Consider the following 63,626-nt stretch of genomic DNA (forward strand, 5'->3'; position numbering starts at 1 on the left):
GTTCCCGAAAAAATGGATGACAAAATAATCGATACCGCAAACATAATTCACAAATATTCCTAAATATGGCATTAAAAGTATAAAAACGTCACTCATTCTTATAAAGAAACAGTCAAACAGCAACAAATTTAAACTGTTTATATCTTTTATATTTTACAAGTTATTTTTAAATGACTAAAATATTTGTTGTTGTTCATGCATTTTTTTTATGTATCACAAGTTGGAGTGGAAATTTTAAGAACATTATTAGGCTAATTTCTACCTTTTTTTCTACATTTGAGCTCACTCTGTGTAACACACGCAGTAGCTGTACTTTTGTGCTCTGGGCGAAGGAGGACTGATTAACTAATATTGTTTTGGGAAGCTGTGCATAGCAGTTAGATATTAGCTCATGCGATTACACGCACAATGTATGAGCACTGTCAGAAGATAAAGACAAAAGGAAATGATTCTGGAGGGTGGAGGGCTGCTGAGCTCCAGATACTCCACAAATGCGTCAGCACTAATAAGCTGAAAACATCGGCCAATAGGATATCCGGAGAGCGTCTGCGTCACAATCACAACCTAATGACACTATGTAGATGACTAAACCTTGAATCGAGTGTGAATAAAGTAGTTTATAGAGCAACACAGCTGTCAGCAACACACGTTGTTGGTTAGGGTAACAGATGAAGCGGCTTTTAAAATAAGAAATAGTTTCAAATTGCATATTCCTGATCTTGTTGTGCACTATTTTGCAATGTTTTTAACAGCACTGCATTGATTTAGCTCCATTTTGAAAGACAAAACACCATCCAATCAAAGATTCTCAAGTAAATAACTTGTTTTAGGGCTAATAAGAAGTTTTCAAGGGAAAACAGAAAGGAGGATTTGTGCATATTGCATCGGCATACCAAATGTGACTCTCTTACTATGCACACAAGAACACAGCGCTCTTCTTAATTAGCTGTGAAGTGTGAATTTAACTAAAGTGACTCTGGAAGAAGGTAATTGACAAAATGGCTCTTGTTTGGCAGGAACGGGTGGTTGGGTGTTTGGAAAGCACAGAGGTACTAATGCATCAAACAGTGCATCAAAAATCAGAGTGGGCTACAGAGGCGGCAAAAAATGCTCTTCACAATTTAAAACATCTAATGTAGAATCACACGTTCATTATGATAGCCCTACACAGCTACACAGCAAATAAAGAGCCACTCAACTTTACAATCAAGAGGGCCACATTCAATCCATAATGGATGGCAATTATATACATGCATACATATACATGCACACACACACACACACACATTTATATATATATGGAACATTACTCCACACATAGTTTGACATTATTTCCCAAGAATTTATTTGAAATAGACACTTCACTTGCATTTAATACTTTTTGTGTATATAAATTCACTTTTGTTAATTTAATTTAATGTGGAGACCAAAATAGGATATCTCGTCTTTGACTCAAACATATATTTGTATAGTACAGCATTGTAATATAATACAAAATATATGCTTATTCTGTAAAATATAACCAAAATAAATAAATATACATAAAACAAACATTAACTAAAGTGAAATAAAATATTTTTAAAAAGTTATTTGTTTTTACTTAATAAAAAAGAACCTTACTGACAATTCTTGTTAGTTGCCAATTCTATTAATTCTAATTTAGTTTAACTTGATGTTCTAAAATAACTAAAACCAAAATAATAATAAAAAACTATACAGACAAAAAAAGTTAAAATAAAAACAAAAATTATAAAACTTTAAATATTACTTAAAATGCTATCTAAATTATACTAAAATAAGACTGATAATACTTTGCACTTTCATACTTTTACCATATTTATTTTCTTTTTCATAATCATCAAAATTGCTTGTTTGACTCATGAGTTCTTTTGATAAAGAGTCAGCTTTATACTTGTCGGTTAGAATGACACTAAATTAAGACACCAAATTGAAAGCAGACTGACGTTTTTCATATTATAATTTGTCACTGAAGTCTAATGCAGCTTTTAGGAACTAGTTAATTATAATAAGCACATTCATAACTAGGCATGACACGAGTCACAATATATAGCCTGATGGGCCGGATGCGACAGTTGGAGCACTATGGCATAATTAAACCTTTATTTAACTTTAAATCAGCTGCAGTCCAGCTGCAAAACTCTGTGATTAACTGATTGGTGCTATTAAATGCATCATTTCTGTGCTGAATCATTTCATGCTTTAAGAAAAAAAAAAAATAAATGTGAAAAGAAACAAACTAATTGCTTGTGTAAAATTAATTTCCAAAATGGAGCATTTTTGACCTCAGGGATATGGCACATTTACAGGCCCATCTCTGCTGATGACTGCCCTCTGTCTTTACGCCCTCTAGTCAATTATTTTGTGTGTGTGTGTGTGTGTGCGTGCGTGCGTGCGTGTGTGTGTGTGTGTGTGTGTGTGTGTGTGTGTGTGTGTGTGCGTGTGTTTGGTGATTGCGGAGGAAGGTTGAGGTCTGGGATTCAGACAGTGAGAACCCCAGGGTCGCCATATGAATTAGAGTCTTGCGTTGACTGATATGGGAAACAGAAAGAGGAAGTGTATGTCAACTGATGTGATTGAATGGTGTAATAGTACTGGACACCTTGTACTTTGCTAATGATATGCACATTGTACCTATTGTTTGGAGATTTGGAGAAGTGTATCAATACATCACTTGCTCACCAATGGATCCTCTGCAGTGAATGGATGCCGTCAGAATGAGAGTCCACACAATTGATAAATACATCACAATAATCCACAAGTAGTCCATACTCCATAATAACGCTTCCTCCAGTGGAAAAAGTCCATCTCTTGATGTTCTCTCAGATCAAATATTTCACCCCATATTTGTTTAGAACTGTTTTGGACTGTTTTTGCTAATAAACGGTGGTTGATCTATGTATACTTCTCTCCTGATTCAGACGAGACGACTTATCCCCTGGAGGAAGCAATATTATAGATTATGGACCCGTATTTTAGATGGAAGCAATGGTTTACAGACAGTTAAAAGTGTAATTGATTTAATACCTAGAAAGAAATTGCAATGAAGCTTGGTGTCGACGACCTGGAGTTAATGCAAAAAGAAATGCAGAGAAACATCTGAGACAAGTTTTCCAAAGCCATGAAATGAAAGAGTAAAGATATAAGGTAGCAAGTACCAAATAAATGTGTTTCAAATAAATGTTACACCAAACTGCTGCTGCTTTAGTTCTTTCAATAAGCAAATTTAAAGGGTATACAGTAAATGAAATGCCAAACGAATATACAATGATAAACCTTTGTTTTTATCAAAAGTAAATCATGACACCACATAACATTTTTAGGGGAACTAAGACCAACACTATTTTTCCTTTCTAATATTAGTCAAGCTTTCATGTACCGATACCAATGGGAATGCATTTAATATAATCTTCTTCTACTGGTGTACAATATATCTTATTATTTGTATCAATTTTATATTACATTAATTATATCTGTCTCCTAAGGACCCTGTGAACTACCTGCACATCAATTATGGCTAAGTGCCCGAGAGTGGGCATGAAAGAATGAAGGGAAATTGATGCCACCACTGCCCCCACCCATTATTTTTCTATTTTTATTTTGAAATGAAAATCCTTCTGAATGAATCATGTTATGAATGTACAAAATCCTATATATTGTTACTTAAGGCCTTGTTCAACTGGATTAATTCAGTGCATACTTCAGTAATGTCCAGCTTGTAAACTAGCTTTTTATCCCTATTCTTCATCAAGAGGAAACAAAATAGACTAAACAATAAATGGATCTTGAATATGAATTTACATTGGACAACAAACTGATTTTGCTACCTGAACTCAGAAGTTCACCAGATCTTCTCTCTAGAACCATTTTTTCATTCGGTTTTGTTGAACGTTAAGACAAAGACAGAAGAGACGAATGCCTTGGCCCTCGGGTAGAATGGTTAAATTTGTTCATCTTAGCTGTGGCATTATTAAACCGAATGAGAAATACGCAGGTCTGGCTACTGTCTGGTGTGGATTTACGCTCGGCCTACTCACAGAAGCTTTTCTTACTGATTAGATTACCATTATTTTGTGCTAGCCAGAGTATATGTGTGCAATGTGCCATGTCTTTTCTCACTCTTATGACAAAATGAAGCAAATAAAATATTTTAATAAAACCAGGGGTGAACTACAGCCAAAACGTTTTTACCTACAGACAGGTAAAACATAAAACTAGTGTTCTGGGTTCAATAAAAGGTTAGCTGTATAGTTAAATACCGTCAGTTACCACAGGAAACAATTTAAACTCATCCCTCATTTTATAAAAATTAACAAACAAACAAACAAACAGCACAAACTACCCACAGACTTCCATTGTAAGAGTGAAGCTGTGTCAAATGTTTTTTCCAAACTAAATCTAAATTATTTCCTATGACAGTCAACACTGTTATATATATTAACATACATTATTATATGCTATTGACAGAGCTTACCTTGTCAAACATCCAGCAAATGTGATTTGTCTGTCTGCAGTTTGAATACGACTGCTCCTTGAGGTAAAACAGTAAAAACCAATCAGATTTGATTATTAATATACACAGTCACATGAAGCGGGACTTTGGACCAATGAGATTTCGCTATGGGCGGGGCTTCTTAGCGAGACGCCGTGAAAACAGAGTCGATCCGACTCATCTCGGAAAATATTTTTTTTATGATTCGTTTTTAAATTAGTTTCAAACTCATAATGAAATAACGTTATCCTACTAATCCCAGATGGCTATCAGATTATTCCGTAAGAGACGGTTTGAGCATTTAGTCTGATTCGCGACTGAATCATTTAGTTCGGTTCGTAAATGAATCGTTTAGAGACAAGTTTGTGAACCTGATTCAGGTAAAAAATCCAATTCAAACGAATCTGTCGTTTGTTGCAGTTGTGTCAGTTTTGAACGACAACAACAACAACAAAAAGGAAAATATTATGAATTATGCATCTGCCATTAAAATAAATGTGAATGCTAATGGATAGTTTTCTCCAAAGACCTTCTTGGATGGAGTGCAACTCCACTCGTTCTTCGTTTTTCATTTTGGAAAGCACATTGGGCTCTTTCCAAATCACTGGAAGAAACTTCAGAATAATTTTATTCAGTAGCTTCAAACTGCCTCATTAAAACGACAACACTTATTTTCCACTGCTTGTGTTCCCTCAGTGAGCCAATGTTTACCTCAATTTCTAATTTGTTGTGTTTTAATATTGACAAGTGCACACACGCACACAGATGCATGTACGTTCTAACAGAAACATGAATTCTCAGTCTGGCAGGTCTTCAAATTTCCACTTACCAAAACAGCCACAAGGGAAAAGGGCAACAGATGCAAGGAGGAGACCGTCTGAAACACTACACTGTAAAATCCAATAGTTTACCTTACTTAGATTTAATTAGTTATCTTTACTTAGTCGTTATACTTACTAGGTTTTATTAAGTTTCAGGTACTTTCAAGGCAAATAAAACAATTTACTTACTGTTTTGAGTGACACTTACTTAAAATATTCAAGTAGCCACAAAGGAACCAATGACATTAATAAACCAGTGAGAGGCAGCAGTGCACTAATATGTTGCTAATTGCCTTTTTTTTTTTTTAGCTCACCATTATAGTGATTAGCATTTCCTTTGGGGCACTTGAAACTTCATTTATGTTACTATAATTGTCTCTCTATTAATGGAGAAATGCATCATGAAATCAGAGTTATTTGATTTCAAAGAAAAGTAATAAATAGGTTGCTTTTATAAAATGACCTATTTTTTAATTAAAGCATTATTATGTGTGTGTTTAATAATGACCTTTTTGAGATTTTATTTTTCATAAATACCTTGATATGCTTTTTATATAATACTTAAATAGTGAGTGGTAATATGCTGAAGTCACACACAGACTTAAACATTCATCACGTGAATCACAACAATGGTAACAATTAAATTTAATTTATTTTCATTAATTGTAACAATAGCCATTTTATTTGCTCTTTTTGTTGTGCTACTGCTGACACAAGACAGCAAATAAAATTGGCAAATAAAAACAACAACTTTAAAACAAAGCAACTGCATAATTTATTCTGCGCAATGCATTCTGGGAGTCAGTGAGTAGCTATACTAAGTCATGAGTAAACCTAAATGAAAGGATCAAGTACCCCCTACAGTTCTTTTTTAGTTACTAGAACTCTTGTGTAAGTTAACTATACTAACTAAGCATTTGTCAGTACAACATACTATTCCTATTTCACTTTACTTAGTTTTTTCAAGGCAATCAGTTTGCATGCTTTTTTTAAGTAAGCCCAACTTATTAGATTTTACAGTGTAGCTACCGATTCCCAGCGGACCCTGTGTAAACGGACTACCGGAGGAGCCTGATTTTACTCCATGATGATTTGCTCACCACAGGAACTAATAACTGTTTAAGTGTCTCATGACATTTGATGCTGTCCTCATCCTCACCTACCCAAACATCTTCATAATGATATAATGCTATCTGACCTTTAGGCCATTTTCGGTTCATGTGTCAAAATTAATGGACATTCTCCAGGGACTAAATAATCATGCTGATTAAGTGGAACATCATGGTAAAATTTTATTTTTACATCTCAACTCGCAAGATTTCGACAGTTCAAAGTGACATCTAGCATCTTTACAATCACCTGGTTGTTGAATACAGTAAAACATCCCCAGAGGAAACTTTTACTGCTAAGATGTTGCTCTTTTATAGCTCAGGTGGCCTAATGGAGCTCTATGTTTTTATAAACAATTGTAAAAAATTAAAAAAAAAAAAAAAAAGGCAGAAAGAATAACACATACATAGAATATTACACATGGGTATCAAATATAGAACATGGTTGCCCAAAAATGAAAGACCAAAATCAAAACCTAAACATCAAGCTCAACCCGTAAAAGCTACCCATGATTGTTATATATAAAAAAAAAAGTGTACAAAAGTCATAGGAATTATATGATTTTGCGAACTTGCAGAAATTATGTGATATTACGATTTGTGATGTAATTGTGTTGAATGTGTCAAGCGATCACGAATCTCGAACTTTGCACTGTTAACTGATTTGCATGGTTGCTTTAGAGAATTGTGCGCTAAAACAACACATACAGATATAGAAACACAAACAGACACAGACAACAAGGCTATAAAGTCGTTGTTAGAAAATTCCGTCATTTCATTTCTGATTGTCCAATGTCATGAGACGGCACAATTGGAAAAAACTCTACGACTTGTGTTGCGAAAAATAACCCAAACTTAAACGTAATGCCCAACCCTTAACTCAAATCCCGATTCTGCAAAGTTGTAGAAATTGTAGAATTGCATTGAATGTGTCCTGTATCTTAAATTAGCACTTTTAACTGATTAGCATAATTCTATGGATCGCGCAGTAAAACAACGCAGAACGCAAGTAAATGGCGTGCAAGCAAATTCCCTCCTTTGACTTCAAATTTCTGATGTGTTATTTATGGGCATCTCACAAGAAAAATCTGAGAAGCCACAGACTTTCTATAACCTCATTTAAGTCTAAAAGAAACATCTGAAATGTTCTAGAGATTTGTTTGTGATTTTCTTTGGCGTCACTCTCAGACTTTGTTCACTAAATTGAAATAACGGAGCCCATCAGCATTCATCTCAAGTCATTTGTGTCCCCGTAGACTAATTTTGTAAACTTCATTCTGCAATTAAACTCTCGTAGCGCTGTATTTCTGCTGTTTGTGTTTCTCACATGTGCTTTGAGACTGCATTAGCTACTGTGCTTAACACATGTGCCGACTCTCACACAGCTGCATTTCAGTGGCTTTAAGTGTATTGCTCATTTGACAAACAGATTGATTTCCCACAGGGTGGATTGCGGGGAAAAAGTAGGGTCGAGGAAACACGCTGTATGGGGCAAACATATTCCTCTATTCTGCTCCCTCCCACTTCCCACCGCTCTCTTTAATAAGATGTCTGCCTCTTTGTTTGTCTGCTGTAAAAAAATAGAGAGAGAATCTGTTATTGATTAACAGCGCTGCATGAAAAAACGCACAGTGGGGTCTCTTCTGAAAGTGCTCAGCCTCTCTTTAAGTTTGACCTTTGAGGTTTCTCAACTTTTTGAATTCACTGGCAATGTTTAAAAACACCACAAACACAGATCTGTTGTATCTGTGCACACTGATAGCCGCAAGCCAAATCTAAAAGTTTTAAAAGAGACAGCATCTGGAGACCAAGCACTTTGGCTGTTGGTTCTGTCATTCAGTGCATTCATCTGCTGCGATGAGGTAGCGTACATTACAAATAAAGTTTATCATGCAGTGCAACATATGCCAGCTCTCAAAACCCTCATTTTCTCACTAACTTTGTCTAGCCTGCATCCTGTTTAAGATTGGATTATGGTTCTGGGAGCCCCGGGGCTCCAGCGTCTTTGAAGGCCCCCAGTTGCTCTTATAATTCCACACAGACTTCCATTTCGAAGTTCATTACTCTAGATGAGATTTGTGTTTGTTGTCACACAATGGTAATCAAATGCTGTCGATGGAGATTATTCAGAACATTCCTTTAATTATGTAAGCTCATTCCAAACCCATAATAGAGAATTCCACCTGAATAAATAAATATATTACATATCATAATACCACAAGTATACTTGTTAGATTATTAACAATACAACTTATACCATTTTTATTATCTTAAGTTTAATAATTATTGTAATTGTGATTATTATTTTAATAATATTTTTTTATTATATATGAAAATGTATGTTTAATAATTATTATTGTGATTTGTGATGTGTTTTATAGCAAACCAAAGAAATTTGCATAGAAACTGTGGACTTTTATTATTATTACTATTATTATCATCATCATCTTCATGTTAATTATTTTTAATGTAATGTAATTATTATTTTTCATCATGATGACTATTATTTTAATTATTATACATTATAATTTATAATAAAAATGTATATAACAAAATGTTTACTTAAGGATGATAATGTATTATTATTATTTTTATCATAATCATCATCATTACTGTTGTTGTATCAAAACTGTACAATATATTATTATTAATTATTATTATTATTGTATATAAGGTATTTTATTTAATAATAATAATCGTCGTCATCATCATCATTATTTAATGTTGATATAATTGTAATGTTTATGATTTATGTTTTTTTGTAATTGTCTAATGATTATTGTGATTATAATTTTTTTTTCTTTAAAGAAACACCAAGGAAATTATCATAAAACATGTAGACTTTTATCAGACATTTTGTTACAAAAGTAATAGACATAAACACTGGTTTGTCCAGATTTATTTACTAGGACGGCCTGTTCATTAAAGAGTGGCATGAAGCATAAACTTCCCCTGACAACAACAACAATAACAATAATGTATTCCTATTTATTTTCATTGATTTATGAACTAATTCGCAAACTATTGAAAAACCTGCTCACAGCCCTCACCTGCACTGATGTAATTACCTATCAAGAATTTTCTTTAAATATTTTTTTCACCAAAACACCCTCTCATTCACACTTCTGAAGTGAAGCTCATCAGTGCACACCCCCCCCCCCCCCAGCTCAAAGCATGTCATATATCTCGAGCACAGCTCTGCCGCTATGGGAGGTAATGCGCTGCTGTATCTTAAAGTTGCCATTTAATGCTTTTATGCCAGTTCATAAAAGGTTCGGAAACCGGCGCTTCAGGTCCGTGTAATAAAACCTTATTTTAAACTTCGTAATTATCACCCCGCTGTCTTGACGATTTAATGATGATTATAGATGAGATGAAATTATCACGATCCATCACAATTATGAAGGTCTCGGTGCATTCTCTCCAGCATTTAAACCTATTGCTGTCACCGGGGAACTTCACCACGGGCAGTGTTTTACACTATTTGTAAAATGCTATTCCTGAATTTGAACTCGGTTGGTGAGGGGAAATGAAATGCGTAAATCACATGCAGAGCAAACAGGCACATAATCGACCGGTAAACTGAGACATTAAAGTCAAACGAGCAAAAAAATTAAATTGACGAGATAATCGCTGACAGATAACAGCAACGTTTGCCGTTTATTCATTAGCTTAGCTATGCAAACATTGAGGGATTTGAGCGATTCCATGTGATTATCAGAAAAAAAGCCTAGTTGCGATTGGTCAGTTTGCATGTCAATCGCTGTTTTTGTGTAATAAGTGGTCGGCCTTTTTGTGTTAGTTGATGTTGGGGGATAGGGATCTGTCTACAATAAAACTACTTCGTTTCGTGGTAATATTTTTTAAAAATGTGTGCATTTGGATGTTTATCACAGTCAGTATTTTCTTTCCGTTTTTAAAAAGCATTGGTGTAAACACAGTTGTTGCTTTCAACTCTTTCACAGTCAGTGGTTCTCAAACCTTTCCATGAAGTACCCCCAGCACTGCCCTGTATCTGACACACACACTTTAGGGCTTACAGTAGTGAGCCGGACGAGTTGAATCAGGTGAGATAGATGAGGGACACGTTCAAAATATGCAGGGCTGGGGGTAGGCTACTCCAGGACAGGTCTGAGAATCACTGCCACAAGTGAAGCTTTGCTTTTCATAAGAAAGATTCTCCAGTTGCCACAGAATGATAACAGACAAAAAAGGCTCTGCACTTTTTTTATTTTTGAGTTTTTTCTCTCTTTGTGTGTGCAAACACAATTTTTTTCAGACCTCAGTGGTTAAACACGTTGAGAGCACAACCAGAAAACAGCCAATATATCGAAACGCGTCATACATCATGATAAGGGTTTTCAGATATGGCAATAACGCACAGTGACAGGTAGTTTGTAGATGTCATTCATGACCTTTCTTTTCAACCATTTTAGCATTGGACCGGACATACGCTTCATCTCTCTACAACTTGATATCTAAGGTCATCCTCACATCCCGAGAGGAAAACAAAAAACAGCACTGTGAGAGGCCTGACCTCACCTTGACCCTAAAAAATGCTGGGTTAAATATGGACAAACCCAGCGATTGGGTTGTTTTCAACCAACAGCTGGATTAAATGTTCAACCTAACCTTCTGGGCAGTAACCCAACCACTGGGTCAAAAACAACCCGAGTGCTGGGTTGGTCCATATTTTACCCAGTGCTGGGTTGTATTTAACCCAGCATTTTTTAGAGTGTGAAGAAACTCTGTTGTCTTGCTGAATATTCAGCTTTAATTTCTACTAATTCTCCAGCTATACCAGCAGCCTGTTTTTACACACAGTTTATTAATCACGGACTGTAAACATCCCTTGTGTTGTGGTACTAAAGATCCATCCATTATATCCATGGTGACAGATATAAACTACATTAGAAGCCGGAGAAATCTGTTGTGACACTGGCCTGTCAGGTTCCAGTCAGACAGGCTCATCATCTTTTTGCCTAATGGTCCACAGCGAGATTTTAAGCGAACCGTTACAGGCAGGGATAAAAAAAGACAATTAGATCACCAAACAATATCAACTCTTTCACAATTAATTATACAATATAATATATACAAGCCCTGCAAGAACACATCAACATGCATTTTTTGCGCGTAGTTTGACAGTTCTGCAGCACATTAAGAAGTTTGAAGGCCAAGTTTGTAGTCCTTTTTGAATTGTTTTTCACATTTTGAACAACATCCAGCGTGGTTTGAGAATGATGCATTGTCTTCGAATACGTCCCTCCAGATGATAAAATACCAGTTATGAAACTACATCACTCACTGTATATCAAGAACGATACAACAATACACTTCAGAAATGGATGAATATGCATTGTGCTGTAATTGCATAACCATGAATTGTTGCATTTGAACAAAGCATGCAAGAGTCTTTTTTTCCCTCTTGGACTTGTTGTATAATGACACATAACATGTTGGCTTACTGTACACAGGGACTTCCCATAAACGCCAACTCAATTCACACCCCTCTCCTGTTATCTCTCCGGCAGAGGATCTTCTTGAAGGATCTCCGGAAGTCATTATTGAAGATGGTGTATATAATGGGATTGAGGGAACTGTTGCAGTAGCCGAACCAGAAGAAAAACTTGAAAAGTGGTTCCGGCACGCATTCTTCGCAAAACGCTGTCAACGTGTAGGTGAAGAAAAACGGGAACCAGCAGATGACGAACACGCCTATGACCACCGCCAAGACGAACGTGAAGCGCTTTTCCCGGTTTTGGCGGCCTTTCCACCTGCTGGTCTTGGTGGTCTGAAGGACCTCGTGCTTGTCGCCATCCCCCGGTTTGATTTGGCTCCGCTTAGTCTTTCCTTTGGAGCTCTTCTTCTTGAGGGAGCAGGGGTTGGAGACCTTGTGGTCCGAGGAGGACGATTCCTCCATGTCCTCGTCTGGTTTAGGGTTGGGATTCCCGTTGAGCTTCTCATTGGGATCCCTCTCCAGATCGTTATCCTTCTTGCCCGCTTCCTTTATCATCCGGTCCCCAGGTGGCGCTCTGGTCCTCTTCTTGGCGATCTGGTAAATTCGGATGTACACGAGGACCATGATGATGCAAGGCACGAAAAACGAACCAATGGAAGAGGAAACGATGTACCATTTTTCTTCATTGATTTTGCAGGTGGCCCCCTCTTCCTTCTTCATGGTAATCAGAGGCGGGAAGGAGATCACTGCGGCGATGATCCAAACTATAAAAATAATGCACTTGATTCGTTGTGGTGTGCGCTTGAGGTTGTACTCGATGGCTTGCGTGATCGACCAGTATCTGTCCAGACTGATGGCGCACAGGTGAGTGATCGAGGCCGTGCAGAAGAGAACGTCCAAGGCCAGGTAGATTTCACACCAAACCGGCCCAAAGGCCCAGCAGCCCATCAACTCATTCGCCAACGAGAACGGCATCACCAGTGTAGCCACCAATATATCAGCGGAGGCCATAGACACCAGGAACAGGTTCTGAGGAGCCCGGAGAGCTCGGCTCGTGAACACTGCGATGATCACCAGCACATTGCCAAAGACAATGACGAGGATGAAAAACCCCACCAGGATGCTCATAGGAAGGGCCACCAGCAGGGTGTATGGCGTATCTGTCCCATTGGTTGAATTGTTGAGACACCCCATTGTTGAGAATCACAATCTCTTCCTCTCACAAACTGAAATTATGTTTTTGGTTGATGGCAGTTCATTTTTTCCATATAACTAAAGACAAAAGTGACATTTTTTGTCATTTTTGCATCTAAAAAAAAATGAGGAAAATTATTATTTAAAGAAATAAGTCAAAATGTATTTAAAATAAATAAATCATTTTTAGATGCAAAAGTCATAATAGCAAAAAAAAGAAAAAAAAAAAAAAAAGGGACCCTGGACCACAAAACCAGTCATACACTACATTGTATGGTTCAAAATGATTGTTGTTTTATGCAAAAATCATTAGGATATTAAGTAAAGATCATGTTCCATGAAGATATTTTGTACATTTCCAAACGTAATTTTGGATTAGTAATATTTGCTAAGAATTTAATTTGTACATCTTCAAAGGCGATTTTCTCTCTCTCGCTCTCTACATATATATATATATATATATATATATTCATTTTTGCACCCTTAGATTCCAGATGTTCAAATAGTTATTATTGGCCAAATATTATCCTAACAAACCTCAATTAAAAAAAATTACCCTTATGACTGGTTTTGTGGTCCAGGATAACATGCAGTCAATTTCTTTATCATACTTTGTTCAAAAATACCATACTATGCTAACAGCAAAAAGTGAGACAGAAATGGAGCTTACCTTAGTGGAAAAAAACCCTAACACGACCCACAAACTTATTAAACCATCCGAGAAATGTTCCTCAGTGTGAGTTCTGCTTAAAGTGGCTCGGTGTAAGAAAAACTGCTCCAGAAATTATTCGCATCTCTTCGGCGGCGCGTGTGAAGACCGCGCTTCGTCGCCGGCGCTCCACTCAGCTGTGCGCGCGCTGAGCTAATAGAGGCTCTAATCATATTACGCTTGTGCGCGCTGCGCGTGCGTGTGAGTTTCTCGAAACGCCAGCCCACGGATCATAGACTGTGTAAAAACAGCCCGGATTGACGTTGCTCAGCAGCCGCCAAGAAATGTCCGGAAACCACTTAAAACACTTTTCATACGTGCCTGACTGGTTTAAACCAATTAAACTACTTGTTTTAGCGTTTTCCCGAACAGGAGAGAATAAACTAAGTGATTATTTATCACTGACATTTATCAGCACAGAAACACTAGCCTAAATTTACATTATTTTAATACACCAGTTGTTCATTATAACTTTATAAATGAAAGCCATTTTATGTATATATATGTATTTTATATGTAAATATAAAAATAATATGTAAAAATTATAAATAATATGTATTTTAGGCGCAAGTATTTTTTTCCAGACTAATGGTAAAACATCCAAAATACACTTTTAAGCGATTCTTTTGTAGCACTTTATCTCTATCTGTCAGTAGATTTCTATTACAAAACAAATACGGTTTTCTCAAATACTTTTTTTACGATCTGAAGGTTTTTACAGATGGGTTTGGTCATATATAATTTTCCTGGTCTTAAAGGCCTACAATATTTAAAAAAATAAAATAAAAATAAATAATAATTATATATATATATATATATATATATATATATATATATATATATAATAAAGCTGTTTTCTGGCATTATTTTTAATATACAAAACAAGAGATCTCCAAAATCCCTCAAAAACCCTTAATCCCTCAATCCTCAAAAACCTTTCTCGCTTTCCAAAAGTTGATCTCGCTTTGTCCAACGTTGAGATTTTTGTTCTAGAAAATTTAAATTAGTGCAATTTCTAATTTGCATGTCAACATTTATATATATATATATATATATATATATATATATATATATATATGTGTGTGTGTGTGTGTGTATATATGTATATATATGTATATATATATATATATATATATATATATATATATATGTATAAGGCCATTTTGTGTACTCTGGGGTGAATTTCAAACATATTTTAGGAATATGTAGTCAACTGAATGTTTTAGAGCTGACTAAACCGACTAAAAAGATGTGCACTCGCGAGATCTTATTTCCATGACGTCTTCAGGGCTAAAATCTTACAACTCCCTCACATTTCCCGGCTTTCCTTGACTATATGTGAACCCCACTAATATCTGAAAACATTACTGCAAAATAGTTTTCGAGTGGCAGGCTAAGCGTTGAATGAGGTAAACAATGCAGGTGACTCATGTCAGTGAGAGCAGCGAGGAGCGATGAAACGGCGACATCTACCGGAAATGTAAGCTAGCGTTAACTTTACTACTTGCACGGTATTTGTATGTTACATGAGCGTACATTTATACTCTCGAAATACTTTCCTGCAGATATAGCTCCAACCTTCATCAAACTCACCTTCCTGTAGATTTATAGTCATCTAAAAGTAGCTTGTTCAGGTGTCCCTTCCGAAAAAAAATTTGTTCAGGTGTACCTTACGAACCCTTTTTTCTAGTCCATTTACTACACTTTTACTACAATACAATCATTAATTTTCATAAGAGGTGTTTGATCAGGAATAGAGTGGAACTGCATGAAAGTTGATCTTGAGGGCCAGAGCTGCAAAAATGACAGATGGGAATTATGTAGAAAACAACAGTGTGAAACTCTTATATTCATGCTTCATCAAAGTAGCCACGGGTTTCTATTCACAAATTCAACCTCATGATGTGCATAATGGGATTTTAAGAAGTACTAAAGTTGAATTGTATTGGGCTTCTTGTCCTTCAGTTAAATCTCATCAATGTCTACGTTTTAAATTCCTACAAAACAAATTTTGAGCATTTAGATCAAATAATTTATTTTATGATCATGAGCTATTTCAGATGTCAACACATTCTTTACTGACAGACAGACACAGATAGATGGACAGAGACAGACAGATAGATGGACAGACAGACAGACAGACAGATAGACCGAGACAAAGAGACAGACAAACAGATGGACCGAGACAGACAGACGGACGGATAGACCGATCGAGACAGACAGACAGATGGACAGAGACATACACAGATATATAGACCGAGACAGATGGACAGACAGACAGATAGACAGATCGAGACAGATGGACAGAGACAGACAGATAGACAGCTAGAGACAGACAGATAAAGACGGACAGATAGAGACACACAGACAGACAGAGACAGATATACATACAGACAGACCCAGACAGTCAGATAGACAGAGACAGACAGAGATAGATGGACAGAGACAGTAAGACAGAGATAGATGGACAGAGAAAGATAGATAAAGATAGATAGAAACAGACAGAGATAGATGAACACAGACCAATAGATGGACAGAGAAAGACAGAGACAGACAGAGCTAGATGGACAGAGACAGTCAGATCGATCGAGACAGACAGAGATAGATGGACAGTCAGACAGAAAGAGACAGAGATAGATGGACAGAGACAGACAGACAGAGATAGATGGACAGACAGACAGACGGACGGATAGACAGAGAAAGACAGACAGAGACAGATAGATGGACAGAGACAGACAGACGGACAGAGACACAGGTAGAGCGATAGATGGACAGAGACAGACAGACAGATAGATGGAAAGAGACAGACAGAGACAGTCAGAGACAGATAAGATAGACAGATCGATCGAGACAGATAGACAGAGATAGATGGACAGAGACAGATATACAGACATAAATGGACAGAGACCGATAGACAGACAGATTGATCGAGACAGATAGATGGACAGACAGATAGAGACAAACAGACAGAGATAGATGGACAGAGACAGAAAGATCGATCGATCGAGACAGAGATAGATGGACGGAAACAGATAGACAGAGACAGACAGAGATAGATGGACAGAGACAGTTAGACAAAGACAGAAAGATAGATAGATGGACAGACAGATAGAGACAGACAGAGACAGATTGATCGAGACAGACAGAGATGGAGAGACAGATAGATCGATCGAGACAGATAGAGATAGATGGACAGAGACACAGACAGATAGATCGAGACAGATAGACAGAGATAGATGGACAGAGACAGATAGATAGACAGAGATAGATGGATAGAGACAGACAGCCAGATATATATGGACAGAGACAGACAGAGATAGATGGACAGAGACAGACAGAGATATATGGACAGAGACAGATAGGGACAGATAGATAGATAGACAGAGACAGACACATAAATAGACCGAGACAAAGAGACAGATAGATAGATCGAGACGGACAGACAGATGGACAGACACACAGGCATAGATTGATAGTTAGATAGGACAGAGATAGACAGACAGATAAGACTGAGACAGATAAGATAGTCAGACAGACAGAGACAGATAGATAGAGACTGATAGACAGACAGATAGACAAACAAATAAATAAGAGTTATATATATTCTCTGACCAAAACAGTAATATGAGTGCATTACTGATTTGATTGATTATTACTCTGGACTGATCATCTGAAAATGTATGAGGGGTAAGAGAGTAGCACATTTGACATCGTAAGGCAGTCATAAGAACATTTATTTGAAGAATGTTTATCAAAGCAAAGACTTGATCTGATGGAAGAGGGTCCTGTTACTTGCTCGGGCAGAGTCAGAAAGAAAGATAAATCAAGGGTCACCTTTAAGGCTGTTTTTCTTGAGAAAAGTGTGTTTGACATGTCTGCACAACACTTGATACCCTATGAAGTGTCAAAACAAACAAACAAACAAAAACATTTTGCAGTTACGAAAGAGCAACATTTTTATCTTGTGTACTTTTTTTTGTTTTTTTTTACATCCCTGTCCACCCAACCAGACAATTATGAATCTTAAAAAAATGAAAAAGAAATGAAGAAAGAAAGAAAAAGAAAATGAACATGCTTGTTTCCTATACATAGCAAGGCAAGAAAAAAAGCAGGAAACATATAACATTCCTATGTTAAAAAAAAAACATAAAAAAGAACTTCATTTAAACAATTTCTATGACCTAATGCACAGACAGTATAAAAAAATAAACCATACCCTTAAGCTCAAATCATAAGGATTCATCAGAACAATACAAGATCAAAATTAAAATTGCCACCCCGGCTGATTATAACCGTGCAGTCAGTATTCACCATTTAAAGTACAATTGTTATGTATTTATTGTCTTTTTTGACTACATTCCTGATCTGTAATGCATTTTCATCTGAAACCAATCATACTGTTAACCTATGTAAAAACCAGCCCCACTCCCCTGCATTAATGGCACATAAATGCAGAAAATAATAAAGAATTTAACTTAGATGGGACGCATGACAAAGCCGCATCCCTAATGCACATCTCACTTTGAAGTACTCAAAGGCATTTACTGTCACATAATAATTCCATTTTGTTAACATCTAACTATTCCCTCACACACACACACACACAAACTCAAATGTACAGTTCTAAGCTTTTATACAAAACCAGGAATGCAATGCCTCTGGTGTATAGTTAAGCATGAACAGAGAAAGCCCTTTTTACAAAGTTTGTATTTTTGTAATTTTTAGTTTTATTCATTGTCTGCGTTAGGCGCAGCATATGCACCGAGCAGGTCCAGAGGGATTTCATCTGTAGCAGAACGTCTGTGCTGGTAGAACCGGCCCGAGAAGCCAGTCCGTAACGACTCACGCGGGCCGGCTCTTTTACAGCATTACGTTTCTAGGAGGTCCATAAGCAGCAACAGGTTCTGCTGGTTGATAAAAAAAGCAGCGATTTGTGTCCTTTTCATGGCCCCATGAATGCGAAGTGCCTCTCCGAAGCCTTTACACTGCTGCCGATGTTCACAATGTCCTTACGGATCAAAGCGAGAGGAAACGTAAAAAAAAACAAAAAAAAAACCTTTTGGACACAACAGGAACAAAACACATTTGGCTTGATAAACTAAAGTGGAGGCGGAATTTACAGTCACTCGATATAATACTAAACCAAAAGAAATTCCATCTTGCACAAAACAGCGCCATTCTTTAAAAAGGTTAAATAAAAATTTGTACAATGGAAACATTTGGGTTTTTAATTGCAATACTAGATGATCTGCACCATTTGAAACGGATATTAATTTTTAAACGTGTAGAAAAACAAACTAGTCAGACAGAAGTTTAAATCAAAACATTTAATAAAGAGAAATAGCGTCAAAGCCTTGAAAAAAAGGTTCTTAATAGAATGTTATGGTTCGAAATTGCTGAGGCAAATTCATTCACTGTTATAAAATATACATGATAGAGAATTAAAATAAAAGATAAAATATTTTAGAAATAATAATAATAAATGCCCCCTTCCATACGTTTAATCGCTGTCATGAAATATTGTGGCCCTTTTACTTGAGGAGGATGCCAAATATCAAAACAAAGTGCATTAAAAGCAGCAGCATAAGAGGGAAGGTATGTGGGTAAAACGAAGAAAAAAACAACCTATAACCATTGTTTAATATTCTGTGAATTTAAAGACCAGAAATCATGGGGTTTAAAACCAGTCTGATGACACCAATGGAAAAAAGGACAGAAGTGATGTTGAATGGGCGTTTGGCATTCCTCACAGTAAACGTGGGCCTTTAACTCCTAGCACTGTTCAGCACCTAATATGTAGATGCGACTCTCACCAACAGGACACAAGCAGAGTGCAATGCTGTGGATATGGCAAACAAGTAAACGATCACAAAACCCCCAAAACCAGACTTTGAGTGATGCGCTAGCTCGCTAAACCCATGTTGTGATCGATGTCAAAAACTATTTTTGATTCATTTGTTGTTTCACTATTTCGCAGAAAAAAAGATTGCGGCTTCATTTTAAAATATTGAGCGCAGCAACACGTCCCGATAGCGAAGAGGAATGAATAATTAAAAAAAGTGAGTGATAAAATAATCAATAACAATGAAAAGGAATTACGGAATAAATTACATTTTTGTAAATTCAGCCTTTTTGTATTAAAAACTTCTTGGATAATAACGTTCAGACAACAAACCACCCAACTGCACTGGATAGGCACAATTCTAGAATAACAATTAATAATAATAATAATAAAAAATAACTAAAATTTGTTCACTGCTTCCAAACAGGTCCTCTGTACAATAAAATTATTTTGGGATGATAAGAAAAAAAAAATCTCTGGCTAAACAAAAAAAAAAAAAAAAAAAAAAAAAAAAAAAAAACTCACATACAGTATGGCGGCAGCAGCAGCAAAAATGAACTTGTAAAAATGTTTTGTTTTTGCATACAACTGTTTCCTGGCATCAAAACCCCTATAATGACTTTCAATAAATTGGCAAAATGATTGAAACGTTTTAGGAGCGCCTCTTCGGAATCACTAATGTACATTAATTTTGGCAACTGAAGTCTAGACATTGTTTACTACGGGGGTAAAGGGGACCTAACTGGCTATGATTCCTCCATCGATTGGAATCCAGTTAAGCAGTTTCTTGTCCGAGATATAATGACGTCCAAGGTAACGTCGTGTGGTGAATCGGTTTCCTCTTTGTACAGTGTGTGAGTGGCCTCAGACCATGGCGCGGTAGGGACCCTGCATCTTGAGGAACTGGATGATGAAGGAAGGGCCTCCGGCGACGATCTGCGGCGGGAGGTGGCTGAGGGGACAGTTCTCTATGCTCATGATGGACAGCTTACTGCAGAGCGCCAGCTCGAACGGCAGACTGTGCAGGTTAGGGTTGTCATTCAGGTACAGGTCCTCCAGGTTCTCCAGTGTACCTGTGGGATGGAGAGAGAAAGGCTGTAAGTGAGTAGCGTATGGATCGGTGTGGCTGTGTGCGTTTGAGGGCAGCGGTGAGCTCGTACCGATCTCCTCAGGTAGGTGCTGCAGCAGGTTCTCTCCCAAGCCCAAGTACGTCAGGTTAGTCAGGTGACCGATTCCTCGCGGCAAAGTGGTCAGCTGATTATTGGTCAACACAAGTTTCTGCAAATAAATTTGAGAAATGAGTTTCACACCAAAAACTATAAAAAGCACAGGTGGGGCAATCCCAGAAATCACTGCAACAAGCAAAATAATCCTGTATTACAAGCATTTGTATTGAAATAGGGGAAATTATATTTGAATGCTTTCGCATTCTCTAGCAATACTTCTGGCTGAGAATGAATACGCATAGAAGCATTTCCCCAGGAAACTTAACGTTCACTCTTAAAACTTCTGTTCTCACATTAAACTTTTGCATTCCCCCAAAAAACTTAGCCTTCACTCTTAAAATCTTTGCTTTCCCCAATGAAACATTGAATTCACTTTTAAAATTACTGTATTCGCGAATTAAACTTTTGCATTTCCCTAAGAAAGTTTGCATTCGTCAGCACCAACAGCCTAGTGGGCAGTGTGCCAAAATATAACACTGTTGCGTTGCAGGCATCCCAAGTTTGAATCCCAGCTTGAGGACCTTTCCTGATCCCACCCCCCTCTCTCTCCCCACTTCACTTCCTGTCTATCTTAAAAAGGGCAAAATGACAAAAATAGATCTTAAAAAAAGTTGTTTGCATTTGCTCAAATCTATTGCATTCTCACATGAAACATTTGCCTTAAGAAACGGTTCGCTTTTAAAACTTGTGTTCTCCTGCAAAACTAAAAAACAATAACAATTCCCCGAAGAAACTCTTGAGTTTGCTTTTAAACGTTTGCATTCCCTTCAAGAAAATTTGCACTCACTTTTAAAACTTTTGCATCTTCCTAAGAAACTTTGTGATTTCTCACAAAATTTCAGTGATGGAAATAATACGAGGGAGGAAGAACTATATTTAAATGTATTTTTGGGCACACACAGTTTTTCAGGGGAATGCAATACTTTTCCAAGAAAAAAATGATTTGTTCTTCAAAACCACATTTTTCCCCATCCCCATGTCGCATTTAGGGTCTCTGCACAGTACTGCAAAGTATAAATACAATTTTTATGTGCGGAACATTTTTTTGTTTATGTGTCTATCACTTTTTGTTAGCTTAGCAGCATGCTAACAACAGACTCCAATGGAAACAGCCTTGAAAAAAAAAGCTGACTATGTAGACAAATGTCCTACCTGCAGATCCTTAAGGTAGGCGATCTCATTCGGGAGGGACTCCAGTTTGTTCTCCTCCAGGTCAAGCTCCCGCAGTTTCCGTAAGTTTCCTATCCCATGAGGCAACTTCTTCAAAAGATTGTTGGACAATATGAGAACCTGAAGGAACCAAAGGAATAATTATGAGTCAAAATATAGACCGAACCACATGACAAAAATGGGGATGCTATCATGAGACTGAGTGATGGTAAAATACAGAAGAGCATCACCTCTAAAGACACAAGTCCACAGATGTCCTCTGGAATCTTGGTAAGCTGGTTTGTTGCCAGATTCAGCTCTACCATACTGGTCCATGTCCCAAAATCCAGTGGAAGAGACGTTAACTGGTTGTCCTACAATCATAGTTTTAAAAAGGATGAAATGGTTTACAGTTCTTTTGCTTGGCCATGCAAACTAACCATAACGATGGTAGGGTGCAGCTTATTGGTCCAGGTCTCTAGTTATGTGTCTCCTTCAGGGCAAGTTTATTACCTACATGTCTTCAACAGTGATCGAGTGGATGCGCTCTCACCTTCATATTGAGTTTGCTGAGCACTTTGGCTCGGGAGAAGATGCCGAAAGGGATCTTGTTGATACGGTTGTGCTCCATGTTGAGTGAGTAGATGGTGGAGAACTGGGACGGGCCGCCCGCTGGGTAAGACTGGAAGCAGTTTCGCGCCAGCGTCAGACTCGTCAGGTTCACCAGACTGGAGAGAAGACCCTGAGGAGAAACAGAAGGGGATCAATATAATATTTTATAAAAGGGGACAAGGATAAATTATTTAAACTGCTTATTATTAAAAGCGACAATGAGCTGAACCAAGTCTCACCTCTGGTAACACTGAGATGTTGTTGTTTTCAAGGTTGAGTTCTTCCAGCTCTCGGCACTTCGATAAAGATCGAGGGATCGCTGACAGACGGTTGTACCTCAGACCAAGACGGTTTATACATGACAAGTTACCTGAAACAGTAAATGAACAAAGTTTATGATTCAACTGTTGATTAAAACTAATTTACATGGACATATACGCATACCTTCTCCACTGATGAGATTACAGACTACTTAATAAAGTACAACCAAATGGCCAAAATCAGAGCTGTATAGTTAAATGTTTTGCTTCCAACAATAAAGATTCTACCTTGAGTAGATCCTCACCTATAGTCTCAGGTAAGTCAAGAAGTTCGTTGTGCTGCAGGTCAAGGTTGGTGATCTGAGTGCAATTGCCGATCTCTTTAGGAAGGTGCTCCAGCTGGTTGTGGGCTACATCCAGCGTAATCAAATTACAGAGCTCACCTATAACACAAGCCGACAGAATCATCACAAATGAACACTGAACAGTCATGTACTTTTTTTTTTAGGAATAGTCTTCAGCAGCAGCTCACTCACCGATCTCTGCGGGCAGCTGTTTAATCTTGTTCTCTCGGATGCTGAGCATGGTGAGTTTGGACAGATTCTTGATGTCTTTCTCCACGGTGGTGATCCGATTGAAGCGCAAGTAGAGCGTGGTGAGGGAGGTGACGCGGTAGACCACAGCTGGGATCTCCCGAAGCTTGTTGTGCCGCAGGTCGAGCATACGCAGCTTCTTCAGGTTGTCCAGCGAGTCAGGCAGGCTGGTGAGAGAGTTCTCGCTGAGCGCCAGCGTCACCAGCCCCGACAGGCATCCCACCTCAGCTGGCAGGCTTTGCAGCTTGTTGCTGTACAGGTAGAGCTCGGTCAGCTGGGTCAGCTCCTTGATGGAAGAGGGCAACAGATGGATGGATCTCTTGGACAGGTCCAGGCGCATCGAGTTCTCCTCTCGGCACTTGTTCAGCTCCTTGATGACCTCCGCGTTGCTGGCTTTTTTGCGCGTGCTAGGCGGGGGGTTGGGCCTCTTTATCGTGCTGTCCAAGGTGAAGGCCACTGCGGGCGAAGCACCGCTCGTGTCTTTCTTCCCGTCTTTGGCATCTTTCCCTTTGGTTTTGGATTTCCCTTCGGCTTTGGGTTCCCTCTCCTTAGAGTCTTTATCTTTGCCCAGAGTACTGCTCATGGCGAAAGCCCCGCTGCCCAATGGCACATGGGACCCTCAGTCTCTCACTTGCTTTCTCTCGCTCTAGTATTTTGTTCACTATTGAGGGAGTCAAACCAAAGGGGGGGGGGGGGCAGTTATATCTGCGTGTGCTCATACATACCTGTGTTTCTTCACCAGCCTCTGTGGTCCAAGCAGACTGTATTCCTGCAGGGATTAAAACCCCACCAGGACGATGCGTGTTTGTTGTAGTCGGTGTGGCGAGGAGGCCAGCAGCCTCATGCTGGTTCAAACTGCACTCTTTCCCCTCGGCTCGGCTAGAGCTGTTGTGCACAGACGAGTCGCCGGGATTCACACCCTTTGGCTGTTAAACAAAGCAAACGGTTTCGGTTAAGATGCATAATACCGGGAATGACTTGCAGACAAAGGTTGCATTCAGATTTCAGATGTGAGAAAGGTAAGAGCTTCCCCTCAGTGACGCAAATGCATAAGCCGCTAACTCATAAGCACACAGTTCCTTCCTGTATGCTTGTACCACAAGCGCTTTCAGGAAGAAGCGGCATCAGGCCGTCAGTGGTTAGCCACTTCAGGCAATTAAGTGCAATTAAATCTCAAATCTCTTACGGCCATGCATCAGATGTTACTTTATCCCTAGGATTTGCAGGAATTTATTTACCACCCTGGAAGTAAAATTGCACAGGGTGCTTTTACACTAGGAAAATCTTGGGTGCATTTCACTGATAAGAATGCATTAGATCCATTTTGAGGATGTGAAAAAAGCCAAGCTGGTTTTTTTTTTCTCCTTTAAATCAAAAGCATAACTGGAACAGTCTGCTTCCAAAATAATACAGCTGGATTTTATTTTGACATTGTGCTAGAGCAAACTGCGATAGTTTACCCAAAAATGAAAGTAAGTCATTATTTGTTGTTCTAATGGCATATGCTTTTTCAGGACACTAAATGAGAAATTGTCTGCTAGTGCTTGTCTATATAATACCAGTGGACAGTGATGGCTAAAAGCTTTATATAAAAAAAAATAAAATAAAAAAAAAACAATTCAGATTAATCCCTTATTACTTGTTTAAAAATAAACCAAATTTTCGAGTACATCTGTACCCAACAAACTAAAGGCCTATGTGTACTTCTGTCAAAATTAGAAGCTGGACGCTCTTTACTGCCATTAGATGGAAGAGGACAACAGGACTTCTTATTTTGTGTCCTTAAAAAAAAAAAAAAAAAAAAAAAAAAAAGGTCACTCGAACACCACCAGGGTGAGTAAAAAATTTGCTTATTTTTTATTTTTAGATGTACTATCCATTTAAACATATTCTGGAAAATACCTTTTTTTTTTTTGACAGCATGGCCAGACTAGCACTAGCACAATGAGTAAATTTGACAATTTGTGTTAGGGCTGTCACTTTTGAGAAAAATCTAATTCGAACGGATATCGAATATCATGCAATGTATTCGAATATCTACCTGCCTGCCCCCCCGTGCATTAAAAAAAAAAAAAACACCTTAGCCTAATGGAGATTCAATCACAAATGTATTAACAGAGAGTCATAAACAGGACTATCTGGAATATTTATTTTTTTTTACTTAATGTTTGAAACAGCAGGTTATCAACTTAGAATATCAATTTATATGAAGTGCCATTATGCATATCCCACAACATTAGGCTAAATGGAAAAAAAAACAGAACAGGCACAAACAATAACGTGACAACTTAAACATCAGCAGGAGTAAGGCATATAGCCTAGACTAATTCATTTCTTAATATTGTTTGCAAGAAACACCAGTCTATCAATTTATCTGGATTAAGTGCGCTTCTCTAATTATTTACAATAAACACGTTCAGAGCGCACAGACGTGCCTGGCTATTAGTTTTTATTCTCTTGATTTGGTCATGGGCCTATGCTACAATATGTCTAGAGTGTCCTCTACTGGATAAGATGGCAAAGAATAAAATAAAAAACAATTATAGTTCGATTACGGATATTTCACGTCATGTTCAAATGCATATTCGAATATCGAATAAAAAGTGACAGCCCTAATTTGTGTTGAATTACGCATCACATTTTCATTTATCCCCAATGAGTGCAGCTAAAGCTCCCAGGCTTGCTGAAATGAGCATCATCAAATGATTTAACGAGTTAACCAAAGGATTAATCGATTAATCAGAAAACAATCAAAAGATCCATCAGAAAAGTCATTTTTAGATTAATCAAAAAAATAAAATTAAACAGTTACTTGAAGTCTTATTTAACAGTGTATAGGAGACACTTTTTCGTTTTACATCACTATATGCACTATATGTTTTTTTTACAATCAAAACTATCAATTATCTAACAATTAGACTAATATAAATGATTTAGCAGAGTTAAACAAAGTTTCATTTATATCTTTAATTGCATGTTTACTATGACAGACCAAAATACATTTCCTACAATACTTTTTTCCGGTACAGCATCCCTGAGACCCAAATTTGAAAAGCACTGCACAACTATTTAAATGCTCATAAAAAGACAAAACTGCTTTGCATTGGGTTTCCATCAATTACAGGAACAGTAGCTTTACCTTTACCTGTGAGATGCTTCTTTAAACCACAAATTTCATTCAACATCCAGTAATCCAACAAAAACCACATCCAGTCCAAATCAGAAATGGCTTAGCACTCAGCGAGATGCTATCTTTGCATAAGCATGCGCTCCTCTGTCCTGTATTGTGAAATTCAAGCGTGTGTGTGTGTGCAGCTGAAGTGGTCGGTGTGCGTGTGCCTAGTCCAAGCCCAGATCAGAGCTGCAGAAAGGTTAATGCTGCAGGGAATAATCTTTGGGAGAGCTCATCAAAGCTCGGCCTCCCACAGGTCAGAAGACCTTTATGACTCTATTATCATAGAGTCCAGCTCATCTGCAATAATAATAATTTTCAATTATAAATCTATCTTGAATGTGTACGTGAAGACTCGCATGTTAAGACACTGACAGACCGCAAGTGCATCAAAGTTCTCATCAGAATGAGAGTCTAAACAGCTGATAAAAACATCTCAATCCACAAGCAATCCACAGCACTCCAGTCCATCAGTTAACATCTTGTAAAGTGAAAAGATGAGTGTTTTTTAAGAAACATGCTTATTATTAAAGGTCCCATGACATGGATTATTTCCTTTTCTTTAAATGCTTTTTAATGTTTCCTTAGGTGTACTTATATTGTTAGTATGATTTTTACATTTAAAATTTAGAAATAAAAAGCATTTTTATATCCTGATATTAGCCCTCTGGCTTTGAAGGGCCGTGTCTGCTGTGAGACTCAAGAGTAAATGACAACTGTTGTGATTGGCTGACATCTTTGCATTCGAAATGCGTATTACATGTGGCACCTCTCTCAAATATATATATATATATATATATATATATTTACTATTACAGCTGTCGAGATTAACGAATCGTGGAAGTGTTGACTATATAATTATTTTTTTGATCTTTTCCCATCACATGAAAGGATGCAGTGATGAGCATTGAGTGGACCGAGTCTGTTTATCACGTGGATGCAGTGATCTCGTCATTATTGCAACACTTTTTCTCTGACAAATTGCTTTCACCACAACTAACAGCAAACACATGAATACACCACATGAATACAGTAAGAGCTTTGTTGTGCCGCATAACAGCGTCATTCATTGTAACGGTAGTTTGGGCAAGTGTGCAGATATACTCGTGATATGTGACAGCTCCGAAAAAAAAAGGGAGCGTTCTTTGATCGCTCTCTGTAGTTAAAATCACAATTTAAATAACAGATTTGTTTCATGCTACTAAGAGAAACAACGTGAAGTTGATCGTTTAGTCACTGGCTTGATTCACTGATGCATAAACAGTATTAAACGATTTAGAAAGAAAGTCTGTGTGAACTTGAATAATTAGCTACACATAAGAAATCACTGATCACAGATCAGGCAATAATGAACACGGTTACTCACTGTTTGTGGCGGTGCTGTCGAATCCATATCATAAAAGTCTGTTTGTAACGCCTGTGCTGACATTGCAACTGAATTAAATGTAAATGTTTGGGCGGGTAAAGCAGAGAAAGGGGAGGTAACCTTTCCCCGTATGACGTCATAAGGGGACGATTCCAGATCAGACCGTTTGAGCTTCCATCTTCTCAAAGGTTAAAAAACCTCAGAAAGTGAAATTTTCATGTCATAGGACCTTTAAGACATTTTTAACTTCAAACCATTGCTTCCAGCTAAAATACAAGTCCAAAATATTGCTTTCTCCAGTGAAAATTTTGTGGATCAGGAAAAAAAACCCCCCGCACAGATTAAGCACAGTTTACAAACCAAAACAGCCGGAAACTGTTCTAAACAAATATGATGGTGTATTTTGATATGAAAGGACAACAGGGGATTAATTTATGGATTATGGACTATAGATTATGGATATTTTGGCCAGAAGTGACAGTTTTACATTAAACTGTTTAAACAATGAATTTGTTTCTTGAAATGCGCAACTTTTCACTTCACAAGACATTAATTGATGGGCTGGACTGGATTATTGTGATGTTTTTCTCAGCTGTTTAGACTCTCATTCTGACGGCACCCATTCAACTGCAGAGGATCCATTGCTGAGCAAGTGATGTAATGCTACATTTCTCCAAATCTGTTTTGATAAAGAAAAACTCATCTACATCTTGGATGGTCTGTGTGTAAAGTAAACATCCAGCAAATGTTCATTTTTGGGTAAACTATCCCTTTAAGACCAAGCAATTTGTCAAACATTAACTGACCTCCACTAGCACTGAATGTGTAACTGAGTTTACCTGAAGCTTAGACAAAATAACTTGCAGTTTCATGATCTTCCACCTACTAATCTTGGTTACATCTTGTAAGTGCAAAAGTGCAAAAGTGAACTGCTGCAGTTTCTGCAGACCTGTATCTTTATAAGCAGTCAAAATATGCTTTGTTTGCATTGTAAACAGGACACTTTGTCAGCTACTTTGATGCCTCTGATTCATTGTAGGATCTGTATGTTTCCACTGTCAACTTTAGATGCTCACACTCTTAAACCGGGACAACACCTTTAAATTAGATGCAGGTAAGCCTGCACGACTTCACATAAGCTCCCTATAAATCCCAAATAGGGTTGTAACGGTATGAGTTTTTCACTTTATGGTAATCGTTTTCGAAAATACCGCGGTTATACCATTTCACGGTATACGGTATTAAACAATCAAAACATTTTTTTGTTGGGGGGGGGGGCTTGAACAAATGTTTGAAAGTAGGGATGCAAAATATCGATTAATTGCATAATCGATTGTGGTTTAAATTAATCGATTTATCTATTAATCGTTAACCATAATGCTGCAAAATGGATCTATTGCAGGCAGAAGTCACTGGCATGACAGGATGTGCAAAAGCCACACACACACCCACAAAACGCTTTCTCACTTGAATTAAAGAGGGTTTTAGTCTGAATAAAATGCTAGTAGAAGGATTATAAAATGAATAGATGTGATTAGGATTATTTTATAAAATGAAGAGAGAGTGCCATACATTTGAGATCAATTTACTTTGTTGACTTTCCTATCCCGCACGGAGACCGCTGAAAAAGCCTCTTTAAATGGTTTTGTGGTGCTCGTTGTTGTATTTTAAAACACAATTGCAATGTTTTCAACTGACATTATGGCATTTAAAATAAAATGATCCCAAATGTAACTGTGGCGCGCGTGTGACTGCGCTATGCATTAAGTGTACCGCATCCATCGGCACTGCTGCAGCAAAACACACTGTTGCTCACATTAATTTGTTTTTATTTGTTTTTAAAAATCCAGCATACAGTGCATTAGATCATGACAGTGCATGCGTGCAGACGAGGACGAGCGAGCACGGGTTTGGCTAGATTTATTTGGAGATTACTGCTCATGTCTCATTCGGCACAAATCAAAATGTTTCCATATTCGCAATGTATCTGAATGTTAAACTATTATTTATAATGTAAACTACTTACACATTTGCACATACACAGAAAAGATGATCCTCTTCATATGAGCAAAAACATCCTTGGAACAGCAGAGAGGACCGGTATACGGTCTATTTAAACGGACCAGTGTAACCTTTTAAATGTTCAGTTGACTGTATTTTATTTTGATAATGAACAGACTGCGATGTAAGTTTGAATCGCCTGTATATAGGTGTGCTCCAGGCTCCGACGCGATCGAAACAGCTGAGACAGAGAGAGAGAAAAAAAAACACAGGGTTAGGAAAATGTTAGATCATGACCGTGCCTCTGGATGCCGTTCGAGATATAGACTTCATTAATGTGGCTTAATTTGTTCTTGTTTACCGGTTTCTTTTCTTAAATCTTCTAATTTCGCAGGTTTATTTTATTATCTTTCACTTTTAATCGCATCTCTTACTGTGTGTGGTAAACATGGGAAGGGAAATGAAAGATTTCATGAATTAATAATTTGTTCGATTTATTCTTATTTCAGTTAAATCATTGGTTATTTAGGGAACAAAATTAACGAAACATGGACAATTGCCAAAAATTAATAAGTCGTAGAAACGAATTAACAAGTTGTAGGAATGAATAGTCTTTCTATCCTGTGTCCCGCAGCCCTGCAGAGTGCAGTTATCTGATTAAAGGAACAGTTGATCATAGCTGCATATGGATTGCCATTTTTAAATAAATCAAGTAGCAGAGCTACTGCAAGCCATTTTTAGTGCTGCAAATTCATTTATCCATTGCTGAAATTTCCGCGTCTTCATGGAGAGAGTGGGTCATTGTTGCTTAGCAACGGCAGACACCTCAGGAGCCAAGTGCCCGAAGGCTTTGGGAAAAAATCAGAAAGCAGCTCGTCTAATGTTCTCCACGTGTTTTAGGCGCGATATGTGAACGGCCCCTTAGGTGGAACGTTGTTGCCTAGGCGCAGGTGAGATTCTGTGTTTGTTATTTTCTCTCAATATCGTAGATAAGCAAATGTACACAGTATGATAACCGTACATGTTTATATCGTGGTATATCGTCATACTGGTATATCGTTACAACCCGAATCCCAAAGCTGTGATATTTCGCAGAAAAGCCACTTGATACCGCTTCTGAGTGAGCCACTTGTTTTCGCAGAACAAGTCTTCCATGAGGGAAGAGTAAAACTAAACAAACATTTGCAGATCAATATGTAAACGTACACAGAACAAAACACTGAAGAAACAAAAAAATCTAAATCCTGAAAAAAAAACACAAACCTGTGATGTGACAGCAAAAGACATCCATCTGACATTAAAAAAATGTATGTATATACAGATGCAAAACAAAATACTACTCAGTAGGTTAACATGTGGAGTACATGAGTAAACATCCTCATGCATACTAGGGGTGCGACAATAAATCGATTTGAGAATCGATTCTGCGATTTTCTGAATGTATCGCAAATGTATCTGAATGTATGTATTCTCTCTGGAATCGATTCTGTGCTTAGTTTTTAACAGCAGATGGCACTGCGTTCTTTAGAAACAGCCGTACTCCGCTTGCTTTCATAAAGTTCGAAAAGGCTGAAGCGAATTACAAGAGTGTTCACAGTAGGCTGCGTTTACATAATCTTGCGTCATAAAAGCCGATGTGCAAGTACATTTAAATACTTACATGACTCAGCCGAACGCACAAGTGCTTTTCTTCGTGAGCCTAGGGTGCCATCTGCTTAGGGCTGGGCAATATATCCATTTAATAGATAGAGCCGTAGCTAGACAAAGCTGACACTGACAAGCTACGCAATATTGCATTCATTATCGCAGATGAATCGCCTTTGATAATGAATGCGATATTGTGTATCTTGTCAGTGATCAATGGCTCTGTCTATTAAATGCAGCTCCATTTGAAAGCAGGTGATGGCTATTTAGCGCTAATCATGGAACCAGATTTACTGATTTGATGCGCATGATCATATCGTTAGATATATCGCCCAGCCCTACATCTGCTGTTAAAAACTAAGCTCAGAATCTATTCCAGAGAGAATCACGATGCATTTGGAAAATTGCAGAATCTATTCATGAATCTATTTATTGTCGCACACGTAATGCAAACTTTCTAGTCTTTTCTTAATTTGCTACGGTTTCCTGTTTTTCCCAATATGCCTGTTTTAGCTGATATCTAAAGCTGAAATTTGTTCTTTATTTTCAGTTAAATTAAGTTTAACATGATCAACACATAAAAAAAAAATATTTTCTGGTAATTACACAAGAGTTCTTTCTACATTAACTATGAGTTTGTGGTCTAAATTTTTTAAACGCTCGTGATGGAGATTTACCGCTGATTACAGAACCAGCTTTACTGACAAGATGCACATTAAATATCTTGTGAGAAAAAACACCTAAACCTAACCTTGAGTTGGGTGTAAGCAGATCTCACGAAAACGTACAAATTAATTAGAATTTGTCAAAATGTAAAATAGTTACACTTCACAATAGATCTTGTAACAAATTATCGGAATTGAAAAGAAAAAAAAACAGCAGGTTGGGGACTTTGTTCAATGCATCCGTTGTTGATTGGATGCTGAGGTGTGGGCGTGGCACTCAAAGTGGAGGCATGCGAACAAGAGCCTGCAGAGGGCGGAGTTTAAATGGACTAAATGATTGGACAAATCCTGCATACATCACCAGAAAGAAGCATGGCATGCATGACTCACAATTAGATCTATAATATACACTTAAACTAGATGGTGAATTTTCATTCCATGCCAACTTAATGACAACGTACTTAAAGAAATATTCTGGTTACAGTACAATGCCTTTATGGCATAATGTTGATTACCACAAAAAAAAAAAAAAATAATAATAATAATAATAAAAAATACATTTGACTTGCCCCTCTTTTCAAAAATCAAAAATAGAGGTTGCTCAAAATTAATTTCTGAAATATTACAACTCCCCTGTCATAAATCTGTGCACCAAAATAATTGCAGAATTTTTGACTACTGACCGAGAAGGCTGTAAATACTAGATGTGTTTTCCCAAAGATTTCTTTATAAAGAGCACTAAAAGAACCGTTAAGTGGAATCGGAACAGTTCAGTTACAAAAGTACCAAACCACAATCAATCATTCTATAGAAGTACATGTCTAGATTGGTGCCCATGCAATAGACAAACCAAACCTATAATATTGATCGTCATCTGCCATAATATAATTATCAGCTATTAGGCAGTGCATCTCCAATGAAACATCCAAAGTACAGGAAATAAAACAGGATACATAATATGCAGAAAAGCGAAGCCATTCTGGATGTGTGTGGTGGGCGAACACTGTTGAACAGCACTGTAAGCCAGGGGTCATCCTGCACAACTTTCTCCTAATCTTACATCTGACTGCAGGAAAAAAATACATCTTTCTCACCACGCTTCCAACACCCTTACATCAACTCGCAGAGATGATGAATCTGATATTTATGAAACAGATTAAGAATCCCATCAAGACAAAAGCAAACGACTCTTGTTTTTTAACATTGCATGGATGTGTGCAATATTGGGATGTTGAATAAAGTCTCCTGATAGTTCATGGTTTTGCGAAATAAGACTATTTCTCATGCTCTGCTCGACTAGGATGTTGGCTTTAAAACAAGGCTAAGAAGAACCCACAGAATGCTTTCTAAATAGGTAACAGATGAACTTCTACACACACAAGCATAAAGTCGAAAAAATACAAGAGAAATTGTACTGACACTCTTCAAATGAAAGACTGTTCTTCACTCTGAAGCAGATTTAACATTATATGTGCCTTGCTATGCCATATAAGTCCTTCTGAGAAACTGACAGCACACTGACACATTAGCAATAAAACCAAAACAACAAAAAAGCTTTTTTAAGACATTTTTTGGATCTAGATTGAGGGCCTTAATATATCTCTATACATCTAACGTTAACGTTACGTGTCCACAAAAGCTGCGAAAATCTAGTTTCGTTTACAAACAGACACATTCAGACACACAGACAGCACATTTACGAGTATAATAAAACGTTTAAATGTAGTAAACAGAAGCAATAAAGATCAGTATTATCTGATGTGTGTGAAGGGGCTCAGAGTGCAAAGCGTCTGTTTTGATACGGCTAACTAGCTAACCGTTTCGTGCTATTAAACCACCGAGCTGTCATTCAGGTCGACTTACATTATATAGGTGACTAAAGAGAAATGTTACGAGAATACTCCGTGTCGTGATATTTGACGGCACACACGGACAGCCCGAGAGCTGGCTAAGGAAATCTCTCTGCTAGCATTAGCCACCCTTCAGCTGCGGCTAACAGGCTAGCAGCATTAGCCCTGCGCGAGCTTATGCAAAAAAAAAAAACAGCACAAAACACAAATGTCACCTCACACTTCTCACCAAACGCGTACATTTGGGAATAAGCGGTCTCATCTTGACGAAAAGCGATTCGGTTGCCGTCGCTGGGGATGTAAATGTTCGTTCTTCTCCTCAGACAGGCCCTCCGTGAAAACAAACTGTCATCCTCCGCCAAACGGCGCTCGAAGCAGCGCGAGCTCGAAGCGGGAAGAGCAGCTCGATCCGCGGCGCGTGCGTGCTGGAGAGCCCGACTCGTTCGCGCGAATCGGTTCTTTCGAACGTTTCGTTTCGGTTCAAGGAATCAGAATCAGCAAGTCGGCATAGCTGCGTCCCAAATGACACACTATGCCTTTATGCACTATGTACTCAGCAAAGGAATCAAAGGAATACACAACTAGAACAAATGTTAACCAAAACTAGCCAATTTTTCTGCAGTTTTCCCCTCTGTCGAAATAGTATTTTGGGATGATCAATCATTTAGTCCACTTAAAGGCAGGGTAGGTGATTTGGTTCAAAAACATTTTTTGCCAATTCTTAAAAGTCTCTTCACATCCTGATTGCAAACACTAGGTTAAATCGTATAAGTGTATTTATATTTTCTGTGGAAGGCATACAACCATACAATGTCGTCCAATCATATTCCTTGGTCTGATGGCTACAATGAGCTGTCCTACCTGCCTGTCAAATTATGTATTTGCAAGGGCAATTAAACGCTCATTATTATGATTTAAATGACTTATTAATAAATGTGCAATTAGTCAATCAGTAGCTTAAAATGAACGACTAGTTGACCAGAAGAATCTGTAGTTGATGACAGCCCAAGTATTTCCATACCTCTGTACACCCTGTTCACACAGACATGATACGTCATCATTATACTATTGCAGACCAAATGAGATTGGAAGGCATTATTATTGTAATATTATGAGCTTAGTAAGAGCTGCACAAAAAAAAAAACTTAATGAAAACGCAATTACGATAAGGCAAAAGTCATGCGCATCTTGTCAGTCAAGTCATGCACATAAGTCATGGTTCAGTAATTAGTAGTAAATCTCCCACCGTTGGCCAGAGGGCGCTCTCGTGCAGAAAGTCTAAATAAGCCCCGCAGAAGAATTCACGAATTCCCACGGTAGCTAAATAAATAGAAGATTTAACTTTTTTCATTGATTCAGCGTGACTAATAAACACAGGACCACAACAATATATGATTTATCTGAGTTCTTATTATAATTACTGAGTGTCTATTTACACTAAGTGCAAATACCCCACCTTGTTGGCTGAAGCTATTTACACTAACTCCGCCCACCAAAGTGTGATTTGGCTAGTTTATCACTGCTTATCTGTTTAAGAAGCCACATCATCTCATAGAAAGATTTATTTCAAGCTCCTGACTGACATTATTAAGTGAGTTTGGAGTAAAATTTTTTTTTTTTTGGTATTTTCACCTGCTTTCAGATGGAGCGGTATTTACTACACAGAGCCATGGTTCACTGAGAAGATACGCTAACAGCTGTCATTATCGTGAACAATTTCTTTGATTTCATAATCGTGTGATTAAATCGTCTGCGGTAATGAACACGATTTAGCCAAGCTTGTCAGTGAACTACGGCTCTGTGTAGTAAATGCTGCTCCATCTGAAAGCAGATTTACTACTGATTACAGAAGCGGTCGATTTGTGCTACACTGTCAGATGTTGCTACCTCCCATTAAAACAGTGGCTAGTACATTTCGACAATGAAAAATGCTACCTGTAAAGTTATGGTTTATTAATGGTTTATTGGTTTGTCCTACAATGAGCCGGTGAATGAGGCGAGGTAATCTGACAGCTTTGCATTCATTCCTCTTCAATGCCATCCCTCACAGTATCGCTGCTAAGCCTCTGGTCTGCTTGTGCGCGCGGGAGGAGGCGTGGCTTTGGAGAGTGATTTGCAGAGAGGGTGGGATCTTACGCTTTCAAAGCATTGCTAGCCTCTCCAAAATCACCTGCTCTCACTTTAAAGTCCACCTCTTTAAACCCGCGTTGATCTGCCACCACTTTTCAATATAACACACACATCTCAACATCTAATCAACAACCAATGCATTGAACCATGTCTCCCTACAATTTTTATTTTATTTGTTTTTTTACCTATTTTACTTTTCAGTCAGATTTTCGGGTTCACACCAAGTACTGTTATAAGTTAAATTAATTGGATATTACATTAGGTTGTAATTTGGAAGTAAATTGTAAAGTGTTACACATTTTATCAGTGCATCGATATGCATTTTGTAAAATTTGTGCTACTGCTAAATAGAAGCAACATGATTGTTGAACTGTGTCATTTGTTGCATACTGACTGAACAGATATTTAGACTTAAATAAATGCTCAGTAAAAAAAGTCACTTGCAATTTTACAACAAGTGTGTTCCAGTGGGTATTTGCACTCAAACCAACCGGTCCTATTCAGTCTGTGAATGAACCGTTTAGGCCAATTCGTAAACAAATAGTTTAGTTTTGGTCAACCGGTTCAATCAATTCACTGAGAAGATCCGATTCAAAAGAACGACTCATTCGTGAATCGCATATCGCCAGTGTGCGCGTGAGCGCGCAGCAGCAGTCGTGCTCTACTGTCTGTTGAACTGATGCTTAGAAATGTATGTTTATTTTACTTTTACCTTTTTTGTTACCATGTCTCTTTCTTTTCTGTAATTTTTTTGCATCCACTGTCACTTATTTATTTTTATTTTTTAAATAACCAGCTGTGTTCTGTAAGCATTGTATACGCTTTCGCAATATTGTAAATGGTAACAATCGTGCCAGTAACGCTTTGTTGACTCTATGACCATCTTGGGACAAATCACTCTTTTGTTTACTGTACAGACGCATTCCGCACGCATACTTGGCTTTAGCGGCACCTCTCTTTTTATTCCCCCACATTCTCTCTTTCTCTCTCTCTTTTCTTTTCGCAAGCCCACGGAATATGTTCAAAAAGAAAAGAAGACCCATTCTACACACACATACACACACACACACACTAAAGCAGCGGCCATTCCAGAACTGAACAAAAGCGCGCATTGAGAGGCGCCGCACACGGACCGCGCCGCGTCGATCGCGCCTGGCCGCCGCGCGTGGGCGTTCATCGCGCCGAATATCAACGCCGCGCCGCGGAAGGCGCGATCCGAATCCGCGTTGAGCCGCGAGAGCGCTTTACCTCCAGAGGTGTGCCTCCGCCGCCATCCTCGCCTCGCGTCGCTTCCTCCTCCTCTCCAGACGCGCCGCGGCCCCGCTACCTCCCCAGCGCGCATCACCGACGCGTCACGAGACACCTGCAGCGCAGCGGGATTCCTGTTTGAGAAATACACGCTTTATTATAGAAATCTGTAGTAGTGTACAGACCCTCTAGTGTATACTAGTACAATGACCAAATATGTTAAAAAATGAACAATAAGTGAGTGAGTGAAGTGACATTCAGCCAAGTATGGTGACCCATACTCAGAATTTGTGCTCTGCATTTAACCCATCCGAAATGCACACACACAGAGCAGTGAACACACACACACACACACACACTGTGAGCACACACCCACAGTGGGCAGCCATTTATTTACTAAGAATAAAAAACAATAATAACTCAAACAACAACAACAAAAATAATAATTTTGGAGTGAAAGATAACAAAAATGTGTTCAAAACCAATAACAAAACAACAACAACAATAAAAATAATAAAAAGAAGAAGAAATGAATTAAGAAAATTTAAATAACGTTAGTATCTGAGTAGATTTTGTGAAGTGAAACAAACTGTAATTCTTCTGCAAACATTTCCTTCCTCAGCAAATTCAGACAGTTAGGCAGCTCGCTTTATGAAGTTGATATCTATTAATACCGGCGCAGCGTCATAGAACGTCTTATGAACAGAGTCACGCCCACTTTTAGGAGAAAACAAACCGCCATACAGTATTGGATCGAGGAAGTGGACTAACCTTACAACATGCCAAAGAGTTGTTGTGTGGTTAGGTACACCAATAATGTTTGTAAAACCCCAAATTTTAAATTCATGGCTACCTGCCATCATCATCATCAATATCTTGCTGTTATGGAAATATCATGAATTACGTTATGATGCTAATCGAAAAACTAAGCCAGGCTAGTTGTATGGCTGGACAGAAAAGTGCACTCAGTACCAATAAATATTAAGATATAATATATACATTTAAATAGGTTTACTTTCAAATCCGAAGTAAAATCATTCACTGGCTTACCTGTTGACTCTATGAGGTACGAGTAAATGTCCCGGTAAGACACTTCTGGCCACTGGGTGGGGTTGTTACACCAGTTTGACACTGGGAGAATGAAGGGACGTACGTGTTTTTAAATTGACCAGATTAAGTTTGTGGATGTATCTTTCACGCTCTGTGGCAGGCAGGGTGGACATATAATTACTTGACATGTTTAGTCTTAGGGATTTCTTTAGTTATTCACGCCTGCCGGCTGTGTACGGACGTTCCTTTGTGTCGCTATTTTGTATGGAAGTCTATCGGAAATCTAGTTTATTTTCCCCTAAAAAGGGGCGGTGACCACTGATCTATACTGGCGGTGACTAAATTGACAGTTACGTTCCCGGATGTGCCGGTTGACCACCTCGTCATCAGCCGAGACATCCATAGGGAAACATCTCCCAGCGCGTCAGTGTCGCTAGGCGACGGCGGCGGAAGAGCTTGTGCGAGGAGACGGCGCTGAACCGGAAGTGCGTATAACACCAGCTGAAGTCGAGATCAACGGTAAATCCGCGTACTTTGTGTTTAAATGTTTGTTTACAGTCCACTATCTTTGTAAGTGTATAGTTATCTAACAGTCGATTAAGAGCAGTAACGTTTGCCTGTCGTTAACCACCAAGCTAATAGAAATCCGGCGACTTGATGCTCCTGTGATATAAAGTTAATAAGGTGAATCTCACGAAGATATCTGCAATATTTCACCTCAGAATTAAAAGAAATATATTTCTGAAGATTTTGTGCATGAATCAAGATTTATGCGTGTATATTTTGTTTTATATGCGACTAATAATACATTATAGATTTGAATGTATCGTTTTTCATATATATATATATATATATATATATATATATATATATATATATATATATATATATATATATATGCATATTTATGTACATTACATCAACAGGTTCCTCGCTGAAGCACAATGCCTGAAGTGAAGTCGATGTTTCGAGAGGTTCTGCCTAAACAGGGTGAGTTTTTTTTCCACTGCTCTAGTTGTTTTGTTCATGTATTGTAGTGCACATCTTCCAGAATCTCACCCTTCTACAGACCGAGTTGAAAGACATCCCTCATGAGAAGCAAAACGACCGCAGCCCTGGAGTCCACAGCTCAACCTGAATCCGCGGCAGACACATGAGGCTTGTGTTGTGTTTTTATCTGTGCAGGTCAGCTCTCCGTGGAGGACGTTCCCACCATGGTCCTGTGCAAACCCAAACTCCTGCCTCTGAAGTCTGTGACGCTGGAGAAACTGGAGAAGATGCAGCAGGACGCTCAGGAGATCATCAAACAACAGGAACTGGCTTTGAAGGAGCAGCAGCCGCAGCCGCCTGAGAGAGCAGAGTAGGGCACACTTCTGAGGGACGAAGTACACACTTCCATCACAATCTAATATCAGCACATATCACTCATACAGTCAGCCACGGGTCAACTTTCAGAGGAGAGGTTTGGATTTTTGTTTGCCGTTTTGGTAGAATGATATTTATGCATGAGTTTAGGTGTGCTTTAGTCCATAAGGCCTCATATGCACATGAATTATAATTTAGTTCAGTTTCAGATGCATGATTCATTCGTAACAGTTGGTTTCAATGGCTATATTCTCAAATACATTTTTTTAATATATATATATATATATATATATATATATATATATATATATAAACTCACTGTAATACGGGTTACTGTCGAATAAAATGTATTAAATGGATAAAATGGACTAATTAATGCATGAAATTGGGATAATGCACAAGTATTTACATAGTTCTGTCTAGTTTTTAAGTACATCCACTTTGTAAATGTCATTAAAATATATATTTAACTTAAACTACTACGTCTTTTTTTTGTAAGAATTGTATAATGTTATTCAAAAAGAACATTTAATAAATCAAGTGACAGTTAAACTCTATTTCAAATAAATGCTGTTATTTACTTTTTTTATTTATCAGAAAGTGTTTCCACAAAAACAGCTGCTAAAAATTCAGCTTTGCCATAACAGACATAAATGAGATCTTAAAATAGAAAATGCATATTTTAAACTGTAAAAATATTTCATAATTTTACTGTATTTTTGGTCAAATAAATACAGCCATGGTGAGAAGAGACTTTCACAAGCATAAAAATAAACTCACCATTGTTTGAAAAAACTGATATTTCACTATTTCTAGATTATGGATTATTAAAATTCACGGTTGTCAATACATAGTGAAAATTAAGTAAATATTGATTAAAAATTCATACATTTTAATATTTTGTTCCATTTGTAATCGCATCTATCTTCCACCCACCTTAGTGTTTGATCACTAATTATTAAAAAAAAGTCTAGTCCTGTGAATTTCAGGAAATGCCCCAGTCACATTTCACTCCTAAAGCTAAATAATAATATATAAAAATAGCATTTTGCGATTTGCAATATTTATAAAGAACATCCTCCCACATCAGTGACAGTAAATCAGTGATGACAATAACTTTTTATTATTTATTCATCAACCAATTTAAACAAAGAGCAAGTAGGTCAGGGGTACACTCCACATCCACCAGTCTACTGAAATATAAAAATAAATGTTCTGTGAAATGATCCCAGCTGCTGTGCGTTACTCAGGTTTGTCCTTTCGTCAGTGACCGTCAGAAATGACATCTTTGAGAAGTCAAAGAGGAAATAAAGGAAAAAAAGAACAGTATACAAAAGCAGACCAGCGGGAGAAAGAGCTCTGAACTTGCACTTATAAAGCTATGTACACAGATCTGCAAAATCTCTACAAACACTGCTGACTGGAGAACAGGAGCGGCAGTGAACTCAGGAATACAAACATGGAATGACTTAAGTGTGGCACTTATTAGCTTATACAAGTCACATCAGAAGGATCAGGGATTACGTCTCCTTCAGATTGAAAGTGCCTGGCCCTGCGGTCCGATTGTTTTCTGACAGGAGGAATGGTTTTAGTACTTAAACCTTCATGACAAATACAAGCAACTTAAAGCAATACAAAGCTCCGGTGAGCGTCCCGACTGGAGCAGCTGCCACAGAAATGGTTGGGACTCCTGAACTCAGTAGCTCGAGAGTTTGAGACGCCCTCCGTCTCCTTCACTGATGAACCTCTTGCGGCCCCTGACCAAAAGAAAACAAACACTAGTACAATCATTTGGGTACAAGATAGGGCTGCCCTCGACTAGTCGTTCCTTTGAAGCATTGGTCGACTAATCGCATGTTTATTTATAAATCATTATAATGAGCCTTTAATCGCATACATAGCCTAATAAAGCGCTCAAGGACACGCAGAAAGCTTGCCACAGCACATCGGCAGGAGTAATGATTATATATGTGAAAAAACAGTAAGGAGGCTGCATTAACATTTGAATAATTTGATAAACTAGTGCTTCCTTTGTTTTCAGCTTCAGAGTTTAACTCGGTGACTCCGACTCATCTCCGCAGTCGTGATGCGCCTGTATACACGTTTCATAAGGATTACATAATCTGAGAATGTGCTTTTCATTTGAAAGTAGACATTTCACTCTCTATAGACATATTTTTAAAGTCTGTGAGGTAAAGACATACATGGAGTTTGGAGCTCAAGTTCACGGAGACCACAGAAAGTGCATCCTGTTTGCTTGCTTTATTTTACAAAAGCACGTTTTGTTGTTAATGTTATTGAGTATTTTAAGAGCAAGTGAGCAGACCGGAGCCTCCACCTGTCCTGCACACACACTTGAACAGCGCACATTTCTCCTGGTTAACATTAGATTGAGCGGTCATGTAATGTTGCTTATACTTCTATATTTCAGATAAGCCATATGTGAGGTTGATGAATGTTAGGCGAGTATTCAGATGTCCTGCATTACCAAAGACCAGCCCGTAACGATCTGTCTGTCACAAACTTCACCTGTGGATATATATATTTTATTTATTTATTTATTTGTTTTTCTATGACTAAGTGACAAAGTTTTGTTCGACCAAGCCTCTTTTAGTCGACTATTAGGAGGCAGCCCTAGTACATATCAATATTATCACAATCACACACACATCATCATCATAACAATAACACCACATTTTGTATAATAATATCATGTAATAATAAATATCAAATGTTTATACATTACAACCATTCATAATAAATGACAAAAGAAAAATAATTTAACTTACTGTGCAACATGACATTTTTATAGCCATTTTCTATATCTGTATTATAATATTTATAAAGAACAAATGATACTAATAAATAGCTATGAAAAGTAGTGTACATGTTACTACTGTCGATAATATGAAAACAATAAAAACAATTAGTGTATTTGGGTACATGACAAAAATTATTTTGCTAAAAATAATATACAAATATTTTTGATTATTTATTTGTATTAATATTATAGTTGTGTAATAAATGTTTAAATACTAGTACTTTTCATATTAAATATGCCATATAACAACGAGGCTATTTGGGTAATGACAAATCAAATAATTTTGATGTAATGTGTCACTTATTACTATTATTATTATAGTTGTATATAATAATAATTTGTTTATATTTGACTGTTCATAATAAATGAGACAAAAACAGTTTGTTTATTTTGGTAATGACAATTTCTTATTTTATTTTATACTTGTTATTATTATTATAGTATTTAATAAGAAATTACTACTATTCATAATAAATATGACAATAAAAATAATTAGTAAGTTAATTTGACTACATGACAAATACTTTTGTATAAAATATTTATTATATAACATTACTACATTGATATATTTGTACATATTTTTTTAACGAACAACAATAATAATAATAATAAACATTAATATTTATAAAAGACAAGAGTGAAAACTTTATTCAGTTACATAAATTATTTTGAGGCAGTAATAACAATGCATGTAATTTTATACCTTACTACTTTCCCTAAATATATATTTCTATATAATAATTATAATACAACCCGAATTCCGGAAAAGTTGGGACGTTTTTTAAATTTTAATAAAATGAAAACTAAAGGAATTTCAAATCACATGAGCCAATATTTTATTCACAATAGAACATAGATAACGTAGCAAATGTTTAAACTGAGAAAGTTTACAATTTTATGCACAAAATGAGCTCATTTCAATTTTGATTTCTGCTACAGGTCTCAAAATAGTTGGGACGGGGCATGTTTACCATGATGTAGCATCTCCTTTTCTTTTCAAAACAGTTTGAAGACGTCTGGGCATTGAGGCTATGAGTTGCTGGAGTTTTGCTGTTGGAATTTGGTCCCATTCTTGCCTTATATAGATTTCCAGCTGCTGAAGAGTTCGTGGTCGTCTTTGACGTATTTTTCGTTTAATGATGCGCCAAATGTTCTCTGATCTGGACTGCAGGCAGGCCAGGTTAGCACCCGGACTCTTCTACGACGAAGCCATGCTGTTGTTATAGCTGCAGTATGTGGTTTTGCATTGTCCTGCTGAAATAAACAAGGCCTTCCCTGAAATAGACGTTGTTTGGAGGGAAGCATATGTTGCTCTAAAACCTTTATATACCTTTCAGCATTCACAGAGCCTTCCAAAACATGCAAGCTGCCCATACCGTATGCACTTATGCACCCCCATACCATCAGAGATGCTGGCTTTTGAACTGAACGCTGATAACATGCTGGAAGGTCTCCCTCCTCTTTAGCCCGGAGGACACGGCGTCCGTGATTTCCAACAAGAATGTCAAATTTGGACTCGTCTGACCATAAAACACTATTCCACTTTGAAATAGTCCATTTTAAATGAGCCTTGGCCCACAGGACACGACGGCGCTTCTGGACCATGTTCACATATGGCTTCCTTTTTGCATGATAGAGCTTTAGTTGGCATCTGCTGATGGCACGGCGGATTGTGTTTACCGACAGTGGTTTCTGAAAGTATTCCTGGGCCCATTTAGTAATGTCATTGACACAATCATGCCGATGAGTGATGCAGTGTCGTCTGAGAGCCCGAAGACCACGGGCATCCAATAAAGGTCTCCGGCCTTGTCCCTTACGCACAGAGATTTCTCCAGTTTCTCTGAATCTTTTGATGATGTTATGCACTGTAGATGATGAGATTTGCAAAGCCTTTGCAATTTGACGTTGAGGAACATTGTTTTTAAAGTTTTCCACAATTTTTTACGCAGACTTTCACAGATTGGAGAGCCTCTGCCCATCTTTACTTCTGAGAGACTCTGCTTCTCTAAGACAAAGCTTTTATAGCTAATCATGTTACAGACCTGATATCAATTAACTTAATTAATCACTAGATGTTCTCCCAGCTGAATCTTTTCAAAACTGCTTGCTTTTTTAGCCATTTGTTGCCCCCGTGCCAACTTTTTTGAGACCTGTAGCAGGCATTACATTTTAAATGAGCTAATTAAGTGGATAAAAGTGTAAAATTTCTCAGTTTAAACATTTGCTATGTTATCTATGTTCTATTGTGAATAAAATATTGGCTCATGTGATTTGAAATTCCTTTAGTTTTCATTTTATTAAAATTTAAAAAACGTCCCAACTTTTCCGGAATTCGGGTTGTAAGTGTAAATATTATTTTAGTAATTTGAAAATAGAGTTAAAACAAGAAACCAACACGCCCCACTCACCGACAAGGACAGAGGTCTCTGAGTTTTTTATCGATGACCCCGGCGTTAAAGCTCTGCTCCACGAACTGCTCCAGGAGCGAATACGCACACGGCACGTCAATACTGAGATCTGCCATGTCCACATACACCCTCTCAAAGCCCTGCAAGAGGACAGTATTCACTTTAGATGTGCTTCCACAGCTGCAGTGATCCACACTGACCAGCAGGTGGCGTCATACCCGTCTCAGCTGGTCCACAGTGATGATCGTGGAGGCGCAGAGAGACTTCAGCAGCTGCAGGATCATCTGAAGCGTCCTGTCGCCTTTAGACTCCAGAACCATGATAACTGCCTGAAAATGTTGAAGAGAGCAAACAGTTAACAATCAGGCACAAACTTTCCTCTAAAATCCCCGTTTTGCTGCTGTTATTACCTCATAAACGAACTCATGGTGGAAGTGTGGGACTTCCAGTTCTCTCAAGCAGCGCTCGGCTTCCACCGTGTCTCCTGACAACAGGAACTCCTTCAGCAGCAGGTTCACCTGCAACAACAGCCATTACGCAATCTGCAGTTAGAGGCTGAATGCATGTGCTGTAAAATCTTCCAGCTCGTGGACAAAGGATGTTATGTGAGGTCGTAGGCGGTGAATGGGCGTGTCCTTGCCTCTTTGATGAGTTGATTGACAGGTCTCTGGCCGCCGCCCGAGCCCCAGAGGCTGTCGATGCGCAGACCGGTCCATCGGCTCATCCTCAGCAGCACAGCGGCGCGATCCAGAGCCGCTCTGATCAAACCACACAAACCCACGTCAAACACGCCGCCAAAACACAGAACCAGACCCACTGAGAGGAAAACACTCAGTACCTGGCGTATTCACAATCTACTCGTCCTTTGTAGCCATCTATGAAGCTCTTTGGGAGGATGCTGTCTGTGACGGCTCGAGCGATGAACTGACCGAGCATCTGGAAGACAAAAGGGAGACATTTCCAGCTAAAGATCACTCTTTCTGAGAGCTTTCAGCTTAAACATTGCCACAGAAACCTACCGTGTTCACAGGAGGAAAAATAAACAAAAAAATACTTCGAAACAGACCTATGATTTTTCCTATGAGGCTCTTGAAAACACTGAGAAATATTAAAGATATAAAATATTTATATTAAATTGCAATATTAAATATTGTATTTATAATATTAAAATATTTACAAACGCTTGATTAACTTTAATCTTGGTCAATTATATATATATATATATATATATATATATAATTATATTTATATATTATTATCTTTTTAAGTCATATCTTATAATATACACTTAATTTCTTCTTAAGTTATATTTCTTCTAAAATAAAGATTTAAAAAATTTATATGAATACTTCCATTTTCTAACTGCACTGTCATTTAATGAAAAGATTAAAGACACTTCCTCTATCTCAAATATTAAAATAGTATTTACAAAGAATTGGCATATTTCTCGGTGTTAAACCAGGTCGACTTTCTGATCTTATCGTCATAAATATAATCAAAATATATATAATATTGGAGAACTTAAGTATAATAATTTAAATATATAGTAATTTATTTTAATTCTAAAATTATAAATATGAACATACTAAATTTAGTATACTTCATAATTATTAAAGATATTTAAAATTGGAAAATTAAGGAAAATATTATATTAAAAACACTTGGAAATATAACAATTATTTTTACAATTTAATATTAAATTATAATTTCATTAGTTTTTCCCCACAAGGTCCAAAAAAGGAACTGAAATCATTAAAAGTAAAATATCTCAAACTCAAACTAAATCTTTCAAATCTAAATAAAAAGGTATTTTTTCCAGTTAATGTTCACTCATTCCAAGAGCTTTCCATATTTCTCGTTTACGCACAGAAACACTTCATGTGATACAAAAAAGGAACTGAATCACTTAACCGCAGAATTTCACTTGAAAAGTGTTTTTTTTAAAAAGCCCCATAAGTTCCCTATCATGAGCTTTTTTTAATGCCACTGGATGTGTGTGTCGTACTGTGAACAGTGCAGTCGTGTGCGCAGCTGGAGGAAACAGTCAGGTAATGCAGTAACACATATCAGCTCACACTCATGCAGTCGGGGGGCAACATTTGTTCACGTGCTGTTTTGGCACATCTAGGCTTTGTATTAAGCCTGTATTGATTTTTAAGGGCAGGAAAGGGCTGTGTTTGCCAAATCCTGCTGCTGGAGCGACACTGGCTCTGGTGTTTGTACAGCAGACTGTGTGTTTGAGGCCCAGCGCTGAGCCAGCATTCTGCACACACAGAAAGCCAAAGGAAACAGCTGAAAGTCTCTTCTGCACCACTAGACGCGCCCCGACCACACAGCTTTCATTGTCAACCGCAGCTTACCAAACACGCTTTTAGCAAAGAAAACATGCAGCTTCAAACTGTGCAAAAGTTAAACCTGCACCTCAACTACAGCGGCTCATGATTAAATATCATACAAACAATTTTGAATAATCCATATTAAACTTCATTCATATTGCTAAAAAAAAAAAAAAATATATATATATTATATATATATATATATATATATATATTATAAATGAGATGTTTATAGGTTATATTAATATAATATAATATAATTTGAATATGCCTCTGTTCAACCTGGTCCACTTTCTGATCATACGGTCATAAAGATGTTAAAACCATATACAATATTTCAGGTATTGTAGTTAATGGACTGGTAGTGTGTATGTGTAGCTGTAGCAGGTCACCTGTGGAGCCCCAGGTGTGTCCAGCACCAGGTCGGGCAGCTCTTTCAGCAGTTTGTGGAAGGAGGCCTCCACGTCGCCCGCTGTGAGCACACACCCGCAGAGCTCGCCCAGCAGTCGTGACGTCAGCTCCCTGTGGCTGGCTTTGGCCTCCAGCGCTAGCGATATGGCTAGCATGGGCACGTCGCCACGCATGCTGCCCAGGTTCAGCTCAGCAAGCAACTCCTGAAGGAACAGAGCCAGATGTTCTGATCATGCAGCGTTCCTCGGGACTACACGGCACTGATTAGATATGAGGAAAGGGCAAAAGCCGTCTCATTCAACAACACAGTAATAAATCTCACCGCCACTTCATTAGCATCTCCGTGCTCAAAGTACTCTTGAACGATAGGAGTGACCGTCTTCTCAAACGTCTCGTCGTCCAGAGGGAGGACGAGCGTCTCATATACGCAGTTCTCCTGGAGAAACACAAAGTTTGAAGGATTGTCTGCCAGTTTCATGGTTAAAGTGGACACGCAGATTTGGAGAAATGTAGCATTACATCACTTGCTCATCAATGGATGCTCAGCAGTGAATGGGTGCCGTCAGAATGAGAGTTCAAACAGCAGATAAAAACATCTCAATAATCCTCAAGTAATCCACACCACTCCAGTCCAGCAATAAAAATCTTGTGAAGCGAAAAGCTTTGTAATTTGTAAGAAACAAAGCAATAATTATGACATTACCTTAAAAAAAAAAAAAAACATTGCTTCCATCTAAGTCCTCTATACATAATACTGTTTTCTCCAATGAAAAAGTTTTCTCGACTGAATCTGGAGTGAAATCTGCACGGATCAAGAACCGTTTACAAGCAAAAACAGTTTAAAACATCTCTTAACAAATATGTGGGTGGATTTTAATGTGAAAGGACAACAGGGGATCTGAACTTTCTCCACTGGAAGAAGCATTAATATGGATAACGGACCCATATTTTGGCCAGAAGCAACTATTTAAATTTACTTTAAAACTATTTAAACCCATTCACTGCAGAGTATCCATTGATGAGCAAATGATGTAATGCTACACTTCTCCACATCTGTTCTGATGAAGAAACAAACTCCTCTCATCTTGCATGGTCTGAAAGTGAATACATTTTCTGAAAATATTAATTTTAGGATGAACTATTCCTTTTAAAAAAAAAAAAAACCTAAGCAAGCATCCTTTGTAGCTCTTACCTGCTCCGCATCGTAATTGGGGTCTTTAACGTCAACTTCATCTTCACCATAAACCTCCCCAGGTGATCCCCATACACCTTTACCCCCTGCCCCACCTATGGATACAAAACACATACATAGCTTTTACAAAACACGACTGGTCTCTGCTCATCCTGAACCACAAAGCCTCCAAAGACGATTGTCAATATGCTGTTATCCACTTTTTTAGGCCTCAGTGGATGAAGTGGAGTATTCAACCTTACACATGGCACTTCTAAACCGACAGCATTTTACTGCAACGTCTGCATCTTAAGGCTTCTGGCCAAAAAAAGCTAACAGGAACTCTAGCCCTGCCCTTCAGGCTGACTAAACCAGCAATTACATAACACACACACACAGGGCCCAATATGCCATCGCTGAGGGAATTGAAAACAGAAGTGTGCCATGAAGTCATCTTGTGGGTTATGGGGGAGGTGAAAAGGTCACAACTAAAACACTTCAAATCTCATCTAGATGATTAAACAATCACCATTAGACACAAAGAGAGTAGAGTTAAAATGTTTTTTTTGAAAGCTTAATCAGCATACATATAGTGTACGTGACACAGATCGCATGTAGGCCATTTCTGCAAGCCAAGACTTTTCCAAATCAATTCAGGTCTGTTGCACTCAGGGGTAATGAACCCTCAACAACGGACCAACACTGGGCGAAACAACAACTGAATGAATAGGAGCGCCCATCTGTTATGAGCGTGTGTGTGAATGTGGGTGGAGTTTGGTTACTGAAGTGCGTCAGTCCACTTGTGTGAAGAATCGCTCGGATGTTTGTCAACCATGTAATTGACTCAAATGAAACCACAGATGCTGGAACAGAACCAAGCCAACACTTCATATGTGCTCTGAGCTCATATAAACGAATCCCACATTTACAGGACTTTCAGAATTCCAGGACTCCAAATTCAAATTTATTGATATTTACGTGCATTCCAAGTTCAACGGAGTCAAAATATCCAAATGCCAAACCGAAAATATCAGACTAAAGGGGCTGTTCATGCCAACAGCCGTAAACTTAATGATAACTATAAAGTTTTAATAATCATTCTAAATCTATCTACAAGAGTAAATAACTCCAAACCACAACAAAACGATAATGATACCGGGGAACAATATAGTTGTAATGATATTCAGATTTTCTTTTTCAAGCTAATGAATGATTAAAAAGACTTGCAACCAAATATAATCCTTATAATAAACAGAACGGTATCGTCCGTTGGTGTGGACCGTAATATAGTTATGGTTACAGTTGACATTCTATAGGGAACATGAACTATCACGAAAGCAATCGAGTGAAAAGAACACAATGCTGCAGACCACAGGTCGCCATTATCGCTGTTTTCCATGTTCATGGAGTAAATATTGTGCTTTTTAAAAATGATTGGTAGCCAGTGTTTTGTATGCCAATGTTTGGCCAATCAGCATGCATTAGCGTCACTGGTAATTCCTATAGAACTTTTTTAGTCCCCGAGTTCTTAGAACTAAAACCATTTCTAGTTCCTGTGGTGCGAACCAGCCAAAAAGCGGGATCTTCCACCAGTAGGAGTTCTAGGAACTATGAAAAGGTTTCTCCGGCGTGAAAGCCCCTTTAGTTCTAGGTTAAGGAATCAAACAGCACTGATACCTTTCTTGGGCAGGCCTCGTCCCTTGCCCATCCTCGACCTCCGGTTTAGCAGTTTGCCCTTAGGGCTGGTGGGTGGCACCACAGAGCGGACCACATCACCGTTATCGCTCAGCGAGTCGCCCCGGCCCGAGTCCTTGGAGGAGTTCTTCCTCAGACGTCTCTTCACCTTGGCCTTGAGTCTTGCCTCGTGGATGGTGCTGGTGGGGGCCGATATCCAGTTTCCGTTAATCTCGTTATTAACGTTTCCAGTGAAGGTGTTGTCCTCGTCCCCGGAGGGGAAGGAATCGCTGAGATCTCCAGCTTCTGTGGATGACGAGAGTGTTTGGAACCATTTACATGCGAATACGCAATCAAACTTGTAGTTTGAGACTACATATGCACTAAAAAAAACAGCATTAGCACTGGGGCAAAAGTTTTGGCACCTCTTTTTTTTTTTTCCTTCCCAATGTTGAGAGTTAATAACAAGTGATAGTCTTGAACTTGCAAATTCTGCAAGACTTTTCATATCGTATACCATATATGAGGGCTAACAGTACTGAAACACTGACCTAAAAACATTTACTGTGATATAGATAAGAGCACTAAATATCGCGATAAAAATAAACTTGAACTTACCAACAGGGTTTGCATTCAGCCATGCCTCACAGTCAGTTGCCATAGTTAGGAAATGAAGTTTTACAGCGTATGAAATGTGCCTTCGCACCTAGGATGCAGAAATATTAACGTTAATATGTCTTTGCGAAGAAAAAAATGATTGAATTAATGAGAACAAGCAGCTGCTCCAAACAGCAGCGTCCATTTGGCTTCAACACAAGCCTGATACAATGAATGAATCGCATTACCATACAGATAGAAGACCTGCAGTCTGCAAATTAAAGTGTTTTGGCTAATTAAAACTCATTTTTTTAATGTTAATTGCTATTAATATTTAATATTTGATGTGGAGCACGCATTCAATGTATGGCGTTATTTGCACTCGCAAGTGCACAAGCGCAACATAAACATAAACAAAGCCTCGCGACTAGCAACGAACAAACGCAGTTTTCGTCCTTATTTGACACGGCGTCTAAAATAAACCCTCCTGAAGTCTTAAATATCGCAAAATAAGTTGCTTTAAAACAACGACCAGTCGATGAAGAATCCATCCAACTAACCTGCTTTATTCTCGCTGTCCAAGTTCGAGCGGACTCTCCGTTAATGTTGATTTTGTGTTCTCTGCCCAGCAACTCGATAGCGTAATGCTGTCCTGCAAGCTCTCTGATTGGTTAGAATAATAGAGGCGGACGACAAAGTGACCAATGAAAATTGAGTTCAGATGAAGCCTCTTTTTCTCGTATTTTCTACGAGGTCTTCGGTAAAGATCGTGACTTTCCGCCGCTCCGAGATAGACGCTAGAACAAAAGTGAAGTCATTTAGTGGTGGAGATTATGATTCTTTCAAGAGATTCGTTCATTTTCAGTTCGTTCACCAAAATGATTCGTTCAGAATCGTTCACTGATTCGTTCAGTGATCATTTCTTCGTATTACACAAAATATGCCAGCAGGTGGCAAAAAAAGAGTGTATTATGTGTTATGTCTTTAGTCAACGAACCTATTCACTTCACTTGTTACAAAAACTGATCAGTAACAATGCTAATTCTTGATATCAACAATTACATTTCCACTAGTAACAATGTTAATTCTTGATATCAGGAATTATATTTCAACTAGTAACAATGTTAATTCTTGATATCAATTATTTTTAACCTGGGAATGCCAATAGGCAAGCCAAATTAACTTTTATTCATTCGCAGGATATGTATTCTTGATATCAACAATTAAATTTTCACTAGTCAAAATGTTCATTCTTGATATCAACAATTCAATTTCCACTAGTAACAATGTTAATTCTTGATATCAGGAATCTGATTTCCACTAGTAACAATTGCTATTTTTGATATCAACAATTCAATTTCCACTAGTAACAATGTTAATTCTTGATATCAATAATTCAATTTCTACTAGTAACAATGTTAATTCTTGATATCAGGAATTAGATTTCTACTAGTAACAATTGCTGTTTTTGATATCAACAATTCAATTTCCACTAGTAACAATGTTAATTCTTGATATCAGGAATTGTATTTTCACTAGTTAAATGTCACCATAGGCTTCCATTCAAATTTAACTGTTGATATCAAGAATTACTTTCTTACTAGTTGAAATTCCGATTTCACATATCAGAAATACAATTCTTACTAGTAAAGACCTTTATTTTTGATATCAGTAATCACACGGTTACTATGGTTTTAACATTTAAAACCTTTTTTTGACCATCCAAAAATATAATTTCGGATAGTCACAATTGTAATTCCAGATATCTATATTGCAATTATGACTCGTCATAATTGCAATTAAGATATCTACAATGTGATTTTGACTAGTCATAATACACATTCCAGATATCTACAATGCTATTACGACTAGTCATAACCTTCCATTGAAAAATATTTTCAGATATCTTCAATTGAATTTTGACTAGTCGTAATTCCAATTCAAGATATCTTTAAATATGATTTGCCTAGTCAAAATTCTAATTAGAGATATCTCAAATTACAATATGACTAGTGATCATTCAATTAGAGATATCTTCAATTGAGTTTTGACTAGTCGTAATTCCAATTCAAGATATCTTTAAATATGATTTGCCTAGTCAAAATAAAATTTAAGATATCTTTAATTCCAAATTTGTAGATATCTGCAATTCATTTATGTATGGCAAGCCGTTTTAACATTTAAAACCTTTTTTTGACTATCCAAAAATATAATTTCGGATAGTCACAATTGTAATTCCAGATATCTATATTGCAATTATGACTCGTCGTAATTGGAATTAAGATATCTACAATGTGATTATGACTAGTCATAATATGCATTGAAGATATCTACAATGTAATTTTGACTAGTCATAATACACATTCCAGATATCTACAATGCTATTACGACTAGTCATAACCTTCCATTGACTTCCATTGAAAAATATTTTCAGATATCTTCAATTGAGTTTCGACTAGTCGTAATTCCAATTCAAGATAACTTTAAATATGATGTGCCTAGTCAAAATTCTAATTAGAGATATCTCAAATTGCAATTTGACTAGTGAAAATTCAATTAGAGATATCTTCAATTGAGTTTTGACTAGTCGTAATTCCAATTCAAGATATCTTTAAATATGATTTGCCTAGTCAAAATACAATTTAAGATATCTTTAATTCAAAATTTTTAAAGATATCCAAAATACATTTGTAGATATCTGCAATTCATTTATGACTAGTCAAATTACAGTTGCAGATATCTTTAATTGGAATTTTGACTAGGCAAATCATATTTAAAGATATCTTGAATTGGAATTATGACTAGTCAAAACTCATTTAAAGATATCTGCAATTTAATTATGGATATCCCAATCCGATTTGTGACTAGGAGGAACTAGATTTAGAGATATCTGCATTTAGCTTTGTTACTAGGCGTAATTGCAATGTAGATATCTGGAATTAACAATTTGACTAGTAAAAATACGTTTATAGATATCTACAATGTGCATGCAAATACACCTTTGCTGAGCCCAACCTTAAACATTTTATTTAACCAATCCTAGCTTGGAAACTGTTTTCATCTGCAATTTTGCTAAGAGTTGTATAATAAAAGTCCTGCGTCTTTGGCTGATTTTAAACTGTTTTATACAGAAGTAATTCAAAAGTATGGAAATAAAAATGTAGCTGGAGCATGTGTAAAAGTGGTAGGCTATAGAGAGAGGACTTAAATAGGCTTTTGTCCTGTTTTATATCGTAATGTTGAGATGTGTGTGCTGTGGATTACATTTTGTTAGCCTTTAAGGCCAATTTATACTTCTGCGTCGAGGGTACGCCGTAGTGTACGTCGTAGGCTACGCACGTAGGTGACGCCGTCGTGAGCATTTATACTTCTGCGTTATGTCTGCGTTGCTCTGCAGTTGCACCGCCGAAACGCTAGTTGGCGGGGGCGGGTTTTAATGTTCCACTGTGTTTAGCGTTGGAGGAAATCTCTCTCCACGAATTCGCTGCCATCTGGCAGTCTTTGTATTCTGCAGAAGACGAGTCATACAGATGGCTGTATTTCCGCACTTCTTCAACTAATCGCTCGGTCACTTGGTCCATTTCCATTTTCTTCACTGAACTTTCACCTGAACTTCTGAATTTAAAAATGGCGGGCGGTGCAGAAGAACACGCCGGAAATGCGTAGCCGGAAATGCGATGCTACCAAGCCGACCAATCACAGATCTTGCGGGCCGCGTCGCCGCGACGCGTAGTTACATTTTTGAGGAGGTGCGCGTCAGGGTACGGCGAAGGGTACGACGTATGGTACACGTCAATGCGTATGCTACGCCGTACCTTCTACGCACACCCGACACAGAAGTATAAATTGGCCTTTATTTACAAATGAACAAGCATAAGCCTCATGTCAGCCGTTGCAACATTTGATATAATGTTAAAAGAATCAGTATCTATTTACACTAAGTGCAAGCCCAATTTGTTGTCAGAAACTACTTACACTGTCGTCCACCAACATATGATATCAGTTAAGACTGATAAACGATGTTGGATTAAGGCCACCAGTAGTGGTGTAGTGGTTAAAAGCAGTGCTCGTTGGTACAGTAGACCCGTGTTCGTGTCCATTTTTGGCCAATCATTTTTCTACTTCTTCAAAATCTCATATCGTATTTGAAAGTCATTTATTTTCAATAAAAATTAAGGAAATAATTAAAAAGTTGAAAATAAATATTGGTTAGGGTATGTGTAGGGAGGGCTTTTTTTGTCCCAGTAAGGTGGCATCCATTAAAAATGTTTAGCTAATTAAAATGATCATTTACACTCACTACGCTATTATTGCGTACTGTTTTATAATGTACTACAATACTGAGATGCAGATAATTGCCACTATTTGAAATAAGTAGTGTTGCGGCAATCCGCCCGTTGCCACGCCTCTTGTTACACGGAAATGAACGGCAGGTGAAGTTTGTTTCAATCAGCGTGACGTGCACCTTGGGTTTGAAATGGTGCTCGCGCTGCTCTTTTCATTGTGTACACTGTGAGCAGCGTGGACGCAGTGGGAACGTTGGGTCAAAGATTTGATTTTAAACTGCACGGGATCGTTTGATTCTGAAGAGACTGCCGGTAAATCTAAATGTTTACATTTGCGTGTGGTGGCTTTGTGTGGATGTGCATGTTATGGACTTAGGTATTTATTATTGTTATTTTGGTATCTGTGATTAGGTTAGTGTTTGAATTGTTGAGCCCAAATGCCTAGCGGTGAACAGTTATTTTAAAGTATATTGTCAGGAAATTATTCACATGTTCAATTTGCTAAAATTAATGGTCTGTCTGAAATTCACTGTCTAGAAATGTGTAATCAATTCACTTGTTGGAATATTTATTATGGTAAAAATGGTTAAATTCCCTTCTAATGAAATGCAAATCCAGTGATTAAAAGCTAATTTTTAAAAACGTATTTGCTATGGTGTAGAATAGTATTAGTAAAAAGAAATAGTGTTATGCTAACGCTTACAGAATTAAAACGGTGTTATTAATGTATGATGTGAAATTGTGGTGGTTTAACTCATGTACATTGCTGTAAATATTTACACTGCTTTGTGTGTGGTTTTAAAGGTTTTTCACCTGCTGGAACATACAATAAATTGAGAAAAGGCAACTTAAGTCTCATTCTTGAGTGGAACCCAGTGTTCAATTCAGAAGTAAAGAACCCTTGTCAAGTGGGGGACCCGTGCAGCTTGCAAACACTTGACAGTGAAAGACCGCGCTCCAGGCCCCAACGCAACGCTCCAGGCCCCAAACGCAACGCTCCTGGCCCCAAACGCAACGCTCCAGGGATCATGGCGGAATCAAGGTCTCTGCAGCAATTGAAGACAGAGAGAACGACTGCTAAAAGACTCTTTTCTCGGCTGGCTAACTCAATTGTCAGATCATGTAAGAGTATGTCTGCGGAAGAACTCAGGGAGGCTCTGAGTAAGTTTACATTAGAGTCAGAAAAAGTAATTGAAGTAAACGAAGAATTGGAAGCTGCTTACATTGAGGAGTGGGATGGAGAGGAAGAATCCACTGTAGCAGAGGAGCAAAAGGCAGACATCAGGAAGACAACACAAGAGTGTTAACAGAAGCTGGATGAGGTGGAGAGTATTCTACACAAGGCCCTTTGGGAAAGGTTTGGCAACCCACAACTTTCTCTGGCGTTAGAAGTGGCAGAAGAGGAATGTAAGCACCTTTCATCTGTCCAGCCTGATGTAAAGCTAGACGTGTACGACTTTATGCTTGGACACCTGGAAGGACAAGTTAAAGCTGCGAAGGAAGCTAGCTGCCAGTGGAGCCGGTGGGCCCCTCCCGAGGAGCAGAAGGATCTTTGGTGTCGGATGAGGGAGCTTGAGATCAGCGTGTCTAGATTGATCTCGGGGAAGGCTGCCCTAATGCAGGCAAAGATTGAACAACAGGGGCAACCTGATACAACCCACTGTCCCCAAGTGGCTAGCATCAAATTGAGACCGACGGCACTTCCAAAATTTGATGGAAACAAGCGCAATTTCCACCGCTGGAGAAAGGATTGGGAGGCGCTCCAGAGGCAAGGAGAGCCTACTGGTTCCAAGGAAGTCAGGAAGTTTCAGCTACTAGATAGTCTTGAGGAGAAAGTGGCAGTGGATCTTCGCCTCTCAAACTATGGGACAGCAGAGGACATTTTTCAGGTTCTAGAGAACCGCTTCGGGAATAAAACAAGAATAGCTCTGGAGATCATTGAGGAGTTGCAAATGTCACTTCCGGTAAAGAGCCACCAGCCCAGAAAGATCGTGAATCTAATACAGATGGTCGAGAAGGCTTTACACGACTTGAGCGAGCTGGGAGAAACGGGTGCTCTAAAAAATCCCCTTGTCACAAAGTCGCTGGAGAGTAAGCTGCCAGAAGTCTTGAAAAAGGAGTGGCTGGTTTATGCAGCAGAGAAAAAGGATGAGGCTGGATCTAAAGATCGGTTCGACAAGCTCCTCATATTTTTGAGAAGCCAGGAGGAGATTTATGAGCAACTGGATCAATTAAGGGATGATGAGCCCAACAGGAGAGAGCTAAAGATCCCACCAAAACATGCCCGGACGAAGGCCACCAAGTCCATGGGTCCCCAAATTGGCTGCATTGTCTGTGGAGAGAGCGGCCATAGGAGGAAGTTGTACTACTGCAAGAAGTTTAAAGCTTTGAACCTTGCAGAAAGGAAAGCTGCAGTGAGTAGGATTGGGGCCTGTGGAAGATGTCTTGAGGTCCACACTGATATGGAGGAGTGTAAGACCACTTTCCTGTGCAGGAGTGAGGGCTGTAAAGACAAGCAAAGTCCAGGTCATCACTACTGTCTGTGCCCCAGGTCTGGAAATAAGGGCCCATCCCAGAGGAGGCCAAAGTCCAGTCCAGAAGGAGCAGGAAGCAGAAAGGGTACCGATGCCCAAGACGATTTTCTGACTAAGCTGTCCCCAGAGTTGGCCCAACAATGCAGAGATGCCTTCTGCAATTCAGTATCAAGGACACTCAACTCGGCAAAAACCGAGTGTGGCTTGTTGGCAGAGAATGGTCTTCAAGAGTTCCCGGTTATAATGATGATCCTTGAGGTCACTGCGAATGCAGGGCAGAAGATCGGGACCTTGATAGATCTGGCATCGGACACTAATTACATCACTCATGATGCTGCGGATGAGTTAAACCTGAGGAGTGAGGACGTGACGTTGATTGTTCATGGAGTTGGAGGGATGCAAATCACGGTAAAAACTAAGAGATACCTCCTAAAGATCCGAGTCAAAACCCCAAAAGGCACCTTAAGATCCCATCAACTTGTGTGCTATGGGCTTGATAGTATTGCGGAGGTTCATCGTCACGTGTCATCTAAAAAGCTGCAGAAGTTTTTTCCTGACGTCCACCTCCAAGAGTTGGTAAGACCCTCACAAATCAAGCTCCTCATTAGTCACAAGGAAGGCCAACTTGTACCTCAGAAAATGCGCTCCGTTGGGGACCTTGTCTTGTGGGATGGTCCTCTGGGCAAGACGGTGGCAGGTTCGCACCCAGACCTTCTAGAAAAATTTATTGTCACAGCCCATGCATCAAGAACGCATTTTGCACGCTCCATGCGAGCGGCAGCAGCAAGTTATAAAGAGCTCACCGGCAAAACCCGAGCTTCTATGCCCCAAGCCTCCCGGGCTTCCGCATCAGCTGTCTGTCGGGACTTCCTGGAATGGTGGAGGTGGGATAGCATTGGCGCCGCTTGTGAGCCTCGGTGTGGTGGCTGCCGTTGTGGGAAGTGTCAGCCTGGGGGAAAGGAGATGACTTTATCAGAGGAGCGGGAACTGGAGCAGGTGAAGAGTGGGTTGACTTATGTAGCTGGAGACCATCACTGTGAAGGGCCTCACTGGCATGCTAAGTACCCTTGGACAGAGGATCCAGTCTCTTTACCAAACAACAGGAGGGCTGTTGAGGTGACGTTTCTAAGGACTGAGAGACAATTAGCCAAAGAACCAGATTGGAAGGGGGCGTATGGAGCACAAATCCATGAGATGGTTCAAAGGAAAGCTGCAATTAAGCTGTCAAGAAAGGTATTGGAGAGCTGGACCGGACCAGTGTGGTATATCAGCCACTTGATCGCGCCAAACCCCCACTCTGTCACTACTCCAGTCCGCCTTGTGTGGAACAGTAGCCAAAAGTTCAGGGGCCAGAGTTTAAATGACCTCCTCATTAAGGGTCCAGATGTCCTCAACAACATCCGGGCGGTCCTCCTGCACTTCAGAGAAGGTGTTTTTGCTGCGCTCGGTGACATCAAAAAGATGTATAATTCAGTCTGGCTTGAAGACCGGGAGGTGCATCTCCATCGTTTTCTTTGGAGAGACTTTGATGATGAGGACATTGATGAATATGCGATCACAAGAGTTAATATTGGTGATAAGCCAGCTGGTTGCATCGCTCAGGTTGCTATGCGAGAGACCGCATATCTGCGTAAGTTCAGCCACCTCAAGGAAGAGTGTAGAATATTAGAAGAAGACATATATGTGGATGATGTTCTCACCTCCCATAATGATCAGGGCCAACTTAAGCAAATGACGTCCAACATTGAGCAAATCCTTGAGGCCGGCGGGTTTCAAATGAAGCCTTGGGTCTATTCTGGCCAAAGTGGGAGGAGAGAACCCAAAGGCCAAGAAAAAGAAGGGCCCATGACAATGATCCTCCCAAATCAACTTACTGAGGAAGATAATAAAGCACTTGGCCTTGGCTATACCCCTGAGGATGACAAGCTCCACTTAATGGTGGCTGTAAATTTTTCTAAGAAGAAGAAGAAGATGAGGCTGGGCAAAGATCTGCCGAAAGAGGAAGTGAGAGGGCAGGTACCCTACCCGCTAACCCGTAGAGAGCTATTAAGTCAAGTCTCTGGGTTATACGATCCCCTAGGTCTCGTGACTCCTGTAAAGCAGAGGGGGGCCATTCTTGTGAGGAGGGCTTTTCAGGAAGCGAGAGTAAAGTACAGTCCAACTGAAAATACCTGGGACACAGCTTTGTCTGAAGGACTTCGGCAAGATGCTATCTGCCTTTTGGAAGATTATGCTGAGCTGAGCCAGTTAAGGTTTACCAGGCCCCTGACTCCTCCTGTCCCAAGTGCTGAACCGTGTGGTGTCACGTTCTCTGATGGCAGTGAGCACTCTTATGGAGCTGTGTTATACCTGCGTTGGTGTAGCAGACAAGACGTCATTATACGGCTAGTTGAATCCAAGGCCAAGCTGACACCATTGGATCAGAAGGGAGATGCAGTTAAAGCAGAGATCTGTGGGGCTGTCTTTGCAGCCCGGCTGAAAAAGTATTTCCAGAGGCACAGTCGGATCCATGTGGAGAGGTGGTATCATCTGGTCGACAGCCAAACGGTCCTGGGGGCGGTCCAACGAGAGAGTTATGGTTATCAGACGTTTTTGCCAATAGAATTGGTGAGATTCAAGGAAGCACAAATTTCCAGGACTGGTGGTGGATCCCTGGGCCACTTAATACAGCAGACATCATCTCAAGAGGGGCTGCTCCTAAAGATTTGGATGAAGGCTCTGAGTGGCAGATGGGCCCCAAGTTTTTAAGCCTCCCTGAGAGTGAGTGGCCGGTAAAATCTGCTAAGGATGTTGCTGTTGCAGCCAGAGAAAACATAATAAGAATCCAGAAGAAGGCATTTGTAGCTACACTTACCCGGGCCGGTGCAAAGCAGGGACTAAGGCAGTACCAGAGTCAAACTCCAACAGGCCTGCGTAGACCACCTGCAGGCACCGCGATTACTGTACTTGTCGATGTCAAGCGGTTCAGTAATCTAAGACGGCTTACAAAGGTAATTGCACTGGTCTGGAGGGCGGCAAAGAAGCTGCTTCGGGTTAAGACCGATGGAAGACCAAAGTGGGAGGCAGTTCAGTCGACTGGAATCATCACAGTGATAGAAAGAGAGGATGCCTTCCGAGATCTCTGCCTTGCAGCTCAAGAGGGGGTAACCTTTCCCACCTCCACATTGAACCGGCTTGTTGTGTACAGAGATGGGGTTAGTGGACTGTTGGTGTGTGGAGGTAGAGTTCAATACTTCGAAAAAGATCACACGGCAGTGCCATTGGTGCCTTTCGATACCTGGCTTGGGACATTGGTGGCACGTAAGAGTCATCAGGAGGGGCATGAAGGGGTTGCTGGAACCCTGTTGAGGATGCGACAGTCGGTTTGGATTGTGCGAGGGAGAATGCTCGCTCAGAAAGTTGTTAACCAGTGCATCATCTGCAAGAAAGCAAGGGCTCGAGTATGTGGGCAAGTGATGGGTGACCTACCTGTGGAAAGGTCAGGGCCTGCTGCACCGTTTCAGTTCACTGGCGTTGATCTGTTTGGGCCATACCTAGTGAGAGACTATGTTAAAAGGAGGGTGTCCATGAAGGTCTGGGGAGTCCTCTTCTGCTGCATGGCGAGCAGGGCCATACATGTGGAGCTGGCCAATAGTATGTCTACAGAAAGCTTCTTGATGGCTTATCAGAGATTTGCTGCTCTCAGGGGGCATCCCCTTAAAGTTTGGTCAGATCCTGGGACCAACTTTGTTGGCGCAAGGCCCGTGTTGGATGAGCTGTACACCTTCCTGCGAGGCCAAGAGACAGCAAGCCTGGAAGAGTATGCAGTAAAAAGTGGTACATGCTGGGTTTGGAAGGTGCTCCCTGCCGATTCGCCACACCGCAATGGAGCTGCTGAAGCTGCAGTGCGGATAGTGAAGAGGGCTCTTCAAAGTCTGGGAAGATCAGTTGGTCTTACCTTCAGTGAGTTCCTCACGGCGCTTCAGTTGGCGGCGAATTTGGCTAACGAGCGCCCGATCGACGCAAGGATTCAGAGTCGCGAGGACCGCATCCAGTATGTGACGCCCAATGCACTTCTTCTTGGGCGTGCGTCTCAAGATGGAGACTTTAAGTCTTTCAGTTTTACCAACTACCCCTACAAGCGTCTTCAAGAAATCGAGGCCCAAGTCAACAGCTTCTGGAGAGCCTGGTGCCAGCTTGCCGGACCAAATCTCTTCATCAGAAGCAAGTGGCATGTTACAGAGAGGAACGTGGCTATAGGGGACGTTGTTTGGCTTTGTGATCAGAACGCTTTGTGGGGCCAGTTCAGGCTTGGCAGAGTTGTCGCTGTTGCTCCAGACTCCAAGGGTGTTGTAAGGGATGTCGACGTCCTAGTCGCTCCGGGCAACTGTGTTCCGGTTCAATGTCCAAAGTCTGTGGCTCTGAACTTAGCATCCGGTGACAAGAAGGGAAGCTCCAATAGCACTGTGCTGCGGAGGGACATTAGGCGCCTTGTTGTTCTCCTTCCTGTTGAGGAGCAGCCCCCCTGACCAGGATTGCCTTGAAGTTCGGCGACCTTTCCGTGGTTGCAGGAATGCTCGAGTGGGAGGTGTTGCGGCAATCCGCCCGTTGCCACGCCTCTCGTTACACGGAAATGAACGGCAGGTGAAGTTTGTTTCAATCAGCGTGACGTGCACCTTGGGTTTGAAATGGTGCTCGCGCTGCTCTTTTCATTGTGTACACTGTGAGCAGCGTGGACGCAGTGGGAACGTTGGGTCAAAGATTTGATTTTAAACTGCACGGGATCGTTTGATTCTGAAGAGACTGCCGGTAAATCTAAATTTTTACATTTGCGTGTGGTGGCTTTGTGTGGATGTGCATGTTATGGACTTAGGTATTTATTATTGTTATTTTGGTATCTGTGATTAGGTTAGTGTTTGAATTGTTGAGCCCAAATGCCTAGCAGTGAACAGTTATTTTAAAGTATATTGTCAGGAAATTATTCACATGTTCAATTTGCTAAAATTAATGGTCTGTCTGAAATTCACTGTCTAGAAATGTATAATCAATTCACTTGTTGGAATATTTATTATGGTAAAAATGGTTAAATTCCCTTCTAATGAAATGCAAATCCAGTGATTAAAAGCTAATTCTTTAAAACGTATTTGCTATGGTGTAGAATAGTATTAGTAAAAAGAAATAGTGTTATGCTAACGCTTACAGAATTAAAACTGTATTAAGAATTAATACACTGCTTTGTGTGTGGTTTTAAAGGTTTTTCACCTGCTGGAACATACAATAAATTGAGAAAAGGCAACTTAAGTCTCATTCTTGAGTGGAACCCAGTGTTCAATTCAGAAGTAAAGAACCCTTGTCAAGTGGGGGACCCGTGCAGCTTGCAAACACTTGACAAGTAGTATAAATAGCAGAAAATCTTGCTATTTTAACAGTGT

At 38.9% G+C, this 63,626-nt stretch overlaps 4 protein-coding genes across 9 annotated transcripts; 1 reads left to right on the forward strand and 3 right to left on the reverse strand.

The window, feature by feature from the left end:
- Positions 1-11,934: 11,934 nt before the first annotated feature.
- Positions 11,935-13,215, reverse strand: LOC132160051 (alpha-2A adrenergic receptor-like). The gene has a single exon (XM_059569740.1). The coding sequence runs from the start codon at positions 13,093-13,095 to the stop codon at positions 11,944-11,946; it is 1,152 nt and encodes a 383-aa protein (XP_059425723.1). The 5' UTR covers positions 13,096-13,215; the 3' UTR covers positions 11,935-11,943.
- A 6,918-nt stretch (positions 13,216-20,133) lies between these two features.
- On the reverse strand, positions 20,134-37,696 carry LOC132160061 (leucine-rich repeat protein SHOC-2). 3 transcript variants are annotated; one of them, XM_059569755.1, is made up of 10 exons: positions 34,425-34,640; positions 24,212-24,412; positions 23,430-24,082; positions 23,199-23,336; positions 22,873-23,003; positions 22,575-22,763; positions 22,273-22,395; positions 22,025-22,162; positions 20,807-20,924; positions 20,134-20,719 (listed from the first exon to the last, which is right to left on the reverse strand). In XM_059569755.1, the coding sequence occupies exons 3-10, from the start codon at positions 24,067-24,069 to the stop codon at positions 20,511-20,513; spliced, it is 1,686 nt and encodes a 561-aa protein (XP_059425738.1). In that variant the 5' UTR covers positions 24,070-24,082; positions 24,212-24,412; positions 34,425-34,640; the 3' UTR covers positions 20,134-20,510. The 3 variants fall into 3 exon arrangements, with proteins under 3 accessions (XP_059425738.1, XP_059425736.1, XP_059425737.1); XM_059569753.1 differs by lacking the exon at positions 34,425-34,640 and adding an exon at positions 37,563-37,696 and having other exon boundaries at positions 23,430-24,412; XM_059569754.1 differs by having other exon boundaries at positions 23,430-24,412; positions 34,414-34,640.
- A 1,340-nt stretch (positions 37,697-39,036) lies between these two features.
- On the forward strand, positions 39,037-39,987 carry bbip1 (BBSome interacting protein 1). 4 transcript variants are annotated; one of them, XM_059569756.1, is made up of 3 exons: positions 39,037-39,131; positions 39,539-39,602; positions 39,798-39,987. In XM_059569756.1, exons 2-3 carry the CDS (start codon positions 39,557-39,559, stop codon positions 39,974-39,976), a joined length of 225 nt encoding a protein of 74 aa, XP_059425739.1. In that variant the 5' UTR covers positions 39,037-39,131; positions 39,539-39,556; the 3' UTR covers positions 39,977-39,987. The 4 variants fall into 4 exon arrangements, with proteins under 4 accessions (XP_059425739.1, XP_059425742.1, XP_059425741.1 ...); XM_059569759.1 differs by having other exon boundaries at positions 39,121-39,131; positions 39,529-39,602; XM_059569758.1 differs by lacking the exon at positions 39,037-39,131 and adding an exon at positions 39,146-39,296 and having other exon boundaries at positions 39,529-39,602.
- A 1,097-nt stretch (positions 39,988-41,084) lies between these two features.
- Positions 41,085-52,086, reverse strand: pdcd4b (programmed cell death 4b). The gene is made up of 12 exons (XM_059569741.1): positions 51,956-52,086; positions 51,417-51,504; positions 50,802-51,104; positions 49,146-49,240; positions 48,276-48,389; positions 47,935-48,156; positions 46,045-46,142; positions 45,847-45,964; positions 45,617-45,724; positions 45,425-45,535; positions 45,207-45,346; positions 41,085-41,734 (listed from the first exon to the last, which is right to left on the reverse strand). Exons 2-12 carry the CDS (start codon positions 51,457-51,459, stop codon positions 41,674-41,676), a joined length of 1,413 nt encoding a protein of 470 aa, XP_059425724.1. The 5' UTR covers positions 51,460-51,504; positions 51,956-52,086; the 3' UTR covers positions 41,085-41,673.
- Between the last annotated feature and the right edge of the window lie 11,540 nt (positions 52,087-63,626).

This window comes from Carassius carassius, chromosome 16, assembly GCF_963082965.1.
Source record: "Carassius carassius chromosome 16, fCarCar2.1, whole genome shotgun sequence".
NCBI classification, from domain to species: domain Eukaryota; kingdom Metazoa; phylum Chordata; class Actinopteri; order Cypriniformes; family Cyprinidae; genus Carassius; species Carassius carassius.

What these genes read in the sequence shown, in the direction of transcription:
- LOC132160061 (XM_059569753.1), bottom strand. Translation starts at nt 24,069, where the DNA reads ATGAGCAGTACTCTGGGCAAAGATAAAGACTCTAAGGAGAGGGAACCC. An exon ending in ACAGCTGCCCGCAGAGATCG is followed by an intron (nt 23,337 to 23,429) that starts GTGAGTGAGCTG and finishes CTTGTGTTATAG; the next exon opens with GTGAGCTCTGTAATTTGATT. An exon ending in TCAGCAAACTCAATATGAAG is followed by an intron (nt 22,396 to 22,574) that starts GTGAGAGCGCAT and finishes CTATGATTGTAG; the next exon opens with GACAACCAGTTAACGTCTCT.
- pdcd4b (XM_059569741.1), bottom strand. Translation starts at nt 51,459, where the DNA reads ATGGCAACTGACTGTGAGGCATGGCTGAATGCAAACCCTGTTG. An exon ending in ACACACCTGGGGCTCCACAG is followed by an intron (nt 46,143 to 47,934) that starts GTGACCTGCTAC and finishes TTTGTCTTCCAG; the next exon opens with ATGCTCGGTCAGTTCATCGC. An exon ending in AGAGACCTCTGTCCTTGTCG is followed by an intron (nt 41,735 to 45,206) that starts GTGAGTGGGGCG and finishes TCTTTTGGTCAG; the next exon opens with GGGCCGCAAGAGGTTCATCA.
- LOC132160051 (XM_059569740.1), bottom strand. Translation starts at nt 13,095, where the DNA reads ATGGGGTGTCTCAACAATTCAACCAATGGGACAGATACGCCATACACC.
- bbip1 (XM_059569756.1), top strand. Translation starts at nt 39,557, where the DNA reads ATGCCTGAAGTGAAGTCGATGTTTCGAGAGGTTCTGCCTAAACAGG. An exon ending in AGAGGTTCTGCCTAAACAGG is followed by an intron (nt 39,603 to 39,797) that starts GTGAGTTTTTTT and finishes TTATCTGTGCAG; the next exon opens with GTCAGCTCTCCGTGGAGGAC.